At 56.3% G+C, this 60,948-nt stretch overlaps 4 protein-coding genes across 4 annotated transcripts in view; 2 read left to right on the top strand and 2 right to left on the bottom strand.

Annotated features, from left to right (window-relative positions):
* Positions 1-897: 897 nt before the first annotated feature.
* SSU72 (SSU72 homolog, RNA polymerase II CTD phosphatase) lies at positions 898-25,841 on the top strand. Its single transcript, XM_043485104.1, has 5 exons — positions 898-1,307; positions 10,770-10,913; positions 23,095-23,234; positions 23,972-24,090; positions 25,327-25,841. The coding sequence occupies exons 1-5, from the start codon at positions 1,129-1,131 to the stop codon at positions 25,426-25,428; spliced, it is 684 nt and encodes a 227-aa protein (XP_043341039.1). The 5' UTR covers positions 898-1,128; the 3' UTR covers positions 25,429-25,841.
* Positions 25,842-26,518: 677 nt separating this feature from the next.
* TMEM240 (transmembrane protein 240) lies at positions 26,519-32,658 on the top strand. The gene is made up of 4 exons (XM_043485384.1): positions 26,519-27,032; positions 27,251-27,357; positions 31,576-31,784; positions 31,942-32,658. The coding sequence occupies exons 1-4, from the start codon at positions 26,583-26,585 to the stop codon at positions 32,088-32,090; spliced, it is 915 nt and encodes a 304-aa protein (XP_043341319.1). The 5' UTR covers positions 26,519-26,582; the 3' UTR covers positions 32,091-32,658.
* Positions 32,659-32,723: 65 nt separating this feature from the next.
* Positions 32,724-50,590, bottom strand: ATAD3A (ATPase family AAA domain containing 3A). Its single transcript, XM_043485383.1, has 16 exons — positions 49,540-50,590; positions 46,020-46,096; positions 45,245-45,346; positions 45,071-45,130; positions 44,534-44,603; positions 44,176-44,341; positions 43,942-44,011; positions 43,465-43,620; positions 42,932-42,988; positions 42,664-42,789; positions 42,365-42,489; positions 42,046-42,097; positions 41,685-41,755; positions 40,824-40,991; positions 39,579-39,687; positions 32,724-33,554 (listed from the first exon to the last, which is right to left on the bottom strand). The coding sequence occupies exons 1-16, from the start codon at positions 49,739-49,741 to the stop codon at positions 33,405-33,407; spliced, it is 1,761 nt and encodes a 586-aa protein (XP_043341318.1). The 5' UTR covers positions 49,742-50,590; the 3' UTR covers positions 32,724-33,404.
* A 5,882-nt stretch (positions 50,591-56,472) lies between these two features.
* VWA1 (von Willebrand factor A domain containing 1) overlaps positions 56,473-60,948 on the bottom strand; it is a 5,306-nt gene continuing 830 nt past the window's right edge. Inside the window, exons 2-4 of the mRNA XM_043485741.1 lie at positions 59,961-60,518; positions 58,001-58,279; positions 56,473-57,887 (exon numbers count right to left, since the gene is read on the bottom strand). Coding sequence (XP_043341676.1) covers positions 57,550-57,887; positions 58,001-58,279; positions 59,961-60,518 — 1,175 coding nt within the window. The 3' untranslated portion in view covers positions 56,473-57,549. The remainder of the gene's footprint in view (positions 57,888-58,000; positions 58,280-59,960; positions 60,519-60,948) is intronic.

Here is a 60,948-nt window from a genome sequence, read left to right as displayed (position 1 = left end):
TGTTTGGCTCCAGTGACATTTTTTCCATAGGGATCCCCAATTCAGAACACACAGTACCTTTTCACTGCTGCCACCCCTTCACATCCTCCTTTCTCATCACTTCTGGATCCATAGTGGAGCATCGCCATTCCCTTGCCCCCTCCCTTTGTTGCGCCTCCACTGCAAAACATCAACTCAGTGGCCACTCCAAGCGGCTGGAGGACAACAAAACCGAGTTGACTAGTTTCACCGTCATATCATGACCCCAAACCTCTGGTCGCACCGCGTGCGTGCTCAGTCACCTCCGACTCTTGGCGATCTCACGAACTGTAGCCCTCCAGGTTCCTCTGTCCGTCTAATTTTCCAGGCAAGACTACTGGAGTGGGTTGCCACTTCCTACTCCATGGGACATTCCCCACCCAGGGATCGAACCCGCCTCTCCTGCATCGGCAGGCAGATTCTTAACGACTGTGCCAGTGCCTCCAAACAAACCCAAGGATTTAAGTCAATTTGCTCTCCCAACCCAGGAGGTCTCCTCACACCTCCTACTCTCATTTCTAATTGTCTCTGCAAATACTTTCACAACTTCACTTAAATGTCAAACTTTGCAGGGTTTTCAGAGGACACCCACGCGCTGGTGTTTGCGAGAGGCTAGTAAGAGGCTGGGGCAGTCATCCAAGGGGCACGGGGTTCGGCCTAGAGCGCTGGAGGTACGGCGGCTCCGGCGGTAGGTGTGAAAACAACCGGGGCTGACTCCACGCTAAGGAGAGAAGCCGGCGGAGACCAGCAACCTTCAGCGTACGTCCCAGCTGCCGCGACGCCTCGTACGTCACTCCCGGCGACGGCGAGGGCGCGCGTGACGTCACTTTTGCCGGCGCGACGCCTCGCGCGTCAGTCCCGGCGACGGCGGCTTGCGACGTCAGGACGTCAGTTCGAGGCGCCAGGCGGCTCCCTTGCCGAATGCGGGCCCTGGCCCTCGCGCTCGAAGCGGTTGAGCGCTCGCCGGCCAGCCAGGCACCCAGAGGGTGGGGCCTCCCTCCGTCCGCGGCCCAGCGGTCTGGGGCGGTCTAGGGAGGCCGCAGGGACACCGCACATACGCCCCCGCCGCGCGTCCTGACGCGCTACGTCCCGGCGCCCCCGCTTCGCGTCATGACTTCCGGGCGTGGAGGCCGCCATCTTGCTCGCGCGGAAGCGGCGCGGCTGGGTGGGAGTTCTGAAGCGGGAGTCGCAGATTGTGCGGCTGCCGCCATGCCGTCGTCGCCACTGCGGGTGGCGGTGGTGTGCTCGAGCAACCAGAACCGGAGCATGGAGGCGCACAACATCCTCAGGTAGTTGGGGCCTCCGCCCTGGTCCAGCGCGCCCCACGGACGCCGGCCGATAGGCCGTCCTTCCGGCTCCGGCCCGTGATGGGCAGTCCTGGTTCCTAGTCTCGGACCTAGCTGGCCCGTGCTGGGCGGTCCAGGTTCCTGGCCCGTGTTGGGTGGTGGCGGCCGCAGTTGCTGGCCCCGGCCCTCCCCGGTCCATGCTGGGCTGCGGCCCCGGATCCTGGGCTCGTACTGACCCGTGCCGGGCAATCCCGGCTTCCCGACCAGTTCTGGGTGACGGCGGTTACCAGCCCCGGTTCTCCCCTACCGGTGCTGGGCATCCCGGGTTCTCAGGCGGGCGGTACGTGGCGGCTCCCGAAGGACGGCCGTAGAGGCCGCGCCGCGTCCGGGCTCACTGGCTCCGGGCCCGTGTGGTGCGAGGACTCGAGAAAGCTCGGTCCGTCCGGTTTCCTCCATATGTGCCTAGCGTCACGAAAAATTCAGAATGTGAGCCGAAATGTTTCCGGGTCACGGGAACCTCAAAAGCTGCTAGTAAACCTGAAAGGCTTATGCTATTCGTGTCTCCTTAGTACTCACATCTATATCTGAAAACAGTGATCTCCTTTAAATGCTCTGCAGTGAGGTGGTAAGTTTCAAGCCGAAGTTTAGGGTCCACGAGAGGACAGGCCGGCTCTGTCTAGGGCGTGTCGCCTGGTATCAAACGTGGAAAACTTGCACAACAGAACCTCAGGATAGAACAAGTCGTTAAAAACACGAAAGTGGCCTGTTTTAATGCATTTGTGTGTTTACTCCTGTTTACATTTTTCAAGTCCCATGCAAAGAATTCCTTTCTCCTTTGGAAAATCTCCAGTCGACAATTTCTGAACCACACGTGAATTTGGTTTCACGCGTTTAGTTTATATTTCAGTGGTAACTCCCTTTTTGTGACTCTCTTGTGTACGTTTAATAAAAGTTTATTCCCATTTGATAGTTTTTTTCGTTCAAAAGCACTTCACAGAATGTGAGATTAACGCCTTGTGTTACAGTTAAAAGTTAGGTGTACATGTCAATTTTGATAGTAAAACAAAGTTGAAATTGCTTTTCTCCCGAAGTTTGCTTACTTGGAGTTAAAGGACAACCATGCCTCGCTTCCCCTACCGCGGCAGTCAGCTTTGACTCTCCCAGTGAAATCAGAGTTTTCCTGCACCCCTCATTCTTTATGAAGCTGGACATACCAGGTGTCCATGATCTGCTAGTTAAGAGTTTAATTCTTCCCTAACGTCTACCACACTATCCACAGTATTCAGTTAATGTGTTTTTTGGTCGAGTGTGGTATGCTTGGAACCTAACAAATTAATGTGGAATTTGTTTCTAAACTAGGATTTTTTAAATTAAATTTGTTTTAAAATTTGGAAAGTCCGAGGATTACAGTGTGCTTGATCTGATTCCCAAACTGAGTATATCTGTTCAGAGTCACTAGTGGTAAATATAAAGGAAAGACTGCAAAGTTCACATTCCTGGAAAATTATTCAAGAAAAATGAAATTTAATATCTTCAGTTAGAATAACAAGTGACCTGGAGACCACCTCATTCTGCTGGCTCTGGCTGGTTCTGGATCCTTTGTTTTAAGCTCTTTGCATAACAAAGTTGGGATGGAATCTTACGAAAGGAGGTGTTTTGATTTGTTAAATCATTTCTGAAGTTTTGCCCAGCTAATAGTCCTCAGTCACTGCAAAATACAAGCCCTTCCTTAGTTTGAAGTAGTTGGTATAGCCTTGGTACTCCTGTGGAAAGGAGGGTGAAGAGCCCCTGCAGATAATCACCAAGTAGAAATGCTTGTGTACTTTTACCCATTTTACTGTCTTTCAAATTTAATCAAGAATGAGGGCCAAAGGAGGTAAGTTTAGAGTAACATACATTATTTACGTCATCAGTGTGAAGTTATCTTAGACATGAATCTTAATTCCTAAGATGTTTACATTTGGGGGACTGTCTTCCTTTTTAAAATAATTGTGTTTACGTGTTGCAAAACATCCTTGCTATATAAGATGGAAAAGATAAGAATCACTCGAAGTACCGTTTCGGTGTACATTCTTCTTTCTGGATATTTTCTGTATATACATACACACACTTAAGAGAGATCAAAATACTGTTCTGTAATCTCTTCACAGGATGTGAACGTAGTTTAATTTCAATGTTCATTTCTGCTTTTATTTTAGTATATTGGATTTAAACGTGCCTGTTCAGATTGAGTAATGGCAGTGGTTTCAAAACCGTGATTGAGTAGCAAGCAATCCTGTGCAGTAGTCATTTTGGTAATCATCCCCAGTGACAGACGTGGGGTTGTTTCTCAGTTTTATAATATCCAAATTCTTGTGCCATTCATGTCTCTGTACACTTTTCTAGTTATTTCCTTGCCATAAATTGCTGGAGGTAGACTTGCTGAATCAAAAGGTAGGCATATTTTGCATTTTCCTACATTCTACCAGACTGCTTTCCAGAAAAGTGCCTATTTACAGAACTCCCCATTTCCTCACAATATGGACGTTATTTACATCTTTTCATGCTGCTGGGGCAAAATAAGAACCTTGCCTTTTCTTTAGTTTTAAAATTGCTATTGAGGTTGAACAAATTTTCATGTCATTTTTCACTTTTGAAACTAATTTATGGTATTATCTCCATTTGGATAATTTACAAGGTTTAATAGCATCTTTAAATAATGTATATGATGACTTTTGTTACAAGCAGGGGAGCTTATAGATTTAGAGACATGAGACTTAGGTCTTAAAGATAATTGTGAAAAGTACTTAAAAATGACCATGATACATGGCTGATTCATGTCAATGTATGACAAAAACCACTACAATATTGTAAAGTAATTAGCCTCCAACTAATAAAAATAAATGAAAAAAAAAAAAGACATGATAAGGGACTCCCTGGTGCAGCAGTGGTTAAGATTCCGCACTTCCAGTGCAGTGGGCACAGGTTCCATCCCTGCTGAGGGAACAAAGGTCCTCCTGCCTTGGCATGGCCAACAAAAATGTATGATAGTTAAAACAGGGAAATTGCATTTGCAGTTTGGTTACAACTGCATAAAACTGTGCTTAGGAAAACTTCTGAAATGAACTGTCAAAGGGAATACAGGTTTTTTTAGGCTACTCTGGGTCTCAGTTGCAGCATGTGGGATCTAGTTCCTTGAGCAGGGATCAACCCTGGCCCCCCTGCATCGGGAACATGGAGTCTTAACTGTCAGACCAAACAAATGGCATGCTAGATTGTTTACTACTGAAATCCAGTTTTTTCTCCCTGTTGAAAATCAGCTCAGGCTGTATTTTTCTGACATGTTGAATACAAGTGTTAACAAAGGTTGGCATTTTCTAGAGCTAGCCATAATTTCCCTAGGGTAATCATTTTTGATCTTTTGAGACTAAATTATTTGAAATACTAGTCCTGGGAATTCTTTAGGTTTTCAAAAGGAGTATAGGAAGACTGTTTGTTTCTACAGAGCCTCCTATTCTTTGTACTCTGCAGATTAAGATGTCCCTTTGGTGCCAATTAAATTACTTTTTTGTTCCAAACTATCTCTGGATGTTAAGGGGCATGTTGATTTTTGGAAGCTATATATTTAATTGTAGTAATTAAAAGCAAATTTTAAAGAAAGATTTGTAAAACCTACTGAAGTGAATTCTCAGTCTGTTTTCAATCGTAACTTCCTGGGTAGTGTGATTTGGGGAAGATAAGCAGACAGGCTTCAAATGTGGAAGAAAGAAGGTTAGAGTCATCTCTTTAGCTCCTCTGTGCCAAGTACTTTACAAATGTACATGTCATTTCATCCTCAAAACTCTTAAGATGTCCACACGACACAGGTGAGGGGATAAGACCCAGAGCCAGAAGCCCCAGCTGGTGAGTAACAGCAAGGATCTGGACACGGGGCTCCAGTCTGATGGACAAGTAACATCTGACGGGCTGGAGAAAGATCCGGGGTGTGGGGATGCAGCAGGCACCTGAGGCCCTGTGATGCTCCAATCTGCGGTGGGGCGCTCAACTCTCAGTGTCCTCAGTGGAGTGTGTGGCCCAACCACAGTGGGATGGAGGTGCTCAGACCTCTTCTCCCAGGGGTTCCTGGGATCTGAACCCTGGGCCACTCGACACAGCACACTCCCCATGATGGTGCTGAACTCTCCCTTGTCTTGTCCTAAACCAGAGAGGGATGGTTAGCTCTGCCCAAGGCCCCTTGGGCTTCATTTTTTATATTTCCTTTCTGGGTACACTTGGCAAAGGTGAACTGGAGACCATTTGGCGAGGTGGAAGGATTTGAAATCATGTCTTCAAGGATGGCAGAAGAGGTGCCTACAGGGGACACGTTTGCCTTCATAGATCTTAAGGGACGTTGCATTGTGTTTTGCTTTTTGTCTTCAGGGGGCAGAAATAAGACCAGAAGGATTGGTTGGAAGAAGGTAGATTTCTGTTTGGTTCTTAACATTGAGACGAAACTGGGTAGACCAAGCATAGTATCAGCTTCAGCAGCTAAAACATTTTCCCTGCCTTAAGGATCATCACCAACCTTATATAGGCGAGAACAGGTCAAGCCCAGAGAAGGGAAGATAGTTGGGCGGGTTCACTATGATAAACAGTGCTTAGCGCAGTGTTGGGGCTGGGATGACTCAAGTTTAGATCTTGAGAACCTACTCTGTGCTGGCCCCCACACTGGGGAGGCCAGCGGTGACCAGAAGAGCAAGTTGACCTTCGAAAAGCCAGAGTGGAGGAAGAGCCAGCCTAGAGCAGGGACATCCAAGCAGGAGTTTCTCGTGGGGAAAATGATGTATGTCTGTCACAAGCTCTGTGCACGGTGACCTCATGCTGAGAAGCCTCTTGGTTTCCTCTTGACCTTGTGGGATGGCAGGAATAAAATAAATCCTAGAAAACATTTACTGAGAAGTGTTTTGCTAGTAGTGACGTCAACCTTACTGGAATGTTAACATTTCAGGAAGTTGATCTCAAGTTTGCAGCTGATCCACAGTGAAATTGCAGGCAGACATTGGAAGTGTGATACTGTGTGAGCAGTTGATTTGTGTTGGGTAAACATGGGGTCATTGTATAGCTAGAAACTAGGCTGACTAAGTCGTGGATGATTTTACCTGTACTAAAGGTGACATGATTGTAAGCACATTGTGTCCTACTTAGAGACAGGTCGTACTTTCAGAAGTTTGGCAGTGGTCTAGGATTTCAGTCTTAGCCAAAATAATGCTTTGAATTAGGTTAATAAGTACACTACAGAAAATAGGGAAAATACCATAACCCATAACCTATGCTGATAATTTGTGTGTTTTCATGATCATTGTTCATTTTAACTTATTATTTTACCTTTAGACATCAGGATTATAGTTGAAACAATTCTGTTTCCCAGAATTCAGCATTTTATATGATACTATAATATTTTTTCTAACTTAACATTTTTATATCTTAATATTTAACATTATTAAAGTATATGTCTCAGATAGTTATAGTTTTTTGATACCTTTATAAAAACAAGTTTGCTAAAAACTTGTCTGGAAGATTTATTTAACATACGAAATAATTGGCCCTTGAGTCAAAGCTTTTTGGTTGTCAGGAATACTTTTATAGCACTCAGTCCGTTTATGTAAGAAACACGTTGTCACTGTGCACAGTCACACAAGCTGTGTTGTCAGCCACGTGAGCTTAGAAGAGATAGCACTTCTGTTGCTAACTAGCCTTTCTGCCACTTGTGAACATTTTGTTGGGGGAAGAACAAGCTGAGTTTCTTTTTGTGTGTGTGTGGTTTAAATTCTGCCAGTGAATTCCTGTTTTGGGGGGTTTCATTTTATTTTTAAATATGTTTGGGTAACTGACTGTTCAGGCAGTTGGGGAGGCAGCAAGGAGAGGGCACAACTGGCACCCCCGCCCCCCCCACCCCGGCCGGATAGTCTAGTGGGGAGAGCGGCACCTAGCCTTCAGACACCAGCAGGCATCCTCTGAAACACACTGGTGGGGGTCAGCCGGCTGAAAGATTAGCCTAGGTTATCTTTGGGGTAGTTTACTTTTAGCATGTGGACAGTGTTTCCTTTGGGCCCTAACTCCAACCTCAGGCTCCCCTGTGATAGGAGAGGAAGAGAGGAGGTGACCCACCCAGGCAGCTCAGACTTGCTGCCCCAGCAGTAACAGGGTAGGTGGGCACAAGAGACCCTGTGCTGGGGACTCTCCATCTCCTGGAAACCCTGTGGGCAGCTTTTCAGTGGCAGCCTTGCCCTGCCCCAACCTGACACGACCTGGGGTCCTATTTGGGGTCTGCATTACAGGTACAGTGTGTGCTGGGGCCCCCAGGGCACCCTGTTTCCCACTCTCCTGTCACCCCTGTGCCACGGCTTTGCTGTCCCTGTGTTTCCCGCCACCTGGGTCCTGGAGGGTCCCTTTATGCCATGCTCCCAGAGTATCTGAGGAGGGGGTTTGGGTCTCTTGATCGCTGCTGAATCCCAGCACATAGCAAGCTCCAGAAAATACTCCTGGATCAAGGTGTTATGACTGACCTACCACTAGTAGAAATGGCGATTGTTTTCCTTAAAACCTCAGCCATTGGGGTTTTAATAATCTCTTTCGCTGCTGCCGGGCTAAATTAAGGTTTGTTCACCGTATTTCATTATTAATGTGTTTCAAGAGTAGTTGTACCTGGACCCGTTTTAACGAATTTGAACTTATCTAAGAGTTGTGTTAGTCGCTCAGTCGTGTCTGACTCTTTGCAGCTCTGTGAGCCCGCCAGGCTACTCTGTCTGAGGAATTCTCCAGGCAAGAACACTGAAGTGGGTTGCCATGCCCTCCTTCAGGGGATCTTCCAGACCCAGGGATCAAACCCAGGTCTCCTGCATTGCAGGCAGACTCTTTACCATCTGAGCCACTAGGGAAGCCCCAGATTTAAGAGTTAGGCTCATATAAATAAGTTCTTTAATAACGGATAAATATTTCAATAGAATGACCACAAGGAAATGACTGAGATATAGAGATACTTTTTTTTTAAAAAAGAGTGATGGAGGAGCTGTGTCTTAAATGAATCTTTCATGTACCTTTGTTGGGAAATGTTTTATTTCTCCCATTGTTCCGCAGAATGATTTTGGGGACCCCTTTTGGAGCCAACTTCATAGATAGCTAGCTGAGAGAAGTGGGCTTAGTCGTGGTTTCTTAGTCTGACCTCACAGGCACTCTCGCATAATTAATGTATCATTATTTGGTCTCAGATGACTTGTTTAAAAGAATCAGGGCTGCCACCAAAGGACAGGCCTTTCTCCCCAGATCCTGTGCGCACCTGTGCGGCTTTGGGACAGACCCAGGGTGGTCCTAGATGGTTGTCCAACAGCTGTGCTCACGCAGCCCCCTGGCTTGCCTCCTGATGGTGTCACACCTCAGGCTCTCTCTTTGGAAACTGGACTCAGCCCCAAGTCCCCGGGGACTGTGTTTCTGTGGGTACGTGTTTTTTCATAGCACACATCCCTCCCTGGTGGACCTGTTCCCTCCAGGGTATTTCCAGGATGGGGAGAGTTGGCTCTATGAGGATACAGTGATTGTTTTGGGCAGTTATTGTGGAGTAGCGGCCATCGCGAAGCCAGCAAGACCAGCATGGCCCCTGCTCTGTGCTCCTGTGGGGACATGACTGTGACCCATCTCTGTCACCATGTTGGGAGGGAGTGGCTCCTGTGCTGTTGTCAGGGAGACCTTCATCCCCAGCTTGTTGGTGCTCTGACAGAAAACATTTCTTCTATTGTACATTTCTGACCTGCTGAGGAAATGGGTTCAGATATTGGTGCCATGGTCTGCGGGCATCTGCTGGGGGCCCTTGCATCCCAGCCACCCTTCTTTGAGGTCTATTTACATCTCAAGTGGCCATGGCCCTGTATGCTCAGTCATCTCTGCTGTCAGAGATGTTCTCCATGTTCTCCATCATGGGCAACATCCGGGGCTTGGGTGGGGGCACAGCTTGGGCCATCCAGGGGTGGAAGGACAGGGCTCGGCTTTTACCAACCTCAGAGGGCTCGGGCAAGGTGTTTGACAGAGACCTGATGAGATGCTTTTAAAACGTATGCCCATGATGCTCTGTGGTGCCAAGCATGGTGGCTGTGCCCCTGGACCCCTGATCTGCACGGTGGCACCCCTGAGTGACCTGCAGGTCCTTCCTGCTTCTCTGGGAGAACAGTGACTCAACTGGGCTTCTGGAAATGCTGTGTCTAGTGGGAAGGGACCGTGGGTCTCGCCCCATGGGCACCACAGCCCAGTGAGGTTTTCCTCCTCTGTCCATCTTTCAGCAGAGAGCGACTGGCAAGGGTGCCCACGTGGTGGGGAGGGACCGCAGGCTGGCACTTCTCTGGGTGCTGGGCCTCGAGTGTCCAGATGCACTGGCTCCTCCGTGGGCCTCCCGTTGTGATAACCAAAAATCCCTCCAGAAGCAGCCAGACCCCTGAGTTACAATAAAATGTACAAAAAAGCTTGAGACATTGAGAGGCGGCCGCAGAGCCCACAGCGCTGTGAGGAGGACATCAGTGCTACCAGTCCTGGGGTCAGTTACCAAGTCGGTGGGCAGGGACACATCCACATGGACGTGCAGTGGTGTGTGAACACAAGGTTAGGGTGAGCGGGCTGTTTGACGCAGACACTTTGAGCACTCCCATCCTGTGAGTTTGAGAGGACACGGGGTCTGCAGCAGAGCCCCTAGAGTGAGGACAGCCACGGGGCTACGTGGGTGCCATGTGCGGCTTGTGGGTGCTGCCTGCCTGACCATTTATCAGGAGACACTCAGCCGTCCCCTTGTCTTCAGGCCTCACAGGCGTTGCCTTGAGGCAGGAGGCCATTGTGGGGGTGCTTTTCCTGCCCTGGGGGCTCTGGGGCCTCTGTCTAGGTCCTGGGAAGCCAGCATCAGGGCAGCTGGGAACCTGGGCAAACAATTTCCTTTTAGGAGTCACACACACACACACACAAAAGTCACACAACAATCAGAAACAGGGTTTTCTAGGTGAATCTTCGTTCGACTGTGTGTCTGCCCTTGGTTTTCACAGATAGCTGCCTCGTTCCCCGGAATCCATTAATCCTTTGTCTTGTGCTTGGATTGGCTTCATCTAGCTTGTGTAATGTGCTGCAGGATTTTTTAAAATTTGAGTATAAAATACTTAAAAATGGAGGGACTTCCCTGGTGGTCCAGTGGCTGAAACTTCACCTTCCAATGCAGGGGATGTGTGTTCAGTCCCTGGTCAGGGGAGCTTCAATCCCACATGCCTCATGGCCAGGAATCCAAAACGTAAAACAGAAATGATAATGTAGCAAAATCGATGAAGATTTTAAAAATGGTTCACATCAAAAAAAAAACAACAACTGAGGAACATTTTCTCTGAGAATGGTATAATTGTTCAAGTCCATTTCCTATTCCCTTTTAGCATTTTCTGTCTTGTTTAATCCAACTGTGATTCTCTGTCCTCTTGTGTCTTTCAGCAAACGAGGATTCAGCGTCCGGTCCTTCGGAACAGGAACTCATGTGAAGCTTCCAGGACCAGCACCTGACAAACCAAACGTTTATGATTTCAAAACCACATATGACCAGATGTACAACGATCTCCTTAGGAAAGACAAAGAACTGCATCCCAGTGGTTGCCCTTTAACCCCGAGGGCTTGTCTCTGGCGCATGTCACCTGTGGGCACCCCTCAGGGGCACCTGTGAGGCGGGGGATGCGGCGGCCCGTGTGAGGTGTGCGGGGTCACTGGGTTTCTGTCCCTGTGCTTACGGGACAGTCCAGGGGTTGGAGACCACGTGGACACAGTCGGTTAAGGTTCTGGTGCGGTGTTAGAGCAGCTTAGGTGAGGAAGGTGGGAGCCCGAACCCTGTGGCTTCGCGCACTGCAGGTAGGTGTGCGTGCGGGTGTGCCCTGGTCCACAGGGGTGCCTCCCACCCTGGTGGTGGTCTGGAGATCACAAGAGGGCCGCGTTGGCTGCAGAGGAAGCATGTTAGAAGCAGGTAATCTGAGAGCATCTCATTGCAGGAAGGCACAAAGCAGACTGGGTCTGCTCCCTGAGACTCACCAGGTTCTTGTGCACGTGACCACAGGCTGCGGGCGGCAAGGCCGTCCTTGCTGGCTAGGTTTTGGCCAGGGCCTTCAGGGTCACCCCCAGTGCTTTAGGTTCCTGGGCTTCCTCGCGTTAACCTCAAGTGATGGTGATTCTCGGGGTGGAGCCCGGACATGTTCCAAGTGAAGGAGTGTAGATGCCATGTGGAAAGCTGTCTTCACGTTGGCACCCTTGCAGTCTTAATAAACTACGAATGTCCTCTGTACACCTGTAAGTTAGTTAGGTGCGAGGGACCCCAGAGGCCATTCCAGCAACAGCGCTGGACGTAGGCGGTTGCTGCATGCCCCGTCACTGCACCTGTTCCTTCCCAGTTGCAGGGGGAACGTCGGCTGGGAGCATCAGGGCAGAGACAGGTGTTTCTTGTCAGCACTTAGGCCAGGCACTGATGCCTAGGTCTGGGACTCGCTCTCTGCACAGTCCCCAGGGCCCCCCAGTGCACCTGCCCCACGTCCCCTTCTCAGAAGCCCCAGAACCCACATTAGAAACAGTTGGGAGCACTTCCGGGGAGCTGCCAGGTGTGTCCTGGCCTCCGTGGTGGTGACGGGCTCTGGTAGAGACTTCGCTGAGGTCTGAGCGGTGAGAGCCACCCTGGCCTTGCCCCAGGGCAGAGCTGGGAGCCTGACTCCACGCTTTTGGTACTTGGACCGCAAACACTCCGTGTTGATAGCTTATCTTGAGACCTTCTCTATTTTTGAAGATTATTGTTCAGTTAGCACCATTCATATTTTAAAAGCTCTTAAACTCAATAAGAGAAATGAAACAGGTAATAGTGCACTTGTGCTCCCTTTGTCACTGTAACTCAGGTTCTCTCACATCAGAGTGCTCTCTGAGAATAAGCATTCACACACGAGACCAAATCTGGAGGTGTCGTGTGTGTGCACCTGGTGGCTTGAGAAGGAGGGGCAGGGACCAGCCTCTTGAGTGCTCACATGCTCCTCCAGGGCCACTGCACAGGCCTCTGCCCCCGGGAGTGTCCAGGGGACGGCTGTCTTCGCTGTCGGCAGTCACACCCATTGACTGCCTTGTCGGCGCCCTCATGAGGCTCTCGGAGGGACCATTGGTTAACTGTCTTCACTTGGGTGGGATTTCTGCCACCTAGCTGGGGTGGGAAAGGGGCAAGACATGCAGTGCTTGGCTCTTCCTAAGTCAGCCTTTGACCTTTAAAGGAGGAGTGTGGGGGATCTGGGGCCTCCATGCATAAAGGGAATGGCAGGGTGAGGGTCTGCTGACTTGGGCAGGTTGGTGATCACAAGTGGGACTGGGAGCCCCATGTCCCCACGTGTTTGGGACACAGCAGACTAGCCGAAAACCCAGGACTGTAGCATGAATGCTGGGACTGTTGCAGAAGTGGTGGTTCTTGTAATTTGCAGTGAAAAGCTAGGAAAATACTGTAAGATGTAAACCAACGTTAAGTAAATGTTCAGATTTTCAGGGGAGAAAAAAGCCAGTCATTGGGCAGAGGCAGGAGTTGAGACCAAGGTGCTGGTGGGGATAAGAGAGGGCTGAGGACCCTGTGGTTCTTGAGCCCTCAGTGATATTATTTGGCTAGAAATAGAGGTTTTGATTCTGGTTTTCTGTCCACAAACGAGTGGGGTTGGGGGCCTGCCTGCTTTGAGCCTCTGGCGACAGGTGTGGTGACACGAGCACCTGCTGAATGTCGCTCAGCCATTAAGGAGAGCCAGACACCTGGTGAAGTGTCCTCAGTAGTGCAGGAAGTCTAGGTTCACCTCACCCTCCCAGACACGGCCGCCTCTAAGGTGGGACCTGTCCTTAACTGTAAGGAGGTCCGTCCACTTCCAAGTGTGTGGGTCCTAGGATTGTACAACCAGCAGACAGAGAAGGTTCTCGCCCCAGGAAGCCCCCACAGCCTCTGGCCCACCCCTACCCGTCAGGTCATATGACTTGGGTCTATAGCAGCTGGCTTCTGTCTGACACCTGAAGTTTGTACAAGTTTTAGCGGGTACTCAGCTGGCCTTAAGTGTAAATTCCCCCTTGACCTTAATTTCTTTATCCCCTCTGCCTTGGAGTCCTTTTGAAAACAGACCCACTGCAAACTTGGTGTTCCACGTGGGGCTTTAATGTGGCTCTGGGATCAAGTTGGTGGAGGCATCCAGGTTTTTTTCGTTTGTTGCCAGAGCCAGTTTCCACAACTGCACTTCCTAGCTCCCAGCATCGGCTGTGTGGACTCTGGCTTAGCCTCAGCCTGCTGGCCACCTTTGGGGAGAGAGAAGTGGTTTTCTTCTAAATGTAAGGATGGCCTGCCTGCGACCTGATGAACAGGGTCCATGGGCCCAGTCACGGGAGGGGCCACCCAGAAAGGAGAGGCAGGTGGGGTCCTTGGGGCTCCTTATAGACAGTCATCTCTATGTATATGTTTCAAGTAATTGCTTTGTGAATTATAAAACCACGTGTCTTAGCACGGAAATGTGTGGCTATAAATGCAGTTATTGTGATTTCTAGTATGTGTGACCACTTTGCTCCCCAAATGGTGAGCTGAAGTGCTGGTGTAACTATAACAAGTTCCCAGATCCCAACTTGTCTTCAGAGCTGGAGGCTGCCTGTTTAGCTGTATCTAGCAGACTTGCCCAGTTTATCTTGTGGATCTTTTGTAATTAATTACCTTTGGGGTTTAGATTTTTTTTAACAATTCATTTTCATCTTCTCAGTTTCATTGTTTTTTAGGCCTTAGATGTATGTTTACACTCACTTCTCCACTGTGTACTTTTTGTTATCTTGGGCTAAAAGATAAAAATAAAGGTGATTTCTAAGATTGTAAATCCCACAGCCTCCAGGACTCCATCCTGGGTTCAAGGTTAGTGGACACAGCAGTTCCGTCCTGATCCAAGGCCCCTAGGCTTTTCCAGAACCTTGTTCTTGTGGTCTCAGACTCTTACCACCTTCTCGTGCTGTGCTCAGGGAGGGAGGTGTGGAGGGGTGGCTGCCCAGCTCCTGGCCCTTGCCCTGGAGATGCTCTCTGCACCTGAAGCCCAGGCTCCCTCGGGTTCCCACCGTCGGCGTGTCCCGCCTGCCCACCTTACTCACAGTCCCTGGTCACCTTCCCTGGCCCTGTACCTGCCTGGACACAAACTTTCCTGTCTGGCCCCATCTCATTTCATCCTGGTTGGCAGCTGTGGTCTCAAGTGGTTTTTGAAAATGGTGTCTGTTGAACATGGGAGCGTGTTCCTAAGCCAGACACTGGTGCCCAGGGAAGTTCTGATCCAGTTTTGCTGATACTTAAGCTGTTGGGTTTCAAAAAAGCACTCATGCTTAAAATAAAAATTACGGCCTTAAGATAGATGAGGCCAGAAGAGTAGCTCTCACGTCTGCCAGATGATGCCCCAAGTTGAGTGGCCAGCTGGGTCCCTTCCGAGTGAATACGGAGCCGCAGGCCTGGTCCCTGTAGCCTGCAGCAGGTGTGTAGACTGGATGACACTGGCCCACGCCAGTGTTTTCTCTCTGCCTGGTGTCCAGGGTGGTGAGGCCACTGCAGACCTCGGTGCCAGAGTGCCTGCCACTAGCCCTGGGCAGCAGTGGGACAGGCGCTCGGCAGCTCAGCGGCCTTGGGAGCTTCCTCCAGGGCTGGCCAGGTGCTCATTGCAGGGCGGCTGCAATCACCCTGATGAATATTTTTTTCAGCACAAGCAAGTTCCATGTGACAGCTTGTGCTGAGCAGTCCTCGGCATGTTCCAGGAGTGCCACAGCCATCTTGGCCCCTGAGACCATCCTGGTCTAGAGCCATCTGCTCTTGGCCTTGCTCACACCTATGTGTGGAGGGCAGCCCCCTGACAACGGTGGGCTGAGTGTGTTCTCATGACGACACATAGCAGCTGCGCCACCCCGCAACTGCCACCCGTTCCTGGAACCCTGGCCTATCCCCAGCCCCTGGGGAGGAAGGGCTGACTTGGCCACAGGAGCTGCAGCCCAGCCCTGCTGCCCCAGCCCCAAAGCCCAAGGGAGACTCTCCTGCTGCTGCTCAGCGCTTTTCTGTGAAGAGATGGACTGGGTGCCAAGGGGAGAGGGTGCCTCCTGCATCCACAGCAGGTGAGGGGTCATCAGGGCTCTCCAGGGGGAGGGGGCACAATCAGCCTCTGGTCTACTCCTAGTGGCACTTGACTTGCATCTGGAATCTGAATTCCAGGTAGCCTGTGACCAGCGTCAGAGGGCTGGCTGGCTGGGAATCCCGGTGAGCTGTGACGGGTGTGAGGTGGGGGCTGGGTAGGCATCAGCAGTGTGTTCTACCCCCCACCCTGGGGCTGGGCCTGGGGCTGCAAGGAGCAGGAGGTGTGGGAGAGGGATGGATGGGCCATGCTGAGGGTGGGTGTGGGCCTGGGCCCCAGCACTGTGTGAACACAGTGGACATGGCTTCCTCTGACCTTGGTGGGGGCAGTCTGCTGAGGAAGCCCTGAGCTGGGGTGCTGGTGTAGCTATGTCCTCTCCAGCACTGATCCCTCCTCGAGGTGATGTGGACTGGAGGGGAGAGCACGCCTGAAGTCTCAGGCCAGAGCTGTGTTGCCAGCAGGTGCTCCCCCCACCGGCCCCACATCCCCTGTCCACAGGTGAACCTGTACCTTCCCAACGCCATCCTCTGAAGTGAGGGACCTGTCAAGGGTATCTTTGGAGCACATGTCCACTCCAGGAGTGGGTGGAGGTCGAGGGGTGTCACAGGTGCTCTTGGGGAGGGCTTTTCTCTGGCATGGAACCCTTCTCTGACTACTTGGTGGAGCATATCCCTGACTCATATTGAGGGGCATAGCTGCCCTGTCAGGGCACGTGCTGTCACCATGACCTCCAAAAAAAACGGGAGACCTATTGGGACAGGCTCTGCCGGGCCACTTTTGGGTTAGGGTCCCATAGGTACCAGGGAACATGGGGCAGCACCTCTCCTCCCATGGCCGCCTCTCAGCTTCTGTCCTGCCCTTGGGGCTCACGGCCCTTCTTCGCTTCGCTGCCATGCTTCCCAGACACCTCCGGACCCTGGCTGCTCCCACAGGTCCCCAAGGGGAGCCCTGCTGGGCACAGGTGGGTCAGTTTGCAGTGACCACTGGTGTCTGGGACCAGTCCCCAACCCTCTTCTTACCCAGACAGTTCATTTTCTCATGCCAGTTGCATTGTCTCGAGGGCCAAGCTCAGCCCTCTCTGAGCGGGCTCAGTTGGGGGCGTTTGGGTCAGAGGCCATCCTGGGCTTGGGGCTGTTTCTGCTTCAAACAGTAACTGGAATTTCAGTGAGGGAGGGGGTCATTTTATTTCTCCTTGAACTCAAAATGTTTGGGGGCGGATCTCCTGCCCAGTGCTGCTGGGAGGGTGGGCGGTGGTAGATGGCCAGAAGAGCGGCTCCTGGAGTGTCACCACATGCCCCTGCCCCCACCCACTGTATAGTGCTTGGGATCTCTTCTGTTTTCAAACCATTCTGTGTAGAAGTGATTTGATGTTTGTAGACTTAATTCTTCATCTGAGGATTTTTTTCTCAAGAAGTTTTTAAAAAATAAGTTAATTATCACTGAAATTCTCCAGCCTAGGACTCAAGCTTTCTCTTTTGTTTCGAGTTTAACATTTCTATGATGTTGCACACAGATAGCTGGGGTACAGGTATGTTTCTATTTTTTTTTTTTTTTTTAGTTCTACCACTTTATTGCTACCAACCCATCTCCCTCCACCCTCATGCACACATGCTCAGTCATGTAATCCCATGGACTTCAGCCCGCCAGACTCCTGTCCATGGATTTTTCCAGGCAAGAATACTGGAGTGGGTTGGTATGTTTCTATTTAAAACAAAACACTAAGACTATAAGATAAATTCCCCATTGCATTTTTATTTATCCAGCTAATTTATTTTTTAAAGTTCTATTTTCTTGAGCTTTCTCTCAAATGAACATAGCCTTTTACCTGATTTGGATAGTGGTCGACCTCATTTAAAAGTCTGCTGATAACCAGCTCTGGTTTAACGATAAGCTTGTCACCTGCTCCTTTCAGGCTGACTTAAGAATGAGACCTTGACATTTGACCTCATGGATCCTTCCAGTTACACTGAGGGTCGCAGTCTGTTCTTCTGGCCCAGTTTTGTTTTTAACACCATTTGGGGCGGTGGTGGGGGGCAGATGGCAGTGTTTCCTATGAAGAAGAGATACGGTGGTTTCTCACCCCGCCAGGACCCATGCGGAGGTGGCCAGGCACGTGGAGTCCCTCAGATGCTGTGCCCATTCAGGGAGCGCTGGGGCCAGTGCTGGTTGATCAGACCCTCACCTGCGAGCCCAGGCTGAGTTCTAGGTGTGTGTGTGTGCAGGGGATGGGGGCAACCATGCCCTGGAGCCCAGGCCTGTGAATAGTGTGGTGCAGCTGGTTACATGTAGGACATGATTACAAATGAAATGTATTTGCTGCTTTCCAGTCCATTCTTTACTGACTTTGGCCCAACCACAACGGCTGTGCTACCAAGTTGCAGTTTGGGGAGTTGTGGCTGGGTCTCTGCTTTCGTCTACCCTGCCTTTTCCCGGCTTCCTGTAGCCCCGCCAGCCTGGGCCCAGTCCCCTCGGGTGGTCCCCTCTTGCCCCTGCGGCCTCCAGCTGTTTGGAGCAGTCTCTCTGTCCAAGAGGTTTGCTTTTCTGATTTTTATCCTTTTTCTACATAATACCTGTTTCTAAAAATGGCATAGTTATACTTCCCGTGTTGCCCTGTGCTGTCCTCCAGGGTGTCCCGTTTGCAGCACGTGTGTTTGAGACACCCGTTGTGATCTGAAGTCTTCTCTCTGGGGATGTGACTGTTTAACAAGCGTGTGGTTGTCACAAATGGTCCCATGGAGACAGGGTTGGGCCCAGCCTGCCCCACAGTGGCCAGCACCTGTGCTTCTTGGGTTTGTGTTTTTTTACAGGGCCTTACCAGGCCAGTGGCTTTGACACAAAACCCTGGGGTTGTTGTGACAGCAGATTGTAGGTGGCATGGGGAAGCCATGGGCAAGAGTTGGCCCTGTGCAGCCTCAGTGCTCATTCAAAGTGAAGGTGGCAAGGTTGTTGCTATGTAATGAAGCTAAAATTTGAGTGAAATGATTGAATTGTTCCCAGATGCAGTGGGAGGCTCATTTCCCTGCTGAGCTGGCCACCCCTCCGTGCCTGGAGGCTTCATGTGCAGGGAAGGGGCTCCTGGTTGCCTCCCTCAGGACCGGAAGGGGTCTGAGGGTAATCTTGACCCTCTTGAATCAGCAGAGAAGAGAGCAGGGCAGCTTACCAGAGCTCCAGACTGCTGAACTTGGAGTTGGGAGGTTACTGTGGGCTTCCAGGGGTACAAGGTCCTGCTGACCTTGGTGCTGAGCTTGGCCCGGCAGGGTTTGCAGAAACCTCAGCTCTTGCCCAGGGCGTGGCCAGCCAGTTGTCACCTGTCCAGGGCAGCGAGGTGCCTGAGCTCCGCAGCTGGAGGCTGGTCCCTGCCTTCAAGTACCTTCCCCAGAAGCATTGGGCCCCTATGTGAGGGGTTTTGCAGTTTCCATTAAAGTTGGAATGAGCTCAGAACTGGAAGTCATGTCAGGTAGGAGGATGAGTGTCTGGACTGAGTGTCCTCTGGGGTCACAGCCCACCTGGCAAGCCCAGCCAAAGGATCAGGGTTCACATCCCAGGCTCAGCTCCAAAACAGGAAATGACAGGTTTGGCCTGGTGGTGTGCAGGAGCAGAGGTCCTGATGTAGATGGGCCAGGATGTCCTCCGGCTCTGACAGGTCAGTGTCCAGGGCGCAGCTTGGACAAGGGTGTCCTCTCTTGGCAAAGCTCCCATCATGGTGGTCAGACCGAGTCATCCTTTCTTGGTGAAGCTCCCATCACGGTAGTCAGATTGGGACCTGCCCAAGTCGCCCCACCTGCCCTACCCGAGAGCCCCCAGTGCGTGGTCAGAGCTGGGCTCCAGAGCCTGTTTGTGGGGAGTGAACATGGGTGGTGGTGGACAGTATTGTCCTGAAGCCCCTTTGCGACTGGTGTTGAGCTGCACCGCCCTGGCCCTCCACCTTCCTCCTCAGGGTTCTGTCTCTTCCCGGAGACCCTGCTTCTCTTCTCAGTGTTCTGAGCTCTGCTTTACCTGGGTTTGTCTCCATCTTGTGCACTGGGTGATGTTTGTGGGAATCCAGACTGAGCTGTCTCACCTCCTGGGAAGTGTTTCTCACCTGGGAAGTGTCTCCATCCCTGGGGAAGCCAGACCCTGGCAGGCCTCTGGGCTGAGTGGGGACATGGGGTCCAGGCTCCACTTTTAAACCCATACCCTTCAGGGGAGCATCTGACCCCGACTTGGGATTCTTCTGGTGTCTCTACCCTCCCTGGAATCTCTCTGTCTGCCTCGTGCATCTGGCCTGGAGTGTTCCATAGACAGCGGAGTCTGGTGGGCTACAGTCCATGGGGTCGCAAAGAGTTGGACACAGCTGAGCAACTAACACTTTTACTTTTGCTCATCCCCCACCCTGCCCTCAGCTATCTGCCTTCATGGGCACATCTCTGCTTGGACCCCAGGCTCCCAGCATGGGCTGTGTGCCAGGGCCCTGCTCTGTGTCTGCCCGGCCCCCTCGGCCCACCCCGCTGGGCCCTTGTCTGATGGGAGTCTCTGCACAGCTGAGCCGACCACCCCGCCCTGCCCCGCGCCTGAGGAGGCAGGAGCAGCCACGTGCTTGCGTTCCACAGGGTCGGCTGCCTCACACTGCTGCTGAGGGCTCAGTAAGGTGCTGCCTGTGGATGTCCATCTGTCGTGGTTGCCAGGTGGACTGTTGAGACCCGTTTCTCTGAGAATTGCTATTGAGGCAAAAACGTTCAACTGAACCTGTTTTGTGAGCCAAGGACACATGTGTAAAGGGCCAAACCTCACTTCTGAAAAGCTACCTTGAGCTAGAACAGGCCGGAGGCCCTGGACGTTCCAATCATGAGCAGGTGCAGCTCCCCTAGCAGGCGGCCTTCAGGCCAGCCCGTGGTGCCCACGGGTGTGTCTCCAACTCATCAGTGTGCCTGCCTTTTGCTCTTTTTTTTTTCCTTTTGCTCTTGAACTTTGGAGATGAGCCACCCTGTGCCTGCTGTGTTTTATTGCACTGTCAGGACAGTCCCTGAGGACCCCATCCTGAACCAGGCACTCCCCCGTGGGGTTGCTTCGGTGACCCATGGTTGTTCATGGAGAAGCTGTTAAAGAGCACATCTCTTCTGACAACAGGGTATGTGTCTTTCGATGGCTTGAGACCCCCGAGTGTCTCAAAACCATCCTCTGTACTTGTGCTTCCCTTGGCAGGAGGCAGACCCTCCTGTCTTCCCCCAGGACCACCCCCCCACCCCCCACCCCGAGATGCCGCTGATCACACAGCAGGGGAGGCGCCCCAGTCATCCTTCACCAGCCCCAGGTGAGAGTAGTTGGGATGCGCTGTCTGAAGGCCAAGGGGCTGGGGGTGCATGGCCGCCACCCCTGAATGTAGTGGAGCTGGAGTCGGGGTGGGAGCCTGGACGCTGCATTCTCTGCCCACACCCACCGGGGCCTCCATTCACCTGAATTGGACTTTTGAGCCTGCTTGGATTTCCCTCATATTTCAGTTGGTAAAAAATCCACCTGTAATGTGAGAGGCCTGTGTTCGATCCCTGGGTTGGGAAGATCCCCTGGAGAAGGGAAAGGCTACCCACTCCCAATATTCTGGCCTGGAGAATTCCATGGACATGGGGTTGCAAAGAGTTGGACAAGACTGAGCAACTTTCACTTTCAGTTTCCACACCCGTCAAGGGGTTAGTTTCTGACAAGTGTGTGGGCTCCAGGGGAGGTCCCAGCCAACTTCCCTCCCTTGAGGAGGCTCCCTGCCGTGGCGGGTCAGGTGACCCTTGACCCACTATACTCAGCCAGGCTCACCATTGCATCTGGGCCCAGGGTCACCACTGGCCACCTGAGGATCTGTGGGGGTAGTCCTAGGGGCCTAACACGTCCTTCCGGCCTGGTCAGACCCCGGATGGGTGGGCCTTCCCTCAGAAGCCAGACCATAATAAAGGCTTCATCTTGGTGGCAGATGACTCTTCCTGTTCTGTTTCCCACTTTTCCTGTCCCCCATGTGTGAAGTGGGAGTTCAGTTGGGTCCCTGTGAATCCAGTGGTTTCCAGTTTCACCCTCAAGGGCTTCAAGCACATGCTGGCCTTGGTCCTGCCCAGCATGGCCTGGGCCTTGCATCTCAGAAATTTGCTGGATAATAGCCCCAGAGGCCACCATTACCCCTCTCCTGTTGCACTGACCAGGGAGCGGGTTTGACCTCTCAACTCAGCCCTTTCTCCTTAGTTACAGCACCTGAATTTCATCTGTTAGGTCATCTCTGTGAATACCTGAGGGTCGAGGAAAGGAGGAGGGGCTTTGCAGGGCTGCTGGGAACCCTGATGAGCAGCTCCCTGAGTGCCTCGTGGCCTTCTTGTGGTTGTCACTGTGAGTCTCAGTGTCCCCCAAAGCTGGGCTGTCTGGCAGCAGGTCTCAGCCAGCGTGGGGATATAGGCGCCTTCTCCACCAGGCTGCCCCACGTAGGGCCTCCCTGGCCTGTGTTCCACAGGACATGGGTGCCAGGTGTCCAAGAGACCAGGTTCTGGGAAGGCTGACCTTGGTGTGGCAGCACAATCGCGGCGGTCAGCCAGGGAAGCAGGCCAGAGTGCGGTGCCAGAGTCATTACACTCTTCTAGAAAATGGCCAGAGCCAAAAACACCCCCCCCCGGCCCCCCCTCCCCACTAACAGGTATCTTTTCAAGTAAAAACTAAATACATGTTAAAGGTAGTTTTCACCATCCAGGATGGTAGGAAATGTGTTTTGAGTAATATGAGCTTGTTTAAATAAATTATCTTAATTTAAAATCTGGGAAAGACAGTAAATGTACCACTCAGAGTTCATAAATCAGCTAATCTGTGTTCCTGAGTAGAGTGGGTGACATGCTTGTCCCACACTATCCGGAATGACCCTTAGAGACTACAGGCCCTATCTTTGGAGCGGTGAGCCCTCCCGTGGGGCCAAGGACACAGCTATTGGCCTTTGGGTGGGGCCCTGTGTGGATCCCTGGGGAGGCATCTCCAGCTTGGGGCCACCTGCTTGGCACAGACCCTGACTGTGAGATCCGTGTGGCCTATCCAAGCTCTGAGGGACCTGGGCCTGGGCCTCCTTGACTCTGCCCTCAGTTAACCCAAGGCTTCTCTCTCCTGGACACACTTCTTGCCACTGACGTGTCCTTTCTTGGGTGGATTTCTGGATCTCCTCACTGCGGTGACTGAGCCAGACTTGGGTGTCCATGTGAGCTCAGTCTTTGCCAAAGGGCTGCAGTTCATCGGGGCACTGGCCAAGATGCTGTAGGACAAAAGAAGCCATTAGGGACCTTATTTCCACACTTCCAGTACAGGGGGCAGGGGTTCTATCTGTGATCTGGGGGACACAGAAGAGAAGGCTGTAGACACTTGGTCTGCTTTCTGGAAAGGTGTGAGTCTAAAGGCAGCCTGGTAGACTGAGGGGCGTGTGTCCAGACACTGAGCTGGGGGCACTCACCCCCACCTGACTCAGCCTCTCCAGGGACTGTAGCACATTCTGCGTGCCACCCCCTCCTGCCCCCGCCCCGCACCTGCACCACCCTGATGCTCCTGCTGGGGAGGTGGCTCTGCCTGGGGTGCTGAGCTCGCTGGGGTGTGGGGCTGCTGCACTTAATGACAAGGGTCTTTATCGAAAGTTCCTTAATTCGACTACTCAGCTATACGCAGAACGGCATTTTACACATGCTGGACAGAAATAAGAGGATCAAGCCCCGGCCAGAAAGGTTCCAGAACTGCAAAGACCTGTTTGACCTGATCCTCACCTGTGAAGAGCGAGTGTACGACCAGGTGGTAGAAGGTGAGCCAGCCCCAGGGCCAGCCCCTGCACTGTGGAGCTGACCTAGGCCACACCCTCCAGCCTGCTGTATATCCAGTGCTTCTGATGCATCCCAGCTCCTGTGGGCGGTCCCTGGTCCTGACCCAGGGCTGATTAAGGATTCCTGGTGTCTGTCCCTGGAGGAGGGCATGGCAACCCACTCCAGTACTCTTGCCTAGCGAATGCCATGGATGGAGGAGCCCGGCGGGCTACAGTCCATGGGGTCCTAAAGAGTCCATGTGTCTGTGGGCTCCTGTGAGCAGGGGAAGTTGGGTGAGGCCACAGAGAGGTGGACAGAGGATCCTTGACTTTTGTGGGCCCTGGACAGGAGATGGTGTCCTTCTGGATGATTGTGTTCATAGGGGCAAAACCACCCATGCTGGCGACAGCATCATGTGTGTTAAGGGTCTCTTTGGTGCAGAGGAACCGGGGCCTGGTCCTTCGCGAGTGAGGGCATTGTTACTGCCCCCTGCACGGTAGGCTGGTTGGTGTTTATGAGTGTGACCAGGCAGCTAGGGATCCCACTTGAGCACAAGCTTTCCTCCCAGCACAGCTGTGTTCAGCATGAGGCTCCAGGGTGGCAGGGAGTGTGCAGCCTGTTTAGATGCCTGATGTGGGTCCTTAATTGTAGTTCCCAGAGGCCAGGGCAGTTGGGTATCACAGACCCTTCTGCGCTCTGATTCCAAAGCCTCTTACTTCTGTCCTTCTGTTATGGTCAGATCTGAATTCCAGGGAGCAGGAGACCTGCCAGCCCGTGCACGTGATCAACGTGGACATCCAAGACAACCACGAGGAGGCCACGCTGGGGGCATTCCTCATCTGTGAGCTCTGCCAGTGTGTGAGTATCGGCCTGCCCCGGCTGCCTCCTGCACACCAGGGCTTCAGCAGGAAACTGACGAGCCACTCAGTTCATGTTCAGGTTATTTCCAAAGGTTACAACCCAGAACTGTGGAAGTGCCCACAAGTATGAGGGTCAGCAAATTGGTTCTGGCTACAGAATCCCCCTCTCAGCATTTTAGGCTGATCAGTTACAGTAGAGAGCGCCTCACCAGGGGCTGGTTCCATGGACACATGCCTCCTGCCAGTACCCTAACACCTAGCAAAGCTTGGGGGCCCCAGAGATGGTGTTAAAAGGGTGCTCCTCTTCCTCTGGGCTTATCATTCCAGACATCTGGCCCTCCGCAAGTGGCCTGGACATCCTCCCTTCTACAGGAAACCTCAGATTCTTTCACGGCTGCTGTGTAGCTGTGCTCAGAGCCAGACATTTCCTCTTAGAGGTGCAAAAGAACCCATCCAAGGAGAAACTGCTATGCTTTGTCTTACCTTCACCCGCGGTTTCTGCATTTAGGCCAGCTAACTCAGTGATTGGAAAATGAGGAAAACAAGTGGCTTAACCAAGGAGTATAGACAGGCAGGCGTGAATGTGTTTGCTGTGTGAGGGGCCCAGGCCCCTGCTCTCCTGTTACTGTGCCCAGCACAACTTCTGTTCCCATTGTGTCACATGGTCCAGGGTGGCTGCTGAAGCTCCAGCCGTCGCACTTATGATCTGGCCATCATGCAAGAGAAGGGGCTGAAGGGGATGACACGTCCTAGAAATAGCACACATGACACCCACTTGGTTCATGCTTGTGAGAACTTGCAGAGGAGAGGCAGTGCTTGCAGGCTGAGACTAGGGCACCAAGCTGCCTTGGCCTTAGGCCAGCCCCAGGCCACCCCAGGGCTGCCCCTGGTCATGCCTCCTCCTCCCAAGGCAGTGGTTCTCCACCAGGGACCATCTCACCACATCTGCACGCACAGTGGGCCTCAGCCGGGAGACACTAGTGGCAGCTGGCAGGGGGTGCACCGGTGCTGCCCGACACCCTCTGTGCACAGGGCAGCCTTCGGGCTTCCTCGCGGAGAGACAACGGGCAGGTTGGGTCTGCCGTTTGTGGGGACAGCGCAGCGGTGAGTGTCTGAAGTGTGTGTTCGCTTGAGCTCTGAGGCTGGCCTCTGGCTGCTGCTGCTCTGTGTCCCTGTCCCTGGCGGGTTCCCCTCACAGCACAGCAGCTCAAGGTGGGTCTCTTGTCCACTCCAGATCCAGCACACAGAGGACATGGAGAATGAGATCGACGAGCTGCTGCAGGAGTTCGAGGAGAAGAGCGGCAGGACCTTCCTGCACACTGTCTGCTTCTACTGAGCCCGCCTGGTGCCCGGGCGCCACCCGCTTGAAGCCATCTTTTTGAACTTCCTTTTGTTAATACTTTTTCCTCCCTGATATTTGTTTTTACCTTTAGGTATTCTGCCGGTGGACGGTAGCAGTACCCAATAAACTGTACATATGAAATGAGAAGATACATACATGCCAGATCACAAACAATCAAGTTTTTCCCATCCCACTTTCATGTAGGAGTGGGATCTTGATTATAGTTTTTCTTTAACTGAAAAAAAAACGGTTGATAGCACATGTCCCCCAAGACATCCGCTTCTCACTGAGCATCCCTTTCCTGGCTACCCTAACTGGCTGGAATGTACAAATCCCTGAATAAAGCAACAGGCTGTACTTTTTGGGAAAGAACCTGCCATTGTCCAATAAATAGATGTTGATGGTCACCTTGGCTTCATCCTGAGTTGCCTGGCCCTCCAGTCAGGGCCCTTGGACAACAGTCCCAGGCATGTGGGTCACGGGAAGTTCCCTGGCACCATCCAGAGGGCTTTCTGTTCACAAGCCCCTGCCCCAGGAATATAGCCTCTGCCCCGGGGGGTTTGGGACCACTGTTCTGGTGAGCCCTCTTGATTTCTGCAGCAGTGGAAAATCTCGAGTTCCTGCAGGAAGCTGGGCAGGGAGTTGGGGGGCGGGGGTGGGGGGGAGTGGTCCTGTGTAAGCAGTGCTGTCCTGGGCTGCAGATGACAGGTTGGCCCAGGGCCCCCTCCTCATCCTCCAGCATAATGGGGCAGCCAGACCAGGCCTCTGACTTTCCAGGTGGACCCCTAAGGAGAGCTGGAGCTGAGGCTGGCCCTGCCCCCCCGCAACGGGGGATTCTTTGGCCTTTTCTGAGCTTGGTCGTTGGGCCGTGTGGCCATGGCTCTGGAGTGATCTAGCTGGCAGCCGCCCTGCAGGCCCTCCGCTAAAGGCAGCCTCTTGCCATAGTGGGCTGGGTGCCGACCAGCCGGTTCGCAGCCCCTCACCCCGCGACCCCGGGCGGCGGGGAGGAGGGGCCTCCAGCTGAGAAGTGGGGAGGAGGAGAGCGGAAGGAAGCCCGGGCCTCTCCAGGATCGCCCCGGCGGGTCGGGACGGGACGCGGCCCGCGGTCCCGGGGCTCTGGGCTGGCAGCCAGGGCCGGCCCTGGCCACATGGGGGCGAGCGGGCCCTGCGGCCCCCGGGGAGGGGTCCGGCCGGCGTCTCGGGGGCGGGCGGCCGCAGGCGGCGAGGTCCCTCCCGGGAGGCGGGCGCGGGGGAGGCCGCAGGGGGAGGGGGCCGGAGCCGCGCCGCGCGCAGGGCGGGAGGCAGGGCCGAGGGCGGAGCAGAGCGCGGCGGGCGCGGCGAGCGCGCGGGCCGGGCGGCTGAGGACCCCAGGAGCGCCGCGTCCCCTGCCCCGCGCCGGCCCCGCGCCTCCTCCCCGGCCAGCAGCGGTGGGTGCGCGGCGGGCTGACCTCTGCGGAGGCGGCGGGGGCTCAGCATCGGGCCGGGGCCGGGGGGGCGCCGGGGCCGGGGGGCGGCGCTCCGGCCCGGCCCGGCCCCGCCCGATGTCCATGAGCGCGAACACCATGATCTTCATGATTCTGGGGGCGTCGATCGTGATGGTGAGCGGAGGGGCTTCCCGCGCGCCCGCTACCCGCTCCCGCCTCCCGCGCCCGCGCACCGCCTCCCCCTCCCGCGCCTTGTTTACGGGCCCGCGCGGCCTGCGCTCCCCCATCCCCGGCTGCCCTGCGCTCCCCAGTCCCCAGTGCGCCGGCCCCGGCCTGGGGGCCCCGGCCCAGCCGCTCGCTCCTCGGCGCTGACCGGTCATGGGCTCTTCCAGGCCATCGCGTGCTTGATGGACATGAACGCGCTGCTGGACCGATTCCACAACTACATCCTCCCGCACCTGCGGGGCGAGGACCGCGTCTGCCACTGCAACTGTGGCCGGTGAGTCTGCGCCCAGAGGGGCACACGCGTGATCACACATGTCGGTGGAAGTGGCGAGCCCCACGCAGGCCGGGCTGCAGGGCCCAGCTGGGCTAGGTTGGTGGGGGCTGCCGAGGCTCTGCCAGGCTGGGTGGGGGAAGGACCTGCCAGGCTCAATCCGCACAGGGTGTTGCGGGAGGGGAGAGGACCCCCTCCCATATGGCCTTTAGAGAAAGGGCCCGCAGGGTGATGTGCAGAACTGGTCCAAGGCCTGGAGGCCAGGAGAGCAGCCGCCCAGCCTGGTGTCCCAGGAGGGCTCCTGCCCACAGAGGACACCCTCCTCCCTGGGCCCCCAGCTCTGTCCCTGAACTTTCCTGGGAGCCAGCTAGGGGGAGGAGCAGGTCAAGGTGGGCAAGGCCTCCGTTGAGGGGCATCTGCCCAACCCCTTCCGTTGTCCAGGAGGAACTGAGGCCAGGGGTGGAGTCTGCTCAAGGTCAAGCAGAGGGAGGGGAGCGCCCAGGCCCCTGTGCCCACTTTGTGACACCCCTCCCCAATTCTGTGCACATGTAGTGATGGAGTCTTCCTGGCCATGCATGTTTGTATGTCCATGTATGAAATAAACATCTTCTCATGAGACGCGCATGTGTGTACCGTCTGTGCATATACATGTGCGCACACGCAGCAGTCCCTCAGCCCCACAGGAAGCCCACACGCTGGGGCCATGAGAGTGGACAGAGGCTGAGCAGACGAACTTGCCCGAGGCTGTGTGGCCGGTAGGGAACTTGTGTTCTTGACCCTGCCCTGCACTCCTGCTCCAGGGATGTGTGCACACATACTGGGCTAGGGGTGTGTGTGAGAGATCAGTTTCATGCCTCACTAAGCACACTACACGCCTGTGTGTGCAGACCGGGTGTTGAAGCAGAACACGGGCATCAGGGCAGGTGGAGACAGGCGTGTAAATGGCCCTCATGTGTGCCGTGCGCTGGCCAAGAATCATCTTGAGTGTCGCCTGGGTGGCCACACCCCCTGAGGTCCCTGTATTCCTGCCCCAAGACACACTCCGAGGCCAAGGAATGGCAGGTCAGCTCCACACTAATTGGGCCAACGTGGACTGGGGTGTGAGCAGGGTCCTGAGACCCTCCCGGACACTGGAGGTGTGCCCGGCACCGGCCCAAGCTTCAGCTCCATCGACATTTATAAGGCCCGTTTTCCATGTGAGGGCTGTGGTAGTGTGACCGGCACATATGTGCCAGGAACATCACACCACGGGCCTGTCTGGGCAGACAGGGTGTGTGTATGCATCATATGTAATGTCCAGAGTACACATGGATGGTGTAAAAGAAATCCCTGTGGAGTGCAAGCCACAGCGAGGCCCGTGTGCACAGTTTAGACACAAACAACACAAGAGTCACCCAACTGTAGCGTTGAGTGTTTCCGCGTGTGTATGTGTTCATGTGTGTGTGCTTTGTACACACTGCCGCATACAGGATGTAAAATTCAGTGTACAAACTACTCTTGTACAGTGACAACATGTATGTGTATGCGCAGTACATGTGTGTAACAATATACAGCACCGTGTGCACCCTGTGGGCGTGGTGAATGTCTGCAGGGCACAGGCTTGCATATGAGACCTCTGTGTACAAACCATGTACATGCACTGCCACAATGGAGTCTACCTGTGTGTACACCCCATGTGCAGAGAAAGCGCACACACACTTGTGCCTTCTACATGCCAATATGGAGAATATTATGCAGAGGAAACGTGTATAAATGCTGTGGAGCGTGCGTGCCAATAGGCTTTCTGTGGGCACTCACCATGCATATGCTGTGGGGCCCACAGAGGAGGGCTGTGTGCAAGCCCAGTGCATGTGCATCTCCATGTGACACGCACCATGCTCGGCCCCAGGCGCGTGTGCCCATGCACAAGTGTGGAGCTCATGGGCCGAATTCATGGTATACACGCCGGGTCCTGTGCATGTGGCTGGCGTGTATACACAACATGCGTCCAACTTCAGGTAGACACATGCAACATGCGTGGCCCAGGCAGGACACATGTATGTATGTACACATCACAGAAATACGTGTGCACATGGGTGACCTGAACCCCCACCCACCCCCCAGGGTCTGCCTGACTTGGAGGAAGGAGGAGGGCAAGGGGCAGGGGATGAGTGGCAGATGCCAGACCAACAATGGGGGCACAGGTCATGACCTTCGATCCCCTGGAGGTCCCAGGCCCCTAGGTAAAATTGGGGCCCTGGCCTCGTCTTACTTGCAGGGGCATTTCTGGCTTCCTTAGCAATCCCATCTTCAAGTTTCCTGCCCTGCCCTGTCCATGGGTGGGAAGTTGTGGTCCCGAGGATGACCTTCCTTATGGGGGCCCAGGAGGCAGGAGCGCAAGGGGCAGGGGCTCAGTGTTTTCAGCTGCCAGAAGGCCTGGCCTGGTCAAGGCGATGGGACTGCAAACAGGTGACTAAGGGCATCCTCTCCTGGGGGCTGGCCACTGCTACACACTGTGGGCAGTCAAGAATTCTCCATCTCTCACTGATGACTGATAAGAGCTATTGGTGAAATGTGATCACATGAGCTATGGCTGCCGTGTGTCAGGCAGTCCTTGCCAAATAAGCTGGGTCTGCTTATGGGGCTGTGGTGGCTGAGGTGTCTCCCCCCACCACCAGGCCTGGTCACACTCCAGGCTAGCTGAGGGGGATGGGCCCCAGGAGTCCCCAGGGGTAGCAGAGGGGTGTGAAAAGGGGCTGCTGTCACCACTGGGAGGAAGGGGCTGGGTGGCCCCTTCTGGCGTGGGGGTGTCTGTGAGGGAGGAACTGTAGGGGCCTGGGGTCAGGGATGACCTGTAGGGTTTACTGTTTTTGAGAAGGTCCTCTGCAGGGAGGGGGCATGGAGCATGTCCAGTTGTGAGGTGGGGACAGGGACTCTTAGCTGGAGGCAAGCAGAGGTGTCGACATGTAATTGAAGGGAAGATGGGGAGAAGCGGGCTTGGGGAGGGAGGAGCTATTTTTAGGTGCAAGTTTGAGGTGTCTGTAGATCCCACGTGGAGATGCCATGTAGGCAGCTGGAGCTTGGAGCAGACGTGGTGGGGGGAGGTGGGGACTTGGTGGGGGTGGAGGGTTGAAGAAGCCAGTTGAGGGGCTCAGTAGGAAGAGAACCAGGCAGGAGGACCCCAGGGTGGCAACGACCCTTCAGGGCCAGAGGAGGGGCCACAGCTGGTGAGGGTGACTGGGGGTTCAGGGTGCACTGGGCACCGAAGGCCAGCAGGTCCTTTTCTCCAGCTCTCCTGTGAGAGTGGAGGACCTGGAGTTCAGAGTCTGGTGTCCTGGGTACTGGTCTCCTGGGCAGGGCCACCTCGCCTAGGATCCCCAGGATTGCTAGGCCCAGAGGGCTTCCTGGAGGAAGAGAGGATCTGGGCAGGCTGGAGAGAGCTTTGTGGGGAAAGTTCGTTGTGGCTGTCAGAGGCAGGAGAGGGCCTGGAGGGGTCAGTGGCCTCAGATTGGACTGTTGAGGGAGGGAAGGCTGAGGGGAATGGCCCAGCCTTGGTGGGTGCTGGGATGCCAGGGGCCGTGGTCGTCCAGGAGGTCATTTACGGCTCCCATCCCAGGACCAGGAACCTGTGTGGGGCAGGTCCAGGGGTGCCCTTGGGCTTCCAGCACAGACAGTGGGGGCAGGGGAGGTTCCTGAGAGAGATGGGGAACCAGATGCCAAAGGGGACCAGACGCCAAAGGGGACCAGACGCCCAAGGCAGGCTCATCACTTGTGGCTTTCCTTGGTGGAGAGGGCAGGGTGACTGCAGGGTTGGGAGGGAGAGGCCAGGGGGGCAGTGGCCAGGAGCCAGGCCCACAGGTGGGCTGTGACTCACTCGGCGGGGATACCCTGCCTGGGCTCTCATCCTGGAACGCCTTTACCTGCGCTTTGTGACTGTGACCTTGTAGGGGTTGCCATTGAGCCCCGGGCTGGGGGGAGAAGGGAGGAGGGTATGCGTACGGGTAACTGAACTTCACGCTAACCTCTGACCTCGCACACTCCCACCCTCTGGGCAGGGCAGCTTCCCGCCTCCCGCCTGGGACCCACCAGTGACCTGGGTCCCAGGCGAGTGCGCTGGCCCCTTCCGATCTCAGCTCCCCACAAGGGCTGCTTCAAAGATCCCAGCAGGTGAACGGGTACGGCTTACTGCGGGGTCCCCGCCCGCCCCGCGGGACAGGTGCCAGCCCGCCCTGCCGCCCCCAGGCACCACGTCCACTACGTGATCCCGTACGACGGGGACCAGTCTGTGGTGGACGCCTCCGAGAATTACTTCGTGACAGACAACGTCACCAAGCAGGAGATCGATCTAATGTTGGGGCTGTTACTCGGCTTCTGCATCAGCTGGTTCCTGGTGTGGATGGACGGCGTCCTGCACTGCGCCGTGCGCGCCTGGAGGGCCGGCCGGCGCTACGGTGAGTGCGGGCGCAGACACCCAGGCAGGGCTCCGACCGTGCCGGGGCCACGCCCCACCCGAGCCCCGCCCACACACCCCCCTCCCCGAGTCCAAGCCCCGCCCACCCGAGCCCAGCTCACCACGCCCGCACCCTGACCGCGCCCCCTGTCCCGCAGACGGTTCGTGGACCTGGCTGCCCAAGCTGTGCAGCCTGCGGGAGCTGGGCCGGCGGCCGCACAGGCCGTTCGAGGAGGCGGCCGGGAACATGGTGCACGTGAAGCAGAAACTCTACCACAACGGCCACCCGAGCCCGCGGCACCTCTGAGCCGTGCGCAGGACTCGTGGGGCCGCCGGCCACCGCGCCCACGCTCACGGGACTGGACGGCCGGCCGGGGCCAGGGCGCCCAAGGCCGTCGGGCGCGTCCGGCGGAAGGTGCTGTCTCCTCTTCTTTTTATAAAGGGGGTCGGGGTGGGGCGGGGGCGGCGGCACCTGGGATGCAGGCGGGGCCGCGTGCCCAGCCTGGAACCATGTCTGCCGCTTGAAGCCGGAGGCCTCCTGTGCGCCTGCGTCTGTCTCTCCGTCCATCTGTCTGGTTCCCGGAGCTGGAGCCAGCTCTGCTGGAGGGGAGCGCGGCCGGGAGCCAGGCGCAGCAGGGAAGGGGTGGGACACCAGCGCGCCCACGTCTGCACACGGGAGCACGTGCATGAGGCGTGTGCGTTCACAGGGCCCGCAGTAGGGGCGTGGGGCAGGGGCCCGGGGTAAGCCCCGGCCCAGCAATAAGGCCCCCGAGCCCTGCTGTGGCAAGTGCGGCCACCCTGCCCAGGGCATCCCGGTCGGGCGCCTCACTGTGACTCCCACCCCTGCTGGTCAGTAAATTCTCCAGAAAGCTCCAGCCTCTGCCTCTTCTTTCAACTCTGACCCCGGGACCCCCACGGCAGGAATGAGACAGACACTGGGTGATATCTGCCAGAGGTTTTTTTTTTTATTAGATTCTGGATTAAAAAGACACCAACTCCAGTCAGGGAGAGCTGTGGCTTCTGTGGGCTGGCCGGTCCCCCTGTGCTGGACATCCTTGGCCATGAGGTCTTGGTGGGCTAGTTCCCGAACCCTGGGTTTACAGGTTCACAGACTTGAGGGGCACACCCCTCCGGAGGAGAGTGGTGGGCACCCCCACTGGGCCGCAGAGGGACCAGCTCTGCTCACGGCAGAACAGCTATCAGCTCTGTTCTGGTCCTGGGTGGGACTCGGCAAAGTCAGGTCCCCTCCCTTGGCCAGGCCGCCACTGCTGTTCACAGCTGAAACAGCCAACACCTGCTGGGAAGCAGTGCTGCTAGCTTGGCTGCTGCCCCTGGGCATGGAGAACGGTGCCTTCTTCCCATCTGGGCTTGGCCAGGGGACATATCTCCCAGCGGTGTCCTGGGGGTGGCCCCAGCCAGCACCAGCTTGGATGTTGGGGGCAGAGGAACCAACCCTACCTCAAAGATGCCCAGGTCCTGAGCAGCAACTGGTCCCTAGCAGAGGCCTTTGACACTGCCCCGTTCCTGACCAAGGAAGATGAAAACTGCCAGGAGACCAGGCACCTGGGTGTTTCTTCCTGCTGAAGCCATCTGGCCAGTGTGCCTGGGTGTCTAGGCCAGCTCATTCAGCTTGTGTGTGCGGGGCCAGCGGCTGGCTCCCCTCTGCCTTCAGCCACTGCATCTTCTGCCTGTGTTGCTGGATGGCATCCTGAACCCGGGCGTCCATCATGGCCTCAGTGAGGACCCCGTCCTCAGAGGCATATGCCATGGCCTGGCGAAGAAAAGAGTCCTGACTCAGGGCACCAGAGGGGCTGCCCGCACAGGGAAAGGGCCAGGCCTGAGGCTCCCAGGTGACTTGGTCAGGGCCCACCAGTCACCAAGAACCACTCAGCCTATAGGCCAGCCCCTTCCTTGCTGCCACTTACCCCCCACCTTGAAGACATGCCCCCACCCCACAGAACCCAAAGCCCTCTTGCGGGCAGGGCAGGCGGGGGCAAAGTCCAGGGTGCTCCCATGGGCCTGTGCTCAGACTCAGGAGGGGCCTGGCCTCTCAGCAGGACACACATGCAGACAGACGTGGCAACGGCACACGCCTTGACTCCCTATGCACTAGAGTGTGCCACACACACGTGTGTGGCTGCCATCCCTCAATTCCGTGGTTCTGCCTGCTCCACTAAGTTTCTCAATGACTTTCTAAAAATAGAAACCCAGAGGACTACTTTCAGGAGGGAGCCCCGCCCCTCAACTGCAGGCCCTGCTCTGTGGATAACCAAGCTCCCCCCAGGTCCAGGGCATGGTCAGCAGAACCGCCACAGGCCTGACACTAAAGGGAAGCAAAGCCCTCTAGGGGTCAAATGGGGAACATGCACAGTCCACCAAGACCTGGCCCTCACAGGCCCCCAACTGTCCACACACGGTGCTTCCAGAACTGTGGGGCTGCTGTGGGCAGCGTTGCATTCCCCATACCCAGGACCCCAGCCTTGGCACGTGGCTCGGGGAACCAGAGTTCTGCTAGTCAGTTCCCAGTGTGGTCCACAGCATTACAGCTGCCAAAGCAGGTCCTCTGGCCAGGCCACATGTCGCCCAGATGACCCAGCATTCCTTCTGCTCCCAGTCACGCAGCCAGTGGCTGACATGTGCCTATCCTGAGGATAGCACTCAAGTGCCCACCAAGCTGGCGGCTCAAGCCAGGCTGACTGTTTCTCTCCAGCTCCCTGAGGAGGTTCAACCACGCAGGACATTGGGAGCAAGCTCCCACCATCTGAAACCACCAGTCACTGTGCTTACCCAGGTAGCCCCAGCCTTGAGTCACGGCTGTCCTCAGCACCTGAGCCAGGCCAAGGAGGGAGGGGCTGCCCCTGCGGCCTCCTGTGAGATACACATGAGAACAGCAGAGGCGGCGGGCTGGGTGGAGGCAGCCAGAGGAGATCCAATGGTGGGAGGAGGTATGCGGTGACATCACCATGGAGAAGCCAGGTGGTCACCATGTAACCAGGGGATCCAGGCCAACATCCCTGTGATGTTGTGTGGACATCTGATGCCCCAATGTGACATGACCAGATGGGTACCTCACCTTTACAGTCTCCTCCACAGTCCCACAATCCCAGTCGAAGACACCAGACAGACCAGAGGAGGGACACTCTATAGCACTCCTCAAACCCTGAGGATCATGCTCAGAACAGCCCACCCAAAGGAGCCTGAGACAGTAGGATGGAATATCATGGACATCTGGGTGGGTTCTGGGTAAGATCAAGCCTAAAGTGGAATTGAGGGATGTGGTGAGACATTCACAGTGTGGTGGGGGCTGTGCTGGCCTTGTGACTTGGAATTATTCAAAAATTTAGAAGTTCGTTACAAAAAAACACACAAAACCTTAAAGGAGAACTAACACTAATGTTGCTCAAACTCTTCCAAAACACTGAAGAGGAAGGAACACTTCCCAACTCATTGTGAGGCCAGCATCACCCTGATACTAAAACCAGACAAAACACCACATGTAAACTATAGGTCCAGATCCTCTGTGAATACTGATGTAAAACCCTCAACAAAATACTAACAAACCAAACTCAGTAGCATACTGACAGGGTTATACATCACAACCAAATGGCATTTATTCCTGGAGTGCAAGGATGGCTCACCTAGGGAAAACTGACCTAGGCAAATAATTAACAAAATGGACAGAAACCACATGAGCATTTCAGTTAATGAGAAAAAAAGTTGGCAAAATCCAATACCCTTTCTTGATGAAAACAATAAACCAGGGGGAATTCCCTGGTGGTCCAGTGGTGAGGACTCCACACTTCCACTGCCAAGGGTCCTGGTATGATCTGTGGTCAGGGGAGAAAAAGATCCTGCAAGCCATGAGGCATGACAAACCAATAATAGACCAGGAATATAAGAAAATGTCTTCATCCTAATAGAGGCCATATAAGAAAAACTCACAGCAAATGTCATCTCAATGGTAAAAGACTGAAAGCTTTTCCACTAAGACTGGGATCAAGGCAAGGATGCCCACTTTCAGCACTTCCGGTCAACACAGCACTAGAAATTATAGACAGATCAATTAGACAAGAAAAAGAAATAAAAGACATCACACTGGAAAGGAAGAAATAAAATTATCTGTCTGTAGATGATGTGATCTTATTACATACGGTAAACCCTAAAGATCCCCCCAAAATTGTTAAAAGTAATAAACTCAACAAAGTTGCTGGACACAGAAGTAACACACAAAACCACTTGTGTCTCTACAGTAACACTAAACTGGAAAAGAAAGTAAGAAAACAGGGGCTTCCCTGATACTCCAGTGGTTAAGAATCTGTTTTGCAATGCAAGGGACAGTGGTTTGATTCCTCGTCCAGGAAGATGCCACATGCCTCAACAACTGAGTCCATGCGCCGCACTACTGAAGCTCATGCAGCGAGAGCCCATTCTCTGCAACAAGAGAAACCACTACGAGAAGCCCGCACCCCACAACTAGAGAGTAGCATGCACAGCAACAAAGACCCAGCACAGCCAAAAATAAATCTTTTTTTTTTTAAAGTTAAAAAAAAAAAATCCATTTATAACAGCATCGAAAAGGATAAAATACTTAGGAATTACCCAAGGAGGTGGGAGGCTTGTACACGGAAAACTAGAAAACGTCACTGTAATCTAGGATACCAGAAGATAGAAAGACGTCTGTGTTCATGCACGGAAGACAATGTTGTAACAACACCAATACTTCCCAAGGCAATCTACAGATTCAGTGCAATCCCTATCAAAATTTCAATGATGATTTTTTGCATAAATTAAAATAAAAAATCCACCCTAAAATTCATACGCAATCTCAAAGGCCCCCAAGTAGCCAAAACAGCCATGAACGTCAGAATTCTCACATTTCCTCATTTTAAAACCTAACGGACAGTGGTACTGGCGCTAAGACAGACACAGGCCAACTGAACAGAACAGAAAGCCCGGACAGAAACCGTCACGTGTACTGTCAGTGACCTCCAACAAGGGGGCCGAGACCATGCACTGGGGAAACGACTGTCTTTCCAACAAATGGTGCTGGGAAAACTCCAAACTATAAAACTGGTAGAAATAAACATAGGGGAGAAGCTTTCAGATATTGGATTTAGCAATGACTTGTCTGTGACACTAAAAACAGGTGACAAAAGAAAAAAATAGAAAAATTCAACTTCATCAAAATTAAAAACTTTTGTGCTTCAAAGGACACTGGTGGCTCTAGTGATAAAGAACCAGCCTGCTAATGCAGGAGACCCAAGAGACACAGACTTGATCCCTGGGTCAGCAAGATCCCTTAGAGGAGGGCATGGCAATCCACTTCAGTATTCATACCTGCAAAATCCCACGGACAGAGCAGTCTGGCGGGCTACAGTCCATAGCATTGCAGAGTCAGATACTACTAAAGCAACTTAGCAGCTGCAGCAGGACACTACCAAGAGAGTACAAAAAGGCAACCCACGGTGGGGGGGGGGGGGGGCGCGGGCAGGGGAATATTTGTAAAACCATGTGTCTGATAAAAGGTTAACATCTAAAATATATAGAAACAAGTGTCCACCTGCAGCCAGAGAGGTGCACGAGGTGTGTCCCGTGCACGAGGTGTGTCCCCTGCACTCCAGGATGTCAGGCTGCCTGACGAGAAAGGAGAATGACACCTGTTACAACACGGATGAACCTCAAGGACACTGTACTCAGTGAGTAAGTCAGTTTTAAGAAGACAATTCCAGTATGATTCCTCACAGGTCCCTGGAACAGTCAAGACTCTCAGAGACAGCAAGTAGGGGAGTGGGGGCTGGGGGCGGGAGGCAGGGGTGGGAGGGAGTGTTTAATGGGGACAGAGCTTCAGTTTGGGAAGATAAGAAAGTCCTGGAGATGATGGTGGGGACAGTTGCACAACAACACCAATGTGCTCAATGCCACTGAGCTGTGCATTTAAAAATGGTGAAGATGATGAATTTTATGTTAAAAAGTTCAGGTTCCCATGATGGGTAACGAACTGTAGGATGGTGAGAAGCAGAGACCTGATTGTTACACCATGGCACAGGGGCGGCAGCTGCCAACAGAGCCCACACGATACCAGAAAGTGGAGAGTAGGTGCCGGGTCCCCAGGCTGCTCAGCCGGAGAGAGTGGGAGGGTGGGCAGGAGTCGCCACAGCCCAGCCCCAAGCACCTGGGGCCACAAGGGGAGAAAACTTGAAAGAGTGATGCTGACATGTCCTGTCCAAGGCGATGGAATCCCCGTGGCATTTTGGGCCCTCACAGATATTGGAAGTGGTAATGAGTACCAGGCACACCCTGTGCACAGCTGACCAGGGACTGGATACCCAGGGAGAGCTCCCTGCAGGCTCCAGCCTCCCGTGCTTGCGCCGGGTCTCCTGACCCTCAGCTCCCCACCTGAGAGTACATGCAGGCCTGTCTCATGGCCTCCTCAATGAACTGGGAAGAGAAGCAGGGAGGGGAGGTGCACCAGGACCCCTGCTGCTGGGACCACCTGTTTGTCCTCCCTCAGGTCACGCTGAAGTGCTAACCCCAGCACGGCTGCCCGTGGAAACGGGCGGGTCAGGTCAGGTGGGGTCACAGAATGGCACCCTGCTCCTGCAGGGCTGTTCGTGAGCAAGTGGCAAGGAGGCTGCTGCGTGGCAGCCAGGAAGTGGGCCCTCACAGCAACAGGAACCCCCTCACTGGCACCCTGAGGCAGGACATCCAGCCTCCAAAACCACGAGGTGACGCTTGTTCAAGCCCTGGCTGTACATTTTGTCCCGGCCGCCTGGGTTGTTGGTCACTTGGCTGGTCACAGAAACAGCCAATCTTGTGAGGCCTGCTTCCTGAGTGAGGCCAGCATGACGAAGAGCCCCTGACTCCCGCAGTGGGGTTTGCCATCTGGGGCTGTTTGTTACAGCACAATCTAGTTCATCCTGACTAACACAGTCGTGTACTCCTCCCCACCACTGTATCTGGACGAGGATGTTCAAATTCAACAGATGTCCCCTAATTTCATAAAAGATGCATTCATGCTCAGCTGACAGTGACCAGGCTGTCATGTGGCCATAGACACAACTCACTCAGCACACTCCACCCAGCAAGGACCACAGAGAAACGTGCTAAATGGCTGCTCCCCTCCCCACACGCAGGGAGCTGCCACCAGGATGCCCCAGAAGAAAGCCTGGTGTCAGGACTGACCAGGGCCACTCTGACCTGTGTGCCCAGAGCCACCGTCCCGCTGCCCCCAGGCCCTCGCGACTCCACAAACCTGTCCTGAAAGCCAGGACACCCACTGCCTTCATGGCCCTGCAGGTCATCCTAAAGGCTGCGGGCTTCTGCAAGGAGCCAGGAAGGAAACCCCCTATCAGGTCAGTCTTGTCCTGTGCCCACAGACAGCTCCTGGGACGCGCCATGCCCTCCCAGGCTGTAGCCCCAGACTCTGCACCGTGTGCCATCACCTGTGCCGACTGTCCTGAGCCCTGGCTGGAGACAAAGCCCAGTGGTTCCCGGGACAGCGCACATGTTGGCCACAGGACATGCCACTGATCTAGAGGGCCCCATTTGACCTGGACCAGAACGACAACAGGGAGGCCAGAAAATGTGAAGCTGCAGAGGGCCCTGGCTCATTCCCCACCTTGGAGGGGCCCCAGGACGGTGATGGCAGGGAAGTAGGACGTCATGTCACATCTGTCCAGAAACCCTTCAGAAACGCCCCAGCGGGGGCTCAGGAACCAGCCCAACCACCTTCCAACCACTCCGAGGGTCCCTGGCTCGGCTGGGCTCTGCCCTGCAGGGTTATGTCTCGGCTCACCTGCCACGCCACGGCGAGCTGAGAGATCTCCCGGCCTGACATGCCCTCCGTCAGCTGTGCAATCTCCGAGCACTTCTTTCCGTAGTCAAACTGGGCCAGCTTCAAGCGCCTGTGAGGAGTTCCCGAGTGATGCCTGGGCGCCCACAAGACCCGCGAGCGACCAGAGGCCCGTGAGGGCCTGGCTCCTATTAATAGAGGCCAGGGCGGAGCCTGCGCTGGGAAACCCCAGGGAGGAGTGTCCGAGCCCCTTGCTGTAATAAGCCACACCCTGACCAATGTCCACAGGTGTGACCCTTCCACCTCCTCCCCTGCTGGCATGTCCCTTCCCTGGGAAGCCCAAGATGGGGCCCCGGCGGGGGCCGTGTAAGGATGGTGGGGGAACAGGCTGTGCTCAGGGGCAGCCAAGGGGTTGCTCAGGACATGCAGGAATGGGCAGTGGGGGTCCCAGCCTGCTCCGAGCCCCACCACCGGCCAGGGGGCTGGGGGCCATGTGCCCTCCCCCTGGACCCCCCCCAGCACACAGACAGCAGCTGACACTCCTGAGCCCTCTGCATGCAGATCTCGCCCCACCGGGCTTGGCTGAAAGCCCGAGAGAGACTGCTCAAACTCTTGTGAAAAGCCTCAGCTCCTCAGGTTGCGTACAGTACCCGGGCTGCTGCTGGGCCAGGATGTGCCTTCAGGAGCTTAAGGGGACTGGGATCAGCTGGGGTAAAAGGGGAAAGAGGCCCAGGAAAGAGAGCTTGGGCGGGGGCGGGTGGCAGAGGACTGGCAAAGTCTGCCTGAGCACAGAAGATGGCTCAGATGTGCCAGGTGGATCCAGGTCAGTGGGGCTGAGATCCGGTCCCCGGGGAGGGTTACAAATAGAGCAGGCTTATCTGGAGCACTCCTGAAAGCACAGCTGTGGGGGGCGGGGGGATCCTGGACGAGCAAGGAGGGTTACCCCAGCCAGTGGGCCCCGTTGTGTGCAGTGAGGGGCCCAGAGCAAGGCTCAAAGAGTCCAGAAGTGGGCTGCCATGGCCCCTCACTACCAGGACCCAAGTGTGGCCTTGATCTGAGGAGTCTGAAGGCAGGATGGAGGCAGGGAATCAATGAGTGGATAGGCTAGGAGGGCAGGGCCTCCAATAATGGGTGGTTACGACCCTGTGGTGAAACCCCAGGGGCAGGGTTAGGGTAAGTGCCCATGTGGGCACTGCGGGGAGGGACCAACATGACAGGCAGGGGGTGCCATGGTGGCAGGACACTTACTGCTTTCCTTCTGTAGCTGGTTTAAGAACATACTTGTCAAAATACATTCTCACCAGGCGCTCCCGCTCCTCCCGCTGCGGTAGCTCAAAGCTGACCATCTCATCGATGCGGTCGTTGATGGCCCAGTCAAACTGCTCGGGCTGGTTGCTGGCCAGGACCAGCATGAACCTGCAGCCAACACACGGCAAGAGAGCGGGCTGATGTCCAGCAGGGTCTACTGGGCAGCTTCTCAGCCCACAAAACTGGGGAGACTGGCATCACCCTCTACCACCTGCCCTCCCTGTCTTGCCCCAATTTCCCACTTCTCTTGACTGATGGCCCAGCCTGGGGGGAGGGCCGTGAAACCTCCATGTGCAGGAAGGGCAGGGACCCAGGGACCTAGGATGGAGACAGACCCCTGCCCCTCCCCAGTCAAGTGCAGGGTCTCAAGGCCTGGCGCTCAGCCCAGCAGAGGCACAACCCAGGAGGAAGTCAACACGCCTCCCAGCGGCCAGACTGGGCTCTCCATGGGCAATAGCTGCAGCAGGCAGGGGGCTGGAGGGGTCCTGCCCACGCAGAGCACAAGATTAGGGGCCCAGAAGGGCCAGCCCGACCCAGGGTCACCTGACGGTGTGGTGGCCCGACAATGCATCTCGGGGGCGGTCAGAAGTGCCAAGGGCAGTGGCCTGTGGACGAGCATGTGCCACTGGGCTCAGCCTCAGCCTACAGCATGTCTCAGGGGTGCCCACAAATGTTCCCTAGTGCCCAAATGGCCATCCTACTGCATGGAGGGAGGACACAGGAGGCTGTCTGGTCGTGTGGGCTGGCTACCCCACAGCAGCCACATGAGCCGAGGCAGGGCTGCTGGCTACCCTTTCTCACTTGCTGCTGTGCTGGCCCGTGCGGTGCAGGAAGGCATTCAGGGTGGCCCTGAGGTCTTCACTGATCTTTTCCTGTACAGAGAAGGGTCAAGCTGTAAGCAGCCATGCAAACAGTCAGGATCCCTCATCCAGGAGAGAAACATGGCAAGACCTTCACAAATCTAAGCTCAAAGGCTGAATGAAGCTTAGCTTTGAAAAGATGCTAAACTTCCACTTTTCAAATGAATCGTATGAACAAAGTGTGACTGTGGAGCAGACTCCCAACAACCTTCCCATAAGTGTAGATGAGGCCCAGGCCACCTACCCACCCACTCCCCAGCAGCCAACCCAGCTCAGGACAGATGGGGCCTCTAGACACTTACAGTCGCTCGCTTCCTGAGAAAGGCATCCGCTTCATCCACAAACAGCAGGAGGCTGCGAGGGCAGGGCCATGTAAGGGCAGGCAGGGCACAGCCCAGCGGAAACCCCTCACTTAGCACTGTCCCCAGTGGCCTCTGGGATCCAGAGCCTGGCTACAGACGGGACGTGTCCAGTGCCGGTGTTGGGGAAAGTAACTAAAAAGGGGCTGGTGAGCCCTCATCTTAAACACTGATAAGTCACCGACACCGAGAGGCCCTCGGACGTCAGGGACAGGCTGTGGGGAAGGCACCGACCCCTTTCCCAGCAGGAGCCCCGGCTCACCCTCGCCGGCTGGTGCTGGCCCAGTCGAAGACCTTGTGCATGGCCGTCACGCCGTCCCGCCCCATGGGGGCCACATCCCCGCCCGTCATGATGGCGTAGTCCATACCGGAGTGCAGCGCCAGTTTCTGGGCGTTTGGGGAAGGGGCTTTAAGGGCTGCTCCACCTACCCTCCACCCCACCTCTCCTGGCCACCAGGGCCGGACCACGTGTGTGGAGACACCTGGCCTGCAGAGCTGGACAGGGACATGTGTCCCAGGCAGGTGAGACGCCACCACCCTCAGTCCCACCTGTGCCCTCACCTTGGCAAACAGCGTTTTGCCAGTCCCGGGTGGCCCGTACATCAGGACATTTCGGTACAGACTTCTGTTCTTCTTGGTGTTCCTTGTGGCAATGGCGATGTCCCGCACGCGAGCCTCCAGGCTGGGCTGCCAGGGGACACAGCGGTTTGGGGGCGCTCTGCTGTCCAGTCCATCCCTCCTGAGGGCCTGGGCTGGTGCAAGAGGCCGCTCTCCCTGGCTGGACTCAGCCAGCAAACCGACTCCTGGGAGGTTGGGCAGCCCCACTTACGCTGAGGACGACGCCCTCCAACGCATCCTGAGGTTTACTGAGGAGGCGCCTGCTGACCTGCGGGGTGGGGAGAGGGTAGGGAGGGTCAACAGTGGAGCCCATGGCGCGGTCACACCAGAACGCAAGCGAGCAGCTTTCTTGGACAAGGCTGGCAGGGGAGACTGTCCACAACGCTGACCTCGAGTGCTGACCTCACAGTACAGCCCAGAAAATGCAGGGGAAGCCTGGCTCCCCTCGAGGGGAGTCGACCCCAGGCTGACTCCAACACCTTCTCTTCCGGGAGGACGGCTTGCTGCAGCCCCAGGAGTTTATAAACAAGCAGGGGGGGTGGTCCACCCAGGGGGATGGCCACCCCGACAGACCCCCAAAAGGACTGAGTGGACCAGAGTGAGAGTCCCCAGGTGCTGACATCACAGGGCCCAAAGGGCAGCATCAAGGAGGCAATGCAAGTCAGCACACAGGAGGAGGGTGGCATCTGGGCAGAAGAGGAGGAAGGGGCCATTGGGTCTGTGCCCCCCAAGACCTGTGGTTACCTGTATGGGGTGCCTCAGCGCCTCCAGCACTGTGATGCGAGACGTCTCCCGCACCAGGGACGGCTTCCCCAGCCGGGACTCAAAGTACCGCCCTGCGACGGACGTGGCGTTCTTGGCGGAATAGATCCCAACAGCCAGCAGTGTCAGCCCAGCCACCTAGAGTGGGCAGAGGAGGCAGGTGGTTCACCCCATCCCCTGGCTCCCCCACTGTGGAGTCTTGCCAGGCCCACCAGCACCAGTGCACCAAAGGGCTGGCACCAGGGAGATGAAACGGGCATCTGGCATCCCCAACGCCCTCCCCCCAGCCCCACCAAGGTTGACGCTGAGTCGTTTGAAGTGTCCCAAACCCAAAGGCCAAGTCACTTGTGCCTTTCTGGTAGGGGAGGGGTGAGCACTCAGCACAGGCACCAACCCCCAATGGCTTGCAGAGCCCCTGACATGTTAGAGTACCACAGGGAAGAAGGCAAAGGCGCTTACCGTGGCTGTCACTTTGTCCCAGTCTGTCACAAAGGCACGGAACCCTTCACCAAACAGGGTGCCTGCTGTCCTGCAGGGGAGCAGTAGCATGACCCGGAAGGCATCAGGCCATGTGCCGCGTGGATGGAGGCCCCCAGGTCAGCCCCAAGGGGCACTGTGAAGGACCAGTCAGGGGAGGTGTGGGGCACCCACGTAGGAAAGGGGCCAGCAGAAGCCTGCCAGGCGGGGCCTCACCTGATGGACTCCAGGATGGTCTGGCGGTGCTCAGCGGCCTTCAGGCGGATTTGCTCGCGGATGATATCGGCGTTCTCGCGCTCAGCCTTGGCCCGGGCGCGCGCCTCAGCCTCCACCCGCAGCATCTCATTCTTGTGCCGCAACTCCATCTCCCGCTCCACGGTGGCTGCCCGGGGAAGGGGCAGGGGTGGTGCTCAGCCCATGGCCCCCAACCCAGGGCTGCTATATAGGACAAGCGAGCCAGGGCGCCCTCCACCCCCAGGGTCTCAGCAGGCCCACCCCTGATGCTGCTTGGGGAGTGAAGGGCCTAAAGCAAGGGTGTGACCAGTGGCCGTGAGCTTCCAAGTCAGGGCCCTACCTCGCCGCAGGGCCTCCTGCTTCTGCACAGATTCCTCTTGCTTCCGTAAGTTCTCCTCATTGAGAAGTTGCTGAGAAGGAGCCATAAGGGGAAGGGAAGGGCTTCAAGATTAGGAAACAGGCAATATCACACCAACAGGTTAGCTGCTCTGGCCTTGGAGACGTCCCCACCGCTCCTAGGGCTCCAACCTCCTGGGGACGGTCAGTCACCCTGGGGCCTGCAGGCTGCACAGTCTAAGGCAGGAAGGAACCTTGGTCCCCCACTCAGCTCAGCCTCGGGGTGGCCCTGACCCACGGCTGTCCTCATGAAATGGGCCTTTTGCCGAACTGAATTTAGAAGTTAAAATGCCAACAGGCTCGGTGTTTGAATGCCCCCTACAAACTCACTCATCAGTCAAGTCCCACTTGGGAGACCCTCAGGGCAGCTCGGTTGGAACCCTCCCTCTCCGCCCCTCAACCCAGAGCTTGCTGACAAGAGGATCCCAGACTCTGGCCCCCATGCACCCTCGGGGAAGGTGAGCGGCCAGGCAGTGCTCACCTGCTGCTTTAGCTGGTCCTCGTAGCGCTGCCGGGCCAGCTTGTCCTGGTACTGGGCCCTCTAGGAAGGGAGAGGGCGGTGTGAACACAGCCCAGCCTCAGGAACTAAGGTCTAGGCTGGGCCCCCGCAGGCACAGTCCCTGATGAGCACCCCTCCCCAGCCACGCTCTCTTACGGCCTGGTGCTGCCGCGTCTCCTCACTCAGGGTCTTCCTCCGCTCCTCAGCCTGCATTCGGATCTGATCGCCCTTCAGCTGCTCTACTGCGGCCTCGTACTCCTGCAGGACACACCAGCTGCTGTGAGCCAGGGCCTGGTCAGGCCTCCTGCCCCCTCTTCCCCCTCTGAGGGGGCTCCGAAGGGGCTGGACAGCGATGTAGCCTGTTCCGCACCCCCACAGGCCTGTGAGTGCTCAGCTGCAACCACACCAAGGCCCGGGAGGACCCAGACCCATAGGCAAAGAGAAGCCAGGAGATGGACTGGGCCAATGCCAAAGTAGCCAGAGAGTCTCCTGGGGTGCCTGTCCCCCCTCAACCCCAAGCCCCCACATGTACTTATGCCAGCTGCTCACTTCCTGATTCGCTCTACAACAACCCAGGTGGAGCACAGAGCAGGGCTTGCCTATGAGAAACCAGACACCTCATCCACACCTGCCTTCCAGAAGGTTCTGTGCAGAACTCAGGCCACACACCTGTGCTGATGCCCATTTCCCTTGAACCTGAGGAGGTGCCTGTGCACCCACCCTGCACCCACCGCCTGCCTGTGTTCTCTCACCCTTCCCCAGCACCCACCCTCACCGATCACCCCGTCCTCTCCACCCTCCAACCCCTAGCACCCATCTTGCACCTATTGCCTGTGTCCTCTCTGGGCCCCTCCCCACCCCCAGCATCCACTGCCTGTGTCCTTTCTAGCCGGGTCCTCTCCGCAGCCCCGCAGCGCCCACCTTTACCCACCTTGAGCTTGGCTTGATGCTCCAGTTGAAGTGTTTGCTCCTGCATCTGAGCCAGACTCAGCGCCTCCTTGGCGTGTCCTGGGGGAAGGGATGTGCAGGCATCAGGACACCAGGCAAGCATTCACGTGGGCTAGGGGTGCTCAAGGACACCACAGCCGCAACCTGAAAGCACGCTTGGCCACACTGGTTCCTGGTCAGATCTGCTCAGACAGCCCCCGCTAAAAAGAACACTGCCCCATCTTGCCACTTTTGTCTGTTCCACCCCCAACAGAAAACCCACATGTGGGGTCTGCCTCCAGGGGACTGTCACACCCCAGAGGGCTCCAGCAGAGAGGCTGTCCACCGCTTGTCCACTGACAGCAGGAGAGTCAAGCCTGTGGTTATACTGTCTATTTTTCAAGTGCGAATGTTTCTCTTCAGGCTTTGATACCTGTTACTGTTCTACAACTGAGCACAGGCAGGTGAGAATCTGAGTAAGAAGCAAAGGAGGATTAAACCAGAAAGAGGGCAATGCTTGCAGGCTGACGGCTCTTCACAGGCCGCCTGTTAGAAACATGTGTGTAATTAACATCTTCCAGGTGTGTTCTTTTCATAAGGGGACACATGTGGAAATATGTGGCAATACATGGATGTTCTAGAACGGACCCCAGCACTCTCCTTGCTAAAAAACCCTCACGTGGGGCCTAAGAGACCCCTGATGACACAGCTCTGTGTCATCACTATAAAGTCCACGCTTTACCACAAAAACCTTCTAACGCATAAAAGCACAGAGAGAAGCTGGGGAGCCCATGAGCCCACCTCTCTGATGCCACCACATTCCCAGGTTGCTGACCACATGTCCACCCTTCTGTCCCCCGCCATCTGTCTTATTTTTTGAGGCCTTCAAGGTAGGCTGCAGATCCCAGGACCTGTCACCCCCAAGTTGCAGCCCACACGCCACTGACTAGAACATAACCCCTGGGGCTGCCGGCTCCCAGCATGCCCCACATTAGACGCGAGGCGGGTGGCAGCTCTGGGGCTCAGCTGTCAGCTGAGGCACTCGGTCTGGCTTCAGAGCTTGCGGAGGACCTGCAGCTGGCCTGCTGACTCAAGCTGTGACCTATGGCATCCAGGCTGACCACTCTGAGCACGAGCACCTCACCTGCAAGCAGAGCAGGCGCTCCCTCCCCCGACTCGTGGAGTGAAATGGCTGGATTTGAATTTGGCAATAAGGAGTTCATGATCTGAAAGCAGGTAAACTGCTTAGTGCAGGGCCTGGCACCCAGGAGCCCTGCTAAATCACAAGCTTTGGGCTCAGTGCTGAGAATGACAACTGTCACCTCACATCGTCCCGCACCAGGAGATGGGCCCAGCGTTAACTGCACCCACCACAGGCAAGTTACTCTTCCCAGAACCCTATAAACATGTGGAGCACACAGCTTAAGGCTAAATGGGCTGCTCTGGCATCCAAGGAGGACTGATGAGCCCTGGGGAACCAGCAGCATCAGGCTAGGCCCCAAGGGACACAGGCAGTGGCTAGGCTGTGAGGGGCAGCTGAGGGTATCTCTGGTTCGCATGGGAGAGCAATGAGTGAACAAGAGTGGACACAGGCCAACCAGGGCAGGCCTCCAGCTGGGAACTGGAAGCATCTCCAGAAGACAGGCCTGGGGAGGGGCTGAGGGGCCTGATGCACCCTGGGGAGGAGGGTTTGGGGACAGAGGGGACAGGCAGCTCAGGGTGACACCCCTCCCACTGACCAGCAGAGAAGCCAGGAAGGATGGCATGAACAAAAGTGAAGTAGAGTTCACACCTGGGACAGCATCACGAGACACAGAGATGGATGAGGAGACAATGCCTCTAGGTGGTAGCAGGCAGAGGCTCTGCAGGAGATGCTGACTGTGGGGGCATGGGAGAGCAGAGGCCAAGACCCTGCGGACCCAGGTGGAGAATGTTCTGGGGCAGCCAGTGCAGGAGACCTGGGAGCAGCTCACAGGCATGAGCAGACAGAAGTCGGGGAGTTCCCTTGGCTGCTACCCTGAGGCACACCACAGGCTATTCACACTGCCCTGTACAACTGTGTGAGTGTGAGGGGCCAAGAGTCAGGCTTCAGATTCCCAAGGGAGGAAAACAGTAAAATTCCAGGACAGGGAATGGATGAAGCCCGCTCACCACATGCGCACACGCACACACACCCCTAAGAAATGAGGGTGAACCCCCCACTCCCCCCACACACACCTAATAAATGAGGTGAACTCCCCCCCCAACACAAACCAAAGAAATGAGGGTGAACTTCCTCCCACCTCCCACCACACATGAACCTAAGAAATTAGGTCTCATGTCAAAAAAGTCTATGATCACTGAGGTGTCTTGAGAAGGGAGATGGGTTTGAGTGTCCTAAGCTTTAAGGAAAATGCATCAGGTTTTCACTTATTGTTGGAGAAGGTTAGCATTCAGATAGGTGAGGTCTGTAAGCAACAAACAAGGCCAGCCCAGGGCAGCAGATGATCTTCTTGGCTCCCACCCTCAAGGCATCAGACCTTGACTACTCTCAAGCCCCTCAGCAAGCCTGTCTTCTATTATCTTGCAAACTTAATGCATCTATTACACTCAACACCCACTCAGAGGTAGGGAGTGTTCCAGGTAGGTCTAAGGAAACAGGCTGCCCTGGGCCCAGGCCTAAATCTCCACAGTGTTCCTCCCAGGATTGGAGAACCAAGCAGGCTGGAGTGTTCTTGTGGCCCCCGTGGAAGGGCAGAGACTAAGCCACAAAGTGCCAGTCCACCCCTGGATAGGAAGACTCTGCTCACCTCTGCTTACAAGGCTGCAGCATAGGGTGGTAAGAAAACAGCACCTCTGCTTAAAAGTTTGAAAGTCGCTGTATTCTTTCAACTAACATCTATTCAGCATGTGCTATATTCCAGACTTTTGAGACGTCATCAAATCCACAGGAGAAAAGAAGGTTGGGAGAAAATACATAGGCTTAGTAAAGGCACACTCAAGGGCTGATGCCTTGAGGGTGGGAGCCAAGAAGGTCATCTGCTGCCCTGGGCCGGCCTTATTTGTTGCTTACAGACCTCACCTATTTGAATGCTAACCTTCTTCAACAATAAATGAAAACCTGATGCATTTTCCTTAAAGCTTAGGACACTCAAACCCATCTTCCTTCTCAAATGGAAAACACAGCAACTAGCACAGACGGATCCCCAACCTGGCCTGCCTTGGCCGTCCCACGTGGAGGCGGAAAGCAGCAGTAACCCAGGGTAAGTAAGACCAGAGTGCAGTCCCGCCACCTGCTGCCTGTACCCTCTGAATCCCCTCGGCACCGGTTTCCCCACGTGAAGAATGCGTGGCAGCTGGGAAGATGCCAGAAGGTCAGGGGATCCCGAACTTCCCCTGCACGCAGGGTGGCTCCGGCGGGCTTATCGCTTCAGGCTGGTTTCCTTCCCCGACCACCACTTGCTGCTCGATCGCTCAGACCACTCACCACTTGCCCGCGAGCGCCCCGCCCGGTCGCCCTGCCCGCGCCCACCCGCCGCACTCACGCGAGTGCTCCAGCTCTCGCGCCGCCTTGGCCGCGCGCTCCAGGCCCGTCGGGTCGAAGTTGCTCCATTTGTCCTTGGGCCCCGGCCGGTCCCCCGCGCCGCGGTCTCCGCTGCCTTCGCCCCCGGGCTGTACGGGCGGCAGGGGCAGAGGTGGCCCCGTGCCTTCGCCCTTGGAACCCTTGATGCCGAAGAGCCACGACATGGTCCACAAGCGCCGCCGCCGCGGGGACTTGCAGCCGAATGGACTCGCGGGGCTCACAGCGGGCTCCACGCGCCGCGAGCCGGCGGCAAAGACTGCGCAGGCGCAACAGCGGCCCTTCCTCCCTGGCAATGGATGCGTGTGAGGGCCCCGTGCCCCATGCGGCCCTCGGATTGGCTACGAGGGTCGTGACATCATGGTGTCTCCACCGCGATTGTAGAAGCAGGCACAGAGGGCAGGCCGTCGGAGGGGCGGGGCGAGATACCAGGTGACAGGGGCCGATCAGGGACAAAATTGAGGAGCTGGGCGAGTGCGCCCCCTTGAATACGTCAGTGTGGCAATGACGCTGGCCCGGTTGCTACGGGCGTCCAGAGTTCCGGCTACGGGGGCAGCAGAGATGCAGGTGCTGGAGCAGAAGGCTCTTGTCCGGTCCCGACCGAGGGAGCGGCCGCGGGAGCAAGAGTCCTCCACAGGTGCTCGGTCAGCGGGGGAGGAACCGGGCGGCGGGAGATGGGTCGCGGGACCGGGGCAGAAAGCAGGTGCCGGCGCCCCTGGCTGAGCGGCCCCCTAGAATGGCAGAGAGCGGGTTGGGCGTGTCCAACGCAGAGCGGACATGGGCCCCGGGCCCATGGGCCGGGCGGCGCGGGAAGTGCCTGGGCCCGGTGCTTGGTGGGTCTCGGTGTTGAAATGATGGAAGGACGGAAGCGCGGCCCTGGCTCATCTCCAGCAACCGTCAGTAGGATGATGGGCTCTCCCAAACCTCCTCTTCAGCGTCTCAGCGCAGTGGCTCTCAACAGAGGGGACGTACATGCGTGGGTGTGTTCGTGCTCAGTCCTGTCCGACTCTGCGACCCCATGGACTGTGTAGCCTTCCAGGCTCCTTTGTCCATGGCATTTTCCAGGCAAGAATACTGGAGTGGGTTGCCGTTTCCTTCTCCAGAGGGAATCTTCCCAACCCAGGGATGGAACCCAATCCGACACCTCCTGCATTGGCAGGCGGATTTTTTAATCCCTGACCCACGTGGAAAGTCCCAAGTGAGGGGACTGAGCTCTCTAACTCCAGAAGTAAGGGGCGGCAGAGGTCCCGAAGCACCACAGAGGGCGCCTTCGTGGGACGAGAGCTCCTCGGGGGCCCAAGGGTCCTGGCTCTGGTTACCGACTGGTGAGACTTCTGGGGAACTCCAAAAGCCAGGTTTCTGCTTCAGGGACCAAGGTGCAGGCCACATGCCTGGGACAGATGGAGACAAGGATGGACACAGGGCAGCGCCTAAAGTTAGCAAAGTTTGCTTCTTGGGCCAGTGTCCAAGTTGCCCCTGTGTTCTTTCCTTGATGGAATTTGTAGAGTTCCCACAATCATATGGACTTTCTCCACTAGTTTGAAAACAGTTTTAAGCCTCAGTAAAAATTGGGGGAAAAATTCTTAGATAATTCTGCCAGGGTTTTGTTGTTTGTTGTTTCCCCAAATGAGAAAAACCAGCCAGAAAATATACATCCAGTAGCACTCCTGGCAGGCTGCGCTGAATAAAGAGGAAATGGGGAAGGGAATTGAAGTCCATGTCCACAGGAAACTGTTTAGTTCCATCCAAAGGCCAGCAGTTGGCAAGCTTGTGTACTTTTATGGGGCTTCCCAAGTGGTGCTAGTGGTAAAGAACCCGCCTACCAAAGCAGGAGACTTAAGAACCCAGGTTCCATCCCTGGGTCAGGAAGATCCCCTGGAGGAGGGCACGGCAATCCACTCCAGTATCCTTGCCTGGAGAATCCCATGGACAGAGGAGCCTGGCGGGTTACAGTCCAAGGGTCACAGAGTTGGACATGACTAAGCACACACGCACGCACGTGGACTTTTATATGATAGTGTTAGTCACTCAGTCATGTCCAGCTCTGCAACCCCATGAACTGTAGCCTGTCAGGCTCCTCTGCCCAAGCGATTCTCCAGGCAAGAATACTGGAGTGGGTAGCCATTCCATTCTCCAGGGGCTCTTCCTGACCCAGAGATCAAAACCAGGTTTCCTGCACTGCAAGCAGATTCTTTACCATCTGAGCCAGCAAGGAAGCCTGGTAGTTTTATATGATAAAGAATAACTGAAAATAAAGCTCTGCATTTAAAAAGTCAGTTTTCCATATAAATTTAAAAAAACATAAAGTCAGCTTCACAAAAAAGTCAGTTTTCCTTAACTTGGCTAAATTAAAAAACAGAAAGCATTGGTTGCTATCTTAAGATTTAGGTGGTTACACGCCCTCTCTTCGAGGGAAGAAACTGCTTCCCTCCAGTTCCCTCATCAGAGTAGTACTGCTGACATTTTCTGATTTCCAATGGACCGTGCAGAACATCAGTCCACTTATGTTTGTCACTTAAAGTCTTAGGCTGGAAGTAGACACAACTTTCCTAAAGACACTAAGTTAATAAAAGGAAATTAGGATGACACTTTCCACCTGATCTTTTCATTTTTTTTTAACTGGAAGATAATTGCTTTACAATGCTGTGCTGGTTTCTGCCACACCATGTGAATCAGCGGTAAGTATACATATGTCCCCTCCCTCTGCGTTCATGTTTAGTCGACAAACTCAGGGCACTCAGCTGCCAAGCTGCACTGTTTGCTGATGGTATTCCCCCAACACCCAGTTCCCTCTGGCTTTTTTGTTTCCCCCTCTGAGGGAGCCTTCCAGCTTTGAAGACCTGGAGGAGAGACTGAAGAAATTAAAGGTGCAGCTTGGCCTCCAACCTGACCTTGAGTCAGAGAGGGGGGACACTGCTGTCCCTGAGAGCCCAGGCCAGCAGGAGCAGAGTGGGCCCCACACAGGCCCAGAGCAGAGGACTCTGCCCCCAAAGCCTGCACAGCAGGTGTGGCTTCTGAGTCTGTGCATCTGGTCAGACCTCTGGCGAGCTGGAGCCTTCCTGTCAGGCCCCAGGGTTTCCCAGTGCCAGCTGCCTGGCATCTCCCAGGGACAGAAGCCCCGTGTCCACTTAAACTTGGAGCCCCCAGCCCTCACTCTTCTGGCTTGCTCTCCTAGCTAGGACAGTTGGGCCTGCAGGGGCTGGTCTCTCCCTTTCATCCAGCCAGGCCCGTCCGGCTCCTGGTCTCTCCCTCGGTTCCAAAAGATGTGCTGCTAGTTCAGTCTCTAGAACCCCTCTACATGCATGCCCCATGCCTGCCCCCCACCTGGCAGGCCCCAGCCCCCTTGAAAGGAAAGCTGCTCAGTCAGGCCATGCTGGGCCTGAGCCCCCAGGGCAGGGCCCCTGGCTGCTGGTCCCCACCCTACCCACCAAAGCACTGCTGCGATCTCTGGCCCCTGCAACCTCTCCTTCTGGCTCTGGGGTGAACAAGAGCTGAGCACCGAGCCCTCAGACGGGCTGTCTTGGACTTAGGTGTGGAGAGGGTCTTGGGGCCAAGCCTAAGCTCTTTGCTCCCAGGCTTGTCTTCCTGCACTGTTTGCCCTTGGTGAGTGAGTGAGTGAGGTTGCTCAGTTGTGTCCAACTCTCTGTGACCCCATGGAATATATATATAGCCCACCAGGCTCCTCCATCCCTGGGATTCTCCAGGCAAGAATACTGGAGTGGGGTTGCCATGTCCTTCTCCAGGGGATCTTCCCGACCCAGGGATCGAACCCAGGTCTCTCGCATTGTGGGCAGACGCTTTACCCTCTGAGCCATCAGGGAGGCTTGATGAGTGGCCACCTACTCAGATGCTCTGACACTGTCCTCCCACCCTGTGGAGCCATGCCCCATCTACCCCCCACCCCCAGCTGGACCGACAGGTTCATCCAACAGAGGTCAGTAGAGCCAGGCTGTCCCCAGAAGCATGGAGGGTGGGGGGGCCTTCAGCACAGGCACACAGCTGCCTGTCCACTCCGCTGAGGCCAGGAGACATGCCATGAGCACTGGCTGGCCTTCCCCTTCCCAGGAGAAGAGCAGGGTCAGCTGCATGATCTGGACAGAACTTGGAAGCAAGTTTTCAAGCCCGGTGGCACTGACAGAGCCCCAGCTCATCTTGGGGAGGGGGGTAGGGTGGTGAGTGGCGCCTGCGGGAGTGATTCTCGGAGGAAGAGCCACCCAGCTTGGCCTCGAGTGCCCTCTCGTCCAGCAGGGGCTGGCCCTGGAACAGAGGAAGGAGGGAGATGGGAGCTGGCTGGGACCGTGGGCATACAGTGTTGGCTTTCACCCCCCTCCTCTGGGCAGCACCCCATGCGCTGTGGGGCAACGGAGTGGGGTGGCCGAGGCCTCAGCTCCTGCGGACACTGCCACCATGGGCTCAGGCAAGCTCCTGGCCGCCCCCACTGTCCCTGCGCTTGTGCACACACCTGAGGGGAGTGGTGGTGGTGGGGACTTTCCTTCCTGCCAGGCTCTCGAGTCTGTGGCTAGGGTGACATAATTTGTCGTGGGTGTGTTCCTTGACACTTCTGAAATGTGAGTGATGAGTACCAGGGATTAATTCCTGGTCAGTGAGCAGAGGTCGCATCTACCCTACTTGGTCCTGCCCAGGAAACCTCAGCCCCTCTCTCTCCTTGAGAAGGGGGTTGTCCCAAGAGACCCCTGCCCGCTGCTGGCAGCCAAAAGCACACCTCACCCTAACTACTGAGCTGCTGGGGCTGCGTCGGCCTCCCCCCCAAGGGCTGGAACTTGTGGGGTGGGGTATCCCAGAGGGTCCCCACCTTACCACACTCACCTCTAGGGAGAGCTATGACTTCCACTGACATTTTTGTTTTAATGGACGTTGAAAAAAAATTTTCATCCCAGGAAAAAAGCACAGACACACAGCTGTTGCCCTCTAGCTTCCTGAACTGCCCCCTCACCCCAGCAGGAGGCTATGAAGACTCACACGTCTCTCAGGGCGGCTGGGCTTCCGGCCCTGGCCCGACAGAGTTTATTACTGCTGCTGTGGAAACAGCTCCTGCTCCAGGGAGACACCGCCAGCCGTACCACCCACTCCTGGACGTCCACCTCCCGGAGACCTAGATCCAAACCCAGTGGCCATCCAGCCTCCTCACAGACGGCCTTTGTCCATTACCTGGCTCTCACAAACCCCTGCCGTCAGGCAAGTCCTGGGCTGCAGCGAAGACCCCACACAGGAAATCCTTGTCAAGTTAGGGAGCAGCAGTCACCCGTGAGTGAGAACCAGGCCCACCCAGCACACTAGAGGAGCCTCTGTTCGAGGGTCCCCTGGAAGCAGCAGCTCCTCCCTTGCCCAGCCCACTCCCGCAGCATGGACCTGGCCCTGTGGGTTGCGACCTCTTGCCCAGCCCTGACTTTCAGGTGCGTGGGCATGCTCAGAGTTGCCTTAGGAAGTGGCACGTGTAAGTCCCTGCAGGCCTCAGCCTGGGCCCTGACCCAAAGTGGTCAGGGGAGGTGGAGGGCAGGGGTGGGGTCGGGACAAAGCTGTTTCCTAGAGACTTTCCAGATGCGGCCTGGACTCTTAAGACCTTTGAGAACTGACTGGGATGATGCAAGGGCCGCACTTCCAAGACAAAGGCTTCCAGGAGAGGCATTCCTAGGCCTGGAGATGACCTGGGGCTCCTCTCTCTGGGCCTCAGTGTCCAGCAGAGATGAGGCGAGGCAGGGAGTGGGAGTGCATCTTCCAGCTGTTCTGCCCTCTCTCAGGGATGGAAGCATGTTTTGGGAGAAGGGGCTCACTACTCGTCTTTAACGTGTGACTGAACCACTGGGAAACTGCCCATCAGCACTCCTGCTTTTTCTCCTGCCGCCTGTGCAGTGCGCTGCAAGCTGGGCTTGTGGGTGCAGCATGGAAGGAGGCCCTCTCTGTGTGTCTAGTGGGCTGGCACCTGCAGAGCACCCAGGGATCAGGGTGGGGAACTCAGACCTCCACAGGGGAAATTCTGCCCCTCAGGGGGGATCAGACCCAGGTTCAGGCCCTGGTCAGTGCTGTCTGGGACCTTGGGACCCTGATGTTCAGGCTAACCAGCCATGGGACCAGGCCAGCTGCTAAGATCACAGGAGCCTCTGAGCATCAGCTGACTGAGCACCAGTCAGGATGTAAGCAGAAACCTTCAGTGGCACAGGCCACTGTGGGTGTCAGGCTTCCCTGGGCCTGCCTCAAGGGGATGGGGGGACATGGAGAAGAAACAACATCTATCCAGTAGGCCCCTCAAACCTGGCCTGGACAGGCACTACCATCTGCCTTGGGGTTAACTCACCACCTGAGCCCTGCTCCCCACCCTGCTCACACAGGCAGTGTGTATGTGTGGTGGTGGTGGGGGGGGGCACAGGAACGCCAAGCACACTGAACTGGTGGGTGGTGCAGGCCTTGGGTGCCTGGGCGGGGGCCATGGGATGCTCAGAGGTAGGTGTTTGGGAAAATGGTGGCAGATCAGTTTGCTAGAAGTCACCCCCCGCCCCAATACACTCACCAGGCCAGGTGGACTAAGTTGCCATCTGGGGCCCCAAGACCACCTCTCAGCCCTGCAGTTGTTTGGGTTAGGGGTTCTCCTTCCCATTAGCAGGGGGCAGCATAGCCAAACTGCAGCTGAGGGAGTAGCCGTGCCAACAGAGGTGGGAATCCCAGCAATGCCCTCAGAAATCGGCCTGGGCTCTCTGAAGAGGAGGTGCACAGAGGGGCCACAGTGGCCTGCGACCCAGTGCTGCAAAGGGACGACTCCCCCCTCCTCCCCAGCACCAGGTGGGGTACCAGCCTCTCCTACCAGAGCCCTTTCTTTTTCTTGAAACCTTTCACGGGGCTGGCGTGTTTTAAGGAGTAAAGCACTCTCAGGAGACTGCAGGGCTGAGTTTACATCTGATTTATTGTATTTTATTTCAAAGGCTGGGTCATTAGTGGGGAAGATGAAAAGTGAGCACTGAGTCAGCGCAGGTGTGGAGGAGGTGCCTGTGGGGCCGAGTGGCAGCAGCACTGCCCCCCCCTTGGGACTTGTCTGGTGGCCCCAGCACAGAAGGAGTGACAGGAGGTGGACACTGCAGGGGTGGCTGGGGTGCAGCACCCAGAGGCACCTTGCTTGTCCCTGCCCCAACACAGAGGTCCTCCGCCCAGCACAGGGAAAGCCCCCTGCAAGTGCCAGCCTTGGGGCCCTGCAGGAACAGGCTCTCCTGTATCCAGGGTCCTGAATGCCAGGCTCTTGTTGCATTCTTCCCAAAAGGTGCCACCTGGGTTCCAGAGGCTGTGGCTGGGCCCAGGAGCGTTCTGGGTAGGAAGGCAGGGCCACTGTTCCCAGCAAGCAAAGCACTGCCCCCAAGCCAGCTGAGCATGCCAGTGAAGACTGCCTCTCCAGCCACCCAGCTGCTAACCACAGGATCAACTGCCAGCACTTCCCCGCCCCTTTTCCGGACACTATCCCCTCCAGGGAACCTTTGGGACCTGGCCAGAGCCAGCTCCTTCCCTTCCCACCCTGGACCCGAGTGGCTGGTGGGAACTCAGAACTGCCATCTGGACCAAGCTCCTTCAAACAGATGCCAGCCTTTGCCACCAGACGGGCTGGCCTCTAACACAAGTGGGAGGCCCGGCTGCCCAGACGCCCTGTGGCCCTGGGTCCAAAGCCATCTGGAGTCTGATGTTCTCAACGGGTCCCCTGACGCCTTGTCCATCTCCCCGCTAAACCCTGCCCAAAGGACACCACCGAGTGCCCAGGTCTGGACCGGGCAGGGGAGGGAGTCGCAACGGCACGCGCTGCTGCCATAGCTACAGCGGAAGGTGAGGCGAGGCTGCGTCCTGGAGGGCGGACGCCTGAGCGGGGCGCGCTTCCTGCGCGGGGGTCCCGCGGGCCTAAGGCCGGTCAGCATCCCATCCCCGGGGCAAGACCCACCGGGCTCTGGAGAAGAGGGCCCTCGGGTGCGCGGGCGCGGCCGGCTCACGGTTCCCGGCCCCCAGTCCTCTGCGGCTGGGGACGCGGGGCGCGGCTGCGCTCGCCTTCAGGCGTGCAGGCCTTGGCTGACAGCGCCCTCTCGCGGCCCGAGCGGAAGGCTGCGGTCACGGTCACCAGGTAGGCGGTGCCGGGCGCCAGGCCCTGAAGCGTGGTGCTGTTCTCGCCCGCGGGTACCTCCACGCTCTGCGCGGCCCCGCCCCGCAGGGGCCCGACCTGCACGTGGTAACCGAGCGCGGCGTCCGGGCCCAGCGCCGGGGCCCAGCTCACGCGCAAGCTGCGCGGCCTGGCGTGCGAGACGACGATGAGCTCCGGCCCGGTCTCCTCTGCGCGGGCGTGGGGGGGTGGGGGGTGCGAGAAGTGCCCGTGAGCGGGAGGGGGCCGCGGCGCCCAACCGGACCCGTACCCCTAGCCCGCCCGGCCCTGTGCCCCGCCTCACCTGGCAGCGTGTGCACCCGCAGGTGCTGTGATCTTAAGAGCCGCACGTTGGACTCCGGCACCAGGGCTACGTCGTAGTCCGTGTCTGGGTCCAAACCGGTCCAGGCCCAGCCCGTGGCGTTCCCTGGCAGCTGCTGACGGCGTGTGGCCCCCGGATCCGTGCTGGGCGCCAGCTCCAACACGTAATAGCCTGAGTCTGCCGTCAGTAGGGACGGCCAGGCCAGGCGGAAGCCGCTGGACGTAACCTCGGAGGCATGGAGCTGCTGCGGCCACATTGCATCTGAGGAGGGTGCAGAGGGTCAGAGGACAGAGGTGGCTTTTCCCGCTGGTCTCTGACTGCTGACTCGGGGTAGACTCAAAGAGCTTGGGGAGCAGGAGCGCCGGGAGCAAGGCTAGCCTCGGCCACGCCTACCAGATGCTAAGGCCACGCCTACCAGATGCTAAGGATCCTCCAAAGCGTGCTGGCGCCAGGCTGGAGGAAGGACGTGAGTGCGACCAGTCTCCCCCCCACCCCCGCCGCCCTCCTCCGCCTTCGGCCGCTTCAGGAGCTCCCTCCCCACCTCAGCTCCAAACTCAGAGCAGTGGAGAGTTATAGCGGCCAACTCTCACCCACCACTCAGTCCAGTGGACTGGACAAAGGGCCCTCAAGGGTGGCAGGATCCAAAATGATGTCAGAGGATGCCCTCCCCACCACTCTGGGCAGCAGGAGTGACCAGCACAGGGTCTAGGATCAGTTCTGCTCTGGAGAGTCAAGGAAAAGAGGGCCCACAGTACAGCCAGGAGATGAGAGACCACTGGAGAATGCCCTGAGGGGTAGGAGAGATGTGACAAGCCCAAGGGCAGCTGGACCTGGAGGAGAGTGTGGTGGGGGACTCGAGGGTGGGACCCCCAAACGTTACTCCTGAGCTTTGATGCCAAGCCCCAGAGGGTCATCTCAGTGACCTGGCAGGTGGGTGAGGCCAACAGATGTCTACACAGGGTTAAGTCAGGACCCGATGCTGTGAATGCTGGGTGCCCAGCTGCCTGGCTGGCACTCCCCTTGCCCATCGCCACACACAGACCCTGCCCCCAATCCCAGGAGAGCCACCCTACTGCCTCACTGCCCTGCAGCCTTGGGCTTTTCCTGTCTAGCTGCTTGCCCTTTCTCCTGCTGTCCCCTTCAGGCTCAACCCTAGCGGCAGACCCAAGGGCCACCAGGGCCAGGTGCCCTGAAGCAGATCTTCAGAAAGACCCTCTACCTCGCTCCAACCCACAGTCCAGCTCCTTCCACTTTCAGATGGATGATTAACTGCAGGCCAAAATTCAGAAAGACCCTGGGGTTGTTGGCATTTTTTCAGTGGCTACAGCAACCCTGCCAGTGACTAGGCCCTTTAACTCCACCTCCCTCCCCTCCCTGTCCCTCTCCCTAGCTGGGTCAGAGGGATCCAGAAGAAAGTCCGTGGGGAGCTGCTAGCCCCTGCAGCAGGCTCTCCCAGGCCCAGCCTCCTTTCCAGCAATCCCCAGCAGTGCAGTCCCGCTCAAACCCCCTTCCCCTGGGGGAAGTAGTGACCCAGCTCTGGTGGGGGGGGGGGGCACTCTCTGCCCTTCCTGCCCTGGCCCTCCCCCTTCCTCCAGGCATGGTGGGCCCATGGGCAGAGCTCTCAGGCTTGAAACCTCCTTCTCTACCTCTTCACATAGCCACAAGCCACATCTCCTCAGATCCAGCCCCTGGATCCCTCGGCCCTCACCAAACCCCCCACTCTCCAGTAGGAAGCCTCACCTGGAGATGTCTCCTCAGACCTGTCCTCTGTCCCACCTCAGCCCAGGTGGTGGGACCCCTGTGGTGACCAGTTGGAGTGTGTCCCTGGAGAAGCCGGGTGTGCATCCCTAGCCTCTGCTCCAGGCATGCGAGTTCCTCCTGAGTCTTCCCAGCCCTCTTCCCGAGTTCCCAGCTGGGGTTCCTCAGGCCCCCTCCCACCTACCGAGGATGGAGCCCCTCAGTGCCTGGGTGATGATGTGCAGGTCATCCACATCCACGAAGTGCAGGTGTTTCTCAGCGGGGGCCGAGGCAGCAGCAGACAGCTCCAGGAGGTTGCCCCGGCCAGTGCTGACGATGAAGACGGTGACCCCCAGGTCCTTCAGCTCCTGCATGGGGGGCCCCACGGGGTCGCTGGAGCCGCCGTCTGTCACCCACACCAGCACCTTGGGCACCCCAAGCCGGGCCCCTGCCGCCTTGGCAAACAGTTGCTCCTTGGCATATGCCAGTGCTAGGCCAGTGTTGGTGTCACCCATGCGCTGGGCTGCAGCCCGTATGGCGTCCTGGACAGCTGAGCCTGAGCTGTGCTGGCCGAAGGGGAACTCGGTGTGCGGTCTGCTGCCCACGTGCACCAGGCTGGCACGCAGGGCCCCAGGACCAACGGGCAGCAGGGCTGCCAGTCGCCCCAAAAACTCCCGAACTCGGGAAAACTCATAATGAGACACGCTGGCTGAACTGTCCAACAGAAACAGCAGGTCCCCCTGAAGGGCAGATGCTGGAAGGCCTGGGGAAGAGGGGAGGGTTCAGCCCCTGGTGGTGGCCCCCAGACAGCCCCACACCCAGGGCAGAACCCCCAGGGCCTGAAATTTCCCGAAGCTGGCACTCGCCCTTACCCAAGGAAGCCCAGAAGGCCAGCTCAGCTACACCTCAAAGGTCCTGGGATGGCACCCCAGGGGGAGAAGGGCCCTAAAGCCAACAGGAGGTCCGAACCCTCAGCAATTCCAGTTCTACACCCTGGCCACATAGCAGGGGGTCCCTCTGGGCTTGTGTCTCTTCTGCAAAGGAAAGCTGAACCCTTCAAGCCCCCACCCCCTCCCTGTCTTCAGCGGAATCTAGGCGGGCTGGAACTCAGTGTCCTGGCCCCGCCCCCAGGAGTGGTGGGTGGATAGGTCTGGGCCACCCAGGCCTGGCTTCCTAGAAGCAGTCTACACAGC

The sequence above is a fragment of the Cervus canadensis genome, chromosome 13, assembly GCF_019320065.1.
Source record: "Cervus canadensis isolate Bull #8, Minnesota chromosome 13, ASM1932006v1, whole genome shotgun sequence".
NCBI lineage: Eukaryota > Metazoa > Chordata > Mammalia > Artiodactyla > Cervidae > Cervus > Cervus canadensis.
This window is presented reverse-complemented; position numbering and strand designations above follow the sequence as displayed.

Bases quoted from the DNA above. Each gene is read 5' to 3' on its own strand.
- SSU72 (XM_043485104.1), top strand. From the start codon at position 1,129: ATGACTTCCGGGCGTGGAGGCCGCCATCTTGCTCGCGCGGAAGCGGCG. The intron at 10,914-23,094 runs GCATCCCAGTGG...TCGACTACTCAG, and splicing joins CTTAGGAAAGACAAAGAACT to CTATACGCAGAACGGCATTT. The intron at 24,091-25,326 runs GTGAGTATCGGC...TGTCCACTCCAG, and splicing joins TCTGTGAGCTCTGCCAGTGT to ATCCAGCACACAGAGGACAT.
- TMEM240 (XM_043485384.1), top strand. From the start codon at position 26,583: ATGGGGGCGAGCGGGCCCTGCGGCCCCCGGGGAGGGGTCCGGCCGGCG. The intron at 27,033-27,250 runs GTGAGCGGAGGG...GGGCTCTTCCAG, and splicing joins TGGGGGCGTCGATCGTGATG to GCCATCGCGTGCTTGATGGA. The intron at 27,358-31,575 runs GTGAGTCTGCGC...TGCCGCCCCCAG, and splicing joins TGCCACTGCAACTGTGGCCG to GCACCACGTCCACTACGTGA.
- ATAD3A (XM_043485383.1), bottom strand. From the start codon at position 49,741: ATGTCGTGGCTCTTCGGCATCAAGGGTTCCAAGGGCGAAGGCACGGGG. The intron at 43,621-43,941 runs GTAAGCGCCTTT...TGCCCACTCTAG, and splicing joins GGGACAAAGTGACAGCCACG to GTGGCTGGGCTGACACTGCT. The intron at 41,756-42,045 runs GTAAGTGTCTAG...TTCTCTGTACAG, and splicing joins TTCTCAGGAAGCGAGCGACT to GAAAAGATCAGTGAAGACCT.